Here is a 72,089-nt window from a genome sequence, read left to right as displayed (position 1 = left end):
TTGCCAAGCGTTGTTCATGTGCCCTCCACCTTCGAGTTTGGAGCTGTGTTTCATGATTGCCTAAGTGCGGACCCTCAAGCCAATCCTCCATTCTCCCCTTTTTTCGGAGCCCCACGAATGTTATTGCCTAGCGCTGTTCATGTGTCCTCCACCTTCGAGTTTGGAGCTGTGTTTCATGATTGCCTAAGTGCGGACCCTCAAGGCAATCCTCCATTCTCCCCCTTTTTTCGGAGCCCCATGAATGTTATTGCCTAGCGCTGTTCATGTGTCCTCCACTTTTGAGTTTGGAGCTGTGTTTCATGATTGCCTAAGTGCGGACCCTCAAGGCAATCCTCCATTCTCCCCCTTTTTTCGGAGCCCCATGAATGTTATTGCCTAGCGCTGTTCATGTGTCCTCCACTTTCGAGTTTGGAGCTGTCTTTCATGATTGCCTAAGTGCGGACCCTCAAGGAAATCCTCTATTCTCCCCCTTTTTCGGAGCCCCATGAATGTTATTGCCTAGCGTTGTTCATGTGTCCTCCACTTTCGAGTTTGGAGCTGTGTTTCATGATTGCCTAAGTGCGGACCCTCAAGGCAATCCTCCATTCTCCCATTTTTTTCGGAGCCCCATGAATGTTATTGCCTAGCGCTGTTCATGTGTCCTCCACTTTCGAGTTTGGAGTTGTGTTTCATGATTGCCTAAGTGCGGACCCTCAAGGCAATCCTCCATTCTCCCCCTTTTTCAAGGCCCCATGAATGTTATTGCCTAGTGCTGTTCATGTGCCCTCCACCTTCGAGTTTGGAGCTATGTTTCATGATTGTCTAAGTGCGGACCCTCAAGGCAATCCTCCATACTCCACCTTTTTTCGGAGCCCCATGAATGTCATTGGCTAGCGCTGTTCATGTGTCCTCCATTATCAAGCGCGAAGCCTCTGGTGACTGGGAAATACGTTCTTTTGTTGTTTTCCAGATTGGTTCCTTCGCCAAACATGTGCATATGTGTATATGTATATTATATTCATTGTTCTTGTTGTTGTTTGTATTTTGTTTTCTGCAGAAGAAAAAAAAAGAAGGAGTAGAGACAAGAGTCGTCATCATGGAAAGGGCAGGACGGACGAAATCAGTGTCCTATCGTTGCTTTCCTCTTATCTCCGATGAGAGCTAAGTAAAGAGGGGCAACTGTCATACCCTAATTTCGTCCGGGGATTATTATTTGATGATATACAACCTTTGATTGGCCGCTTCGAGATACTTGGCGCCCTTTGTTGCACAATATGTGAAGTCCCGAGACGTGCCAAGAATCAAAAGGAAGCAGGCTTACGCGATCGTGAAAATTCCGTAATGTGACGGAAATCGAAAAGAGGTGTTTTGCGCAATCCGTGAGTTTCCGTAACTTCTTCGAAAGCTAAAAAAGAGTAAATACATAATCCGTAAGGATTAGTAACCTTGCGGAAGGGAAATAAGTATCGTTACGAAATTCGTAAAGTTTCATAACGTTACGGAAAAAGAATTACCAAAAAAAAATAGAAGGTGGTGCATTTAGTAAAAAGGGGGGTACAAATAGCAATCTGGCCCACTTGGGCCTTCCAGATCCTTCCTCCAGAAGGCTGTTGCTTCTGGAGGAAGCAACCTTGCTCGCCTGGGCAAGCTGGGTGGCAAGTTCCTCCCCTATTTTGCTATAAATAGGGGGAGGAGTGAAGAAGAAAAGGGTTCAGCCTTCTTGGCACTTCTCTCTCTCTCGAAATTGCTGAGGAAAATTATTTCTGTGAAGAAAATCCAAGCCGAGGCGCTTCCGTAACGTTTCCATGAGTAATTACGCAAAGATTCTCGACCGTTCTTCAACATTCATCATTCGTTCTTCGTTTTCTTCAGTCTTCAACGGGTAAGTACCTCAAACCGAGCTTTTCAATTCATTCTATGTACCCGTGGTGGTCCACATTTTGTTTCATGTATTTTTATTCTCGTTTTCATTTGCTTTTTATACCCCCTTTTGACGTGCTTAAGCCATTTATTTAAGTCATTTCTCGCTTAATCTAAAAATAAAATAATTTTCCACCGATCGTTTGAATTGTATCATCCGTTAATTTCGGTTAAAATGAATTCCGACCGTTCGGTCATGCCGTAACCACGTTGGAAATCAAAAAAGAGGTAAAATAATAATATAATAATCAAAAAATACCTTTTAGTAAAGTAAAGCGAAAAAAATCAATCAGACGTTTTCTCTTTGGGATTTCTCATTCTTAATTGAATTGACTAATAACTAAAGTGAAACTAAGGCTAAAATCAAACTCGCCTAGTCAAGCTCGTCCACAAAAATAGGTTTTTTGAAAGTTTATCATTTCAGTTTCTTACTAAGTAAAATGGATCATTTTTAAGGTCCAACGCCTTAAAATGATCACCCTTCAAGTAAAAAGAATCACTTGATTCACGCATAATAAAGAACTACGTAGGTCTGATTTCCTCTTCGATGGAGGGTACGTAGGAGCAAGAGCCCCGCTTTTGTCGACCTCAAAAAATAAAAAGAAATAAAGTTAAGGTAACACAATTTCCACAATTCTAAAAAATAGGCTGTTGTCCTTTGAGACAAACGTGAGAGGTGCTAATACCTTCCTCAAGCGTAAATACAACTCCTGAACTTAGAATTTTCATTTTGACCAGTTTCCTTTGGTTTTTCCGACGTTTTCCACAAATAAACGTTGGTGGCGACTCCGCGCATCTTTCCTCCTTTGGAAAGCGCACCCGTGAGCCTCGCCTTCGCTCGCCCGCGAAGGGCACGTTGCAACAACCCCAGCCAAGGTTCATCAACCTCCATTTCTCCGAGAATACGACTCGAACACAACGTGTGCTTGTCATGGAGAAGCCCCGGGGCGTTCCATTGAGCATTGTAGGGCCCTGGAGCGTAAGGTGCAAGGTCTAATTGATGCGTGTTGACTGAAATTTGAGGAGAATCGCATGTAAATCCTGACATTGACAAGAGATGCCACACATGGGGCAATTTTGAAAGCTGCTGTTAGATGTCTCTAATGACTCATCAGAATTTTCAAGTTTATGCCATTATTGTAAAACACAATTACAATACTAAATAATATGGATAAATTTGACATCCTTGTCTCTCTCATCCTCTCACAAACACATCTTTGCTTATTCAACTTCCACCAAAATGTGAGTGTAAGCCATTGGTTTGTTTGCTCCAGCAACTTGTGCTCCTGAGTGTTGACTTCCAAGACCGTTCAATCAGAGATTACTCGTCCTGCACGTTGGTGGGGTGCCGTAAAAAACAAGTAAAGCAGAAAAGTTCAAAAAAGAAAAAGAAAAAAAGCATTTGATTAACTGTGTTTTCAAATAAAAATATAGACATTCATGTGACCTCATTTTATCATTCCAAAAATTTTCTTTTTAGAGAGAAGTGAGTTATCTAGAATAGGAGTCATTTGACTTAACCCGTCAACTGAAAAAAAATCCTTCAACTATTTCTCGTCCTTGGAAAATTCTTTTTGCAAGAATCAAACCGCCTCTTTGCTACACGGTCATGACGAAAGACAACGATTGGTACCTCAAAGCCCTACACTGGGGCAATGAAAGGCGCCATGCATAAACCTCAAGTGAACATAGGGGCAGATCAAAAGTTTTCACCCATCGATGTTTTTAAACAAAAAAAAAGGGGGGACAAACTCGAGAATTTCAATGGATTGGTTAAACATCAAACGACTCCATTGTCGTCACTCCAAAATGGTCAAGTGACTAAATCAAACAAAACAAACACTCTGAGGGAGTTCCCGGAGAGATTTGCAAAAGATAGGATAAGGTTGCATGAATTATCACCTTTTTCAAAAGGACAGTCAATCTGTGTTCTCCAAAAATTAAATCAAAATCAAAATCATAAAATAGGGAAAGAATGTCATGAACATTGTACAACTTTCCATTACATTGCATTGTTTCATATGAAGTTCGCATTTACCAAATTTCACGACAAAGGTTGCATGCATCTGCATCCCTAAAATTCATGTTAACTGCATAGATTTCCTACATCTAATGTCTAATCTTTTGAATTTGGAAATGACCGGCTCTCTCAATGAGTCAATCTTATGCTTTCTCATAAGGGTGGACCCTTGGAGGACTACATGTCCTCACCTTCAGAGGACTACACGTCCTCACCTTTAGAGGACTACACGTCCTCGCCTTCAGAGGGCTACACGCCCTCACCTTCAGAGGACTACACGTCCTCGCCATCAAAGGGCTACACGCCCTCACCTTTAAAGGGCTGCACGCTCTCGCCTTCAGAGGCCTACACGCCCTCGCCTTTAGAGGGCTATGCATCCTCACTTTCAGAGGGCTCAACTGATTTCTAATGTCATCTATTGTTTGCAGGGATCACGCCCATGAGAGACCTAGTGGACCCGGAGAAGTCCAACAAGGCCCTGGGGTTTCCAGCTCTAGTTACGGGCCTCTGTCCGTCCTACAGGGTGCCCATCCCCCAGCAAGGACATGCCATCGTGACATAGGTAAGTATGCACATGGCTCAACTGATTTCTGATGTCATCTATTTTTTGCAGGGATCACGCCCACGAGACACCTAGTGGACCCGAAGAAGTCCAACAGGGCCCCGGGGTTTCCAGCTCTGGTTATGGGCCTCTGTCCATCCTACAGGGCGCCCGTCCCCCCAGCAAGTTCATGCCATCGTGACATAGGTAAGTATGCACATCTCTCAACTGATTTCTGATGTCATCTACTGTTTACAGGGATCACACCCGCAAGACATTCAGTGGACTTGGAGAAGTCCAATAGGGTCTTGGGGTTTCTAGCTCTGATTATGGGCCTCTGTCAGTTCTACGGAGTGCCTGTCACCCGCAGCAAGGTCATCAAGCCCCCTACTAATCGAGCTTTCATCAAGAAGTACTGCGTCCCCAAGCAGGCGCAGGGCGAGACACCACAGTAGCCTGGGGATGGCCGGCAGTAGGCAACAGACGCACTGCCGCCACCTCTAAAGCCCCTCAGCTCATTTACAAAAGCTGGAGCGTTGCCTACGACCTGTGGTCGACCAACAGGCGACCATGTCCAAAGCCAAAGATAAGCAAAAGTACTAGGTCCGTGACCGACAAGTCATCACGCGTCCAGCTCAAGACGTTAAAGAAGCGCTACTAGGAGGCAACCTAGTACCTTTTAAATCTCTACTTGTTATTTGATCACTTTTATTTCTCAAGTCATAGTAGGACACACCTAGTTGCTCATGATCCTAGGAATTTAAATAAAACAAGCACAAGCTCGGAAGGTAGTCATACCTCACAAAATATATGTATGTGTGTTTAGGTAGTGAAAATACCTTAGATATGCATGTATGTAATTTAGGTAGCAAAAGATACCTCACAATATATATATATATATATATATATATATATATATATATATATATATATATATATATATATATATGTATGTATGTTTAGGTAGCAAGATACCTTGGATACGCATGTATATAGCAAAAATACCTCACAAAAATATACATATGTTTAGGTAGCAAAATACCTCATGAAAAAAAAATAGAAAACAGAAAAGTAAAATATTGTCTAGCTGAAAAGCCAACATGCTTTTGAAGAGAAATAACTTCCAGCTTTTCTTTGAAAAAAGATTCACTGATCATAACCAGTTTTTTGAAAAAAGTGTGTATACACCTGAAGGGTGAATGTTGTGAAAATTTTCCCGAACGCCCAAAATGGACTCGGATGAATGCAATTGATAAAGGAGCATATTTTGGAAACACTGGTTTGACTTAAAATAGGGAAAATGAATCTTGAGCCCTAGTGTCACATGACCATAAAACTTGATGCTTGAGTGTCCACATGGGTGCATGCATGACCGGTTTTGCATAAAAATATCTAATCATCATTGTTGCATGTGTATCATGGAAATAATGTGGGACATCCCCTTTATCCCCGAACCGCTGGCCAAACCCTGACATATATCATGTCTAGCCGTTCTACAAGCCTTGAGCCAAAATCCCAACTTACCATAAACCTTGACCCAGGGTGAGAATGTCAATCCTTGCCCTCGAAAGAAAAAAAAAGGAAAATTCCCAATCAAAGAGTGGGAGAAAGCAAAAAAGAAAGAAAATTCCAAATCAAAAGAGTGGGAAAAGCAAAAAAGAAAGAAAATTCTCAATCAAAGAGTGGGAGAAAGCAAAAAGAAGGAAAGAAAATTCCCGATCAAGGATCGGAAGAAAACAGAAGAAACATCCAGAAAGGTCTTTGGACCAAACAATATCTGAACAATACAGAATTGTCACCAAGTAAACAAAAAAAGAAAGGAAACCACAACCTAAAATGGTCCTCTCCCTTTGATTGCCAACCAAAATCCTGTGCGTCAGTGGCTTGTTCACCTCACACTAAACAAAAACAGAAAAGGAAAAGGCCAAGGACACTCAAAGCCAAAATTCCCACAAAGAAACAAAACCATTCCCAAGAAAAAGTCATATTAATCCATGATCTGTGGTTCGGAATTAGGATGAAACACTTACCTGTGTGAGGTTGATACACTTTAAGTGATTTTCTTCTATTTTTGTTAAACCCAGTGTTTCCTCTAAATGGTCATTTAGAAACGAAATGCTAACATCCAAAATCTCATTTATGGTTATGAGAAAATTTCATCAGCATACTCTCCTTCCCCAATAGACACATTGTTTTTCATAAAAAAAAAATCATATGTTGCTCTAATCAGTTGGAGGTTTTGTTTCTTTACTAAAGCATGTTCACATTTTAGTGAAAAAAAAACACCGAGACTATTTTAGTCTCACAGTTATCAAGAACTATGTAGGTCTGAGTTCCTCATCACAAATTGAGGATACGTAGGAGCAAAAGCCCTGCTTTTGTCGACCACCCCACCTTTTGTTACCGTGACCCAAGAGTCCGGTGGCATGCGGAGCCACATGACCGTGGGATCCCCAAATTCATATTCTTTCATTTTTATGTTTCATCATTTATCATTTGTATGTTATCTTGTTTCTATGACTTGAGGGACTAACGTTTGTTTTTGTTGTTTTTTTCGATTGTCATTTGTTTTGTGCATACATTTTGTTTGGATTGTTGCGTTAGTGCTTATTTCGTTATTGTCGATAATATTTGTTGAAATTCCGGAACCGTGTAGAGTTTTCATTTAGAAACGTCATCCTAAAATAAAACGAACAAATGTCGTGATAACGCCAAGAATAGAGAAAGAAAGAGACGTTGTGGACAAAATGTCATATCTGTATATAAAGAAAAGAAAAGAAATTTGTGTATATAAACAATGTGTGAAAAGAAGACAAAACAAATAGCCAATCTTTTGCCATGAATTCTTTGTCCTAACACATTGGAGGGTACATCCTTTGTGGCACAAGTAGAGGATACATCTACTTGGGTTGTTATACTGAGAACAAGAGAGGGTACATCTCTTGTGGAACACATTGGAGGGTACATCCTTTGTGGCACAAGTAGAGGATACATCTACTTGGGTTGTTATACTGAGAACAAGAGAGGGTACATCTCTTGTGGATCAGTTCAAGTGGAGGGTACATCTACTTGGTTGTTCAAAGAGAACAAGGGAGGGTACATCCCTTGTGGATCTTTGGCTTTTAAAGGATTTTACAAGGTTGAAAGAAATCTCAAGAACCGTTGGTTGCTTGGGGACTGGATGTAGGCACGGGTTGTGGCCGAACCAGTATAAATCTTGTGTTTGTCTTCTTCTTCCCTACACTATTTAATTTTCTTTGTGTACTTTTAATTACCGCTTTTACTTTTGGTTAAGTTATTATTTCCGTTCTTTACTTTCTTAACTTAGTAGTAAAAGCCTAGTTGAATCTAGTAACATGAAGAAGGATAAATTTTTAATTAGTCAAGACACATTAATAATTAATTCAACCCCCCCCCCTTCTTAATTATTTTGAGGCCACTTGATCCAACAAGTGGTATCAGAGCAGGTTTCTTAAGAAAAGTTTCACAACTTCAAGATAAATGGCCTCTTTAAATTCTATGTTTCTCAAAAGAAATTTCAGGTATAGGTCAAATCTGAAATCATTTCTAGATCATGATGAAGATCAAGCCAACTTATGTCTCATGACAAAATCTCATGAGATCAACGAGGAAGAATCTGTAAGGAAGAAGTGGTACATCGACAGTGGATGTTTCAAGCATATGACAGGAGATGTATCCAAATTTACAACCATTTCCCCCAACAAAAGTGGACATGTTACATACGGCGACAACAACAAAGGCAAAATCATTGGAGTCGGCAAAATAGGTACGAGTTCCTCTACTCCCATTGAAAATGTGTTACTTGTAGAAGGTTTAAAGCATAGTCTATTAAGTGTTAGTCAATTATGTGATAAAGGATATAAAGTATCTTTTGATTCTGAAAAATGTGTTATCAAGCATGAGCATGACAAGGATATTGAGCATATAGGTTTTAGAGAAAATAATGTTTTCATGATTGATTTGAATCAAAAATCTGAAAATGATAAATGCTTTCTAAGTAAAGATAGTGATCCTTGGTTATGGCATAAGAGAATTGCTCACATTAACATGGATCATCTGAATAGATTAATTTCAAAAGACCTAGTTGTTGGTTTACCAAAATTAAAGTTTGAAAAAGATAAGTTATGTGATGCATGCCAAAAAGGTAAACAAACAAAAGTATCTTTTAAATCTAAAAATATTGTCTCTACCACTCAACCATTACAATTATTGCATATGGATTTGTTTGGATCCTCTAGGGTCTTGAGTTTTGGTGGTAGTTACTATGCGTTAGTAATTGTTGATGACTATTCTAGGTATACTTGGACTTTATTTCTTACTCACAAAAATGATGCATTTCATGCATTTAGAAGACTTGCCAAAGTCATCCAAAACAAGAAAAATCTCAAAATTATCTCCATTAGAAGTGATCATGGAGGTGAATTTGAAAACAATGATTTTGAAATGTTTTGTGATGAACATGGCATAGAACATAACTTTTCTGCACCTAGGACACCCCAACAAAACGGTGTAGTAGAAAGGAAAAATAGATCTTTAGAAGAAATCGCTAGAACCCTTTTAAATGACACTTCACTTCCAAAATATTTTTGGGCAGAAGCTGTCAACACCACATGTTATATTATGAATAGTCTTAATAAGACCCATTCTTAAGAAAACCCCATATGAACTATTTAACAATAGAAAAACCAAACATTGCTCATTTACATGTTTTTGGATGTAAATGTTTTGTCCTAAACAATGGTAAGGAAAGCCTAGGTAAATTTGATGCTAAGGCAGATGAGGGCATCTTCCTTGGCTACTCCCTACATAGCGAAGCCTTTAGGATATACAACAAAAGAACCATGACAATTGAGGAATCAATACATGTTTCTTTTGATGAAACTAATATTACCTCTTCGAGAAAGGAGTTTCTTGATGATATTGCAGATTCTTTGGAAGATATGCACAATCAAGAAAGGAATCTAAAAAGGAATAGAAATGAAGAAAACAAGGATGTTCAAGATGACATAGCCCAAGAAAATGATGATCTTCCCAAAGAATGGAAAACTTCAAGAAATCATCCTCTTGGCATCATCATCAGAGATATCTCAAAAGGGGTAACAACTAGACACTCTCTCAAAGATTTATGCAATAACATGGCATTTGTTTCTATGATAGAACCTAAAAACTTTAAAGAAGCCATAATAGATGATCAATGGATAGTTGCTATGCAAGAAGAGTTAATTCAATTTGAGAGAAATAATGTTTGGGAACTAGTTGAGAAACCACACAACTACCCCATTATAGGAACTAAGTGGGTATTTAGAAATAAACTAGATGAAAATGGTATAGTAATTAGAAATAAAGCTAGACTAGTTGCAAAAGGGTACAACCAAGAAGAAGGTATAGACTATGAAGAAACATTTGCACCTGTAGCTAGATTAGAATCATTAGGATGCTTTTAGCTTATACATCTATTATGAACTTTAAACTATATCAAATGGATGTCAATAGTGCCTTCCTAAATGGTCTAATCCAAGAGGAAGTATATGTAGAACAACCTCCCGGGTTTGAAGACTCACAAAAATTAGATCATGTCTATAGGTTAAAGAAAGCACTTTATGGATTAAAACAAGCACCTAGGGCTTGGTATGAAAGATTAAGCAAATTCCTATTAGAAAAGAATTTCATTCGAGGAAAGGTAGATACCACCTTATTCATTAAGAAGAAGGATAATGATATCTTATTGGTAAAAATTTATGTTGATGATATAATCTTTGGATCTACTAATGAATCTTTGTGCAAGAAGTTTTCTATTGACATGCAAAGTGAGTTTGAGATGTCCATGATGGGTGAGTTAAATTACTTTCTTGGATTACAAATCAAACAAACAAATGATGGGACCTTTGTCAACCAAGAAAAATATTGTAAAGAACTCATCAAGAGATTCAGAATGGAGAACTCAAAACTGTTGGCTACTCCTATGAGCACTGGTTGCTACCTTGACAAAGATGAGTCCGGTCAACCCGTTGATAAAAAGCAATATAGAGGTATGATTGGATCTCTACTTTACTTATCTGCAAGTAGGCCAGATATTATGTTTAGTGTGTGCATGTGTGCAAGATTTCAATCAAATCCAAAGTTTTCACATTTAACAGCAGTAAAAAAGATTATAAGATATCTCTTAGGAACAGTTAACTTAGGATTATGGTACCCAAAAAATTCTTTATGCAATTTAGTATGATACTCAGATTCAGATTTTGGTAGATCCAAAATAGATAGGAAGAGTACTAGTGGCACATGTCAATTCATAGGATATGCTCTTGTCTCTTGGCACAGCAAGAAGCAAAATAGTGTAGCATTATCCACAGTCGAAGCAGAATACATCTCTGCTAGTAGTTGTTGTGCACAGATTCTATGGATGAAACAACAACTATCTGATTATGGGATTGTATTAGACCATATCTGATGAGAATCCTGAAACTGGCCAAATATAGGATAAAGGCCCAAGTGGAGAAGGACGAAGGCCCAAGTGGAGAAGGACAAAGCCCCCGAGTGGATAAGGATGAAGGCCTAGAGGCAGATACATTATCAAGACTATTAATTGTTACTGAAGACCCAGATTAATTTGAAGGCCCATAATAAATATGTTCTATTTTTATTAATAATTTTAATTTATTGTAATTTTGGCCCAAATTGTTAGAAGGCCCATTTCTATTTTTATCTTTTTGTTCAGATACGCTATAAGTATTGGTTTTTGTTTTCAATAAAAAAATCTATTGGTCTTTTCATAAAATTTGGTGAGAGCTTCTCTCTGGGTTCCTTGTTGAACCAATCTCAGACTTATCAAGGTAATCCTTGTGGCGTCTATCCTGACTTATCTTCCTTCACTGGAAGTAGCGTCATCCAAATCTCTGTAGCCTGTATCAAGCGATCCGCTCCTAGTCAGGATCACATCATCTGGTATCAGAGCTTTAGCTCTTGATACAGGTTCTATCCTATCCTATTATTTTTCTTTGTAATTTATCCAAGTTCATGTTTTGTCCTTGTTCTATTATTTGTTTTCTTGTTTGCATCTTGTTGCGTTCTTGTTTGTGTCTTTGTTTCATTCTTGTTCTTGTTCTTGTCACGTTTTTGTTCTTGTTCTTGTTTCTTATGTCTTTCAGACTTTGTGTCAAAAAAAATCTGTTTGAGTTCTGTTTCAAGTAAAAAAAAAAAGTTGCAAAAATTTTTAAAAAAAAAGAGAGAGAAGAAAAGAAGAAAAAAAAAGTGGGTGTTTGATCTTTGAACACGAAATTGAGGCAGTTAGAGGCTTTTTTTTTGGCAGAAAATCGTGTACAAAATCCCCTTATCTGGATTCTCCTCTGAATTCTGAGTGTTTTGATTTATTGTGGGCCTCAAACGGACAACCGTAGCAAAAGTTATGAGCATTTGAAGTTTACCTGTCATATCTGTTGTTTTATCTATTATCTTATTTGTTATCCTAACTGTTATCTTATTTGTTATCATATCTGTTATCCAAATTAAATCTAATTTGTTATCCAAATCCAATCTAATATGTTATCCAAATCAAATCTGATCTTTTATCCAAATCAAATCTGATCTTTTATCCAAATCAAATCCAATCTGCTATCCAAATCAAGTCTAAGTTGTTATCCCAAATCAAATCTGTTACTCAGTCTGTGATAATTATATTGTCTTTCCTTTTATTTTATATTACCTTGTGTGTCTAATTTGGTCCATCGAGGAACTTAAGAGTGAACACGAGTGGTAAAAGGCAAGAGGGAATACATTACACAAAAGCCTATGTTGAGAGCATCAAACACAAGTGAACTACCATCAAAGAGAGAAACACGTAAGTAGAGTGTGGTGAGGTCCTGAATTTTTTTTTTTAAATTACTGCAAAATTCTTTTATCCTTAATCATGGCAGGAGCTGGTGACAATGGTGGTGTATATCATCAACTGGACGGATTTCAGCGCTTATTACTGGACGTGATGACTACACAAATGCAACGTTTGTTGAAACGTAACAATGAAGAGCTCTACAGGCGAATAGAAGGACTAGAGCACCAAATGCATCCAAATGTTGGGAGACCTTATGGTGGCAACAGAAGGGTAAATGATGGATCGAACCGAATAGAGGGGCAAGACAGAATTGAGGGAGTAAAACTCAATGTATCCTCTTTTAAAAGCAGGACCCAGATGCCTACCTTACCTAGGAGATGAAGATTCAATATGCATTCTCCTACAATGATTATCCGAAAGAGCAGAAGGTGAAGTTAGCAGCAGCTACATTCTCAGACTATGCCTTTGTTTGGTGGATGAAAAATCAAAGAGAGATGAAGAGAGAAGAAGGGTGGGAGATAGATACATAGACTGAGATGAGAAGGGTTATGCGAAAGACGTATGTTCCAACTAGCTACAGTAGAACCATGCGACAGAAACTCTAGAGGTTATCCCAGGGAAGTTTGATTGTTGAGGACAAAGAGATGGAGATGGCACTAGTGAGGGCCAACATTGAAGAGGACACCAAAGCAGTGCATGATGGTTTCACCAACAAGATTTCTTTCCAGCACCATGACCAGAAAATTATTCATAAACCTCTATCCCTCAGAGAAGTGTGTGATGACCAAATCAGAAGGAGAGAAAAGAGAGAACAAGAGAGAGAAAATAGTGAGGCATCATAGAGAAATAGAAAAAGGAAGAGTGATACACTTGAGAGATGGAGTGATACACAAGAGAGAGAGTGTGATAATTCTAGTGTTCAACCCTTATTGCAGGAATTTAAAAATGTCTTTCCCAAGGAGATTCCTCATGGACTGCCACCTTCAAGAAGCATAGAACATCAAGTTGATCTCTTTCCAGAAGCTTCATTGCCTAACAGGCCAACTTACAATAGCAAGCCCCAAGAGACTCAGTATAAGGATGCACAAGCCAAAGTTGAGTATATGAAAAGATTGTATGACCAAGTGAAGGTGCAAATTGCAAAGAAGAATGAAAGCTATACCAAGCAAGCCAACAAGAAAAGGAAGGAAGTGGTACTTGAACCCAGTGATGATCCTGGACATTTGAGGGCAAATGTTTTCCAAGAAGGAGGGAATGATGAGAATCCTGAAACTGGCCAAATACAGGCTAAAGGCCCAAGTGGAGAAGGACAAAGCCCCCGAGTGGAGAAGGATGAAGGCCCAAGTGGAGAAGGATGAAGGCCCAGAGGCAGAGACATTATCAAGACTATCAATTGTTGCTGAAGGCCTAGATTAATTTGAAGGCCCATAATAAATATGTTCCATTTTTATTAATAATTTTTATTTATTGTAATTTTGGCCCAAACTATTTAGAAGGCTCATGTCTATTTTTATCTTTTTGTTCAGATACGCTATAAGTATTAATTTTTGTTTTCAATAAAAAAAACTTGGCATTTTCATAAAATTTGGTGAGAGCTTCTCTCTGGGTTCCCTATTGAACCAATCTCAGACTTATCAAGGTAATCCTTGTGGCGTCTACCCTGACTTATCTTCCTTCACTGGAAGTGGCATCATCCAAATCTCTGTAGCCTGTATCAAGCGATCCGCTCCTAGTCAGGATCACATCAATATCCCCATAAAATGTGACAACACAAGCGCCATAAATATATCTAAGAACCCAGTTCTCCACTCTAGAACCAAGAATATAGAAATTAGGCATCATTTTCTTAGAGACCATGTCCTAAACGGTGACTGTGTTCTAGAATTTGTAGATACCAAAAATCAACTCGCAGATATCTTCACTGTCATACCCTAATTTCGTCCGGGAACTATTGTTTGATGGCATGCAACCTTTGGTTGACCGCTTTGAGGTACTTGGCACCCTTTGTTGCACAATACGTGAAGTTCCGAGACATGTCGGAAATCAAAAGGAAGCATTGTTACGCAATCCGTGAAATTCTGTAACATGCCGGAAATCAAAAGGAAGTATTGTTACGCAATCCGTGAGTTTCCGTAACATTCTGAAAGCTAAAAAAGGAGTAATTACATGACCCATAAGGTTCCGTAACCTTACGGAAAGAAAACAAGTATCGTTACGAAATTCGTAAAGTTTCGTAACGTTACGGAAAAAGAATCACCAAAAAAAGCAAGGGGTGTATTTAGTAAAAAGGGGGTGCAAATAGCAATCAGACCCACTTGGGCCTTCCAGGATGTTCCTCCAGAAGGTGGTTGCTTCTGGATGAAGCAACCTGGCTCGCCTGGGCGAGCTGGGTGGCAAGCTCCTCCCCTATTTTCCTATAAATAGAGGGAGGAGTGAAGAAGAAAGGGGTTCAGCCCTTCTAGTACTTCGTAATCACTTAAAATTAGTGAAGAAAATTGTTTCCGTGAAGAAAATCCAAGCTGATGCGCTTCCGTAACGTTTCCGTCGGTGATTTTGCAAAGATTTTCAACCGTTCTTCATCGTTCGTCGTTCGTTCGTCGTTCGTTCTTCGGTCTTCAACCGGTAAGTTCCCAAAATCGAACTTTTCAATTCATTCTATGTACCCTTGGTGGTCCCCATTTGTTTCGCGTACTTTTATTTCCGTTTCATTTACTTTCTGTATCCCCTTTTGACGTGCTTTAGTAATTTACTTAAGTCATTTTCTCGCCTAATCAAAAAATAAAATAAATTTCCACCGATCATTTGAGTTGTAATATCCGTTAATTTCTGTTAAAATGAAATCCGATTGTTCGGTCATGCCGTAACCACGTTGGAAACCAAAAAGAGGTAAAATAATAATATAATAATCAAAAAATATCTTTTTGTAAAATAAACCAAAAAAAATCAATCAGACGTTTATCTTTCTTAATTGAATTGACTAATAACTAAAGTGAAACTAAGGCTAAAATCAACTCGCAAAGTCAAGCTCGTCAGCAAAAAATCACTAAAAAGGATTTTAAGGTTCGATAACTCAGTTTTTCTCACCAAGTAAAAATGGATCATTTTAAGGTCCAACGCCTTAAAAAGACCACCTTCCAAGTAAAAAGAATTGCTTGATTTTCCCTTTAGAAAGAACTACGTAGGTCTGATTTCCTCTTCGATGGAGGGTACGTAGGAGCAAGAGCCCCGCTTTTGTTGACCTCAAAAATTAAAAAGAAATAAAAGTTTAGATACACAATTTCACACAATTCTAAATTAAGGTTGTTGTCCTTTGGGACAAACGTGAGAGGTGCTAATACCTTCCTCAAACGTAAATACAACTCCCGAATCTGGAATATTCTTCATGACCGGTTTCCTTCGGTTTTTCTGACGTTTTCCACAAATAAGCGTTGGTGGCGACTCCGCGCATTTTCCTCCTTTGGAAGACGCACCCGTGAGCCTCGCCTCGCTCGCCCGCAAAAGGGTAGGTTGCGACATTCACAAAACCACTACCCAAAGATTCCTTCTACACCATTAGAAGAGAATTAAGACTTCTAGATGCCAGTGACTTAAACAAATGATTTGTTTTATGTTATGATGACTTATGACTTGTTTAATACACCTGCTTTTATTATGTTTTATGTATTATTTATGACATTATGTTATTTATTTATTCTCTGAACATTGGTTATGTTTTAAGTATTTAGTACTTAGTTAATTATGACTGAACTTGATTTTTTTTGGATGATTATGTTTTATGCTTAGACTTGGTTATTTTGATGATATATGACTGAGTGGTATATATATATATATATTTAAAATTGGTGTTATTCAAATTATGCATTATGTATGTTTTAGAATCATTTATGTTTGTTCTACAAATTATGCTTTGTGTATGTTTTAAATTATTCATGTTTTACCCACTTTGGCCTTTTTTATGTTGCCAAAAGGGGAGAGAAAAATGGGTATTTTAGAAATCAAGATATTATATTTTCAAAGCTTTAAATTAAGCATAAATTCAAAAAGAAAGGGGGAGAAAGAGATGAGTGTACGGTAGAAAAAAACTTGTATGTATCCTCTTGATTTCAGGATTGTCATCATCAAAAAGGGGGAGATTATGGAAGCAATGACTTCCAAGATTATTTTGATAATGCCAAAGAATCAAGAGTTAAGCAAGTTCCAAAGAATCAGGAGTCAAAAAGCTTCAAGAATCAAGTTTCAAAGAATCAAGATTCAAGAATAATCAACTCTCGAGATTCAATCAAGTTTCAAGAATCAAGATTCAAGAACAATCAAGATCAAGATTCAAGAACCAAGAGAAGACTTAATCAAGATAAGTACTAAAAAACTTTTTCAAAACATTGAGTAGCACAAGAATTTTGCACAAAATATTTTACCAAAGAGTTTTACTCTCTAGTAATCGATTACCAGTAGTCAGCATTGTTTTTAAAACTAATTTACAAAGCTGTAATCGATTACCATAATCATGCATTCGATTACCAAGGTTTTAGAAAGTTAGATTTCAAATTTCAAGAGTCACAACTAGTGATAAAACATTTTCAAATCATTTTAAACTTGTGTAATCGATTACCAGTGTTTCTAAACGTTTTGATTTTCAAATTTAAACATGAAGAGTCACATCTTTTGATGTGTAATCGATTACACTATAATGATAATCGATTACCAGTGACAGATTTGGAAAAATAAATTACCAAAAGTCGCAGTTCTTAAAGTGACTTATTTCTGAAGAGTTTTTAAAAAGTCACAACTTTTAAAGTGACTAGTTTTCAAAAGAGTCACAATTTTTAAAAGGTGACTAGTTTTAAAGAAATTGTCAAAAGTCACAAACTTTAATTTGAGTCATCAAATGATTATAAATATGTGACCATGGCACGAATTTCATATACAACTAAGATTGATTTCTTTCATTCAAAAAGACTGATTTCTTTCATTCATTTCTCTTCATCTTTCTAAGAGTTTTTGTTCCATACTTTCTCTTTCAAGAAAAGTTCATTGACCAAAAACTTGTGCTATTGTTTTTCTTCATTTACTTCTTTCTCTTGTCAAAAGATTCAAAAGACTAACCGCCTGAGAATTCTTTTGTTTCTTCCCTTCTCTCTCTCGACAAAAGATTCAAAGGACTAACCGCCTGAGATATCTTTTGTTTCTTACAAAAGATTTCAAAGGACTAACCGCCTGAGATATCTTTTTCCCTTTCCCTTTATACAAAAGATTTCAATGGACTAACCGCCTGAGATATCTTTTGTATCCCCCTCAAAGTGAATTCAAGGGACTAACCGCGTAAGAATTCTTTGTCCTAACACATTGGAGGGTACATCCTTTGTGGCACAAGTAGAGGGTACATCCTTTGTGGCACAAGTAGAGGGTACATCTACTTGGGTTGTTATACTAAGAACAAAAGAACGTACATCTCTTGTGGATCAGTTCAAGTGGAGGGTGCATCCACTTGGTTGTTCAAAGAGAACAAGGGAGGGTACATCCCTTGTGGATCTTTGGCTTGTAAAGAATTTTACAAGGTTGAAAGAAATCTCAAGAACCGTTGGTTGCTTGGGGACTGGATGTAGGCACAGGTTGTGGCCGAACCAGTATAAATCTTGTGTTTGTCTTCTTCTTCCCTACACTCTTTAATTTCCGCTGTGTACTTTTAATTGCCACTTTTACTTTTGGTTAAGTTATTGTTTCTGTTCTTTACTTTCTTAACTTAGTAGTAAAAGCCTAGTTGAATCTAGTAACATTAGGAAGGATAAATTTTTAATTAGTCAAGACACATTAATAATTAATTCAAACCCCCCCCCCCCCCCCCTTTTCTTAATTATTCTGAAGTCACTTGATCCAACATAACTATGAATGTAATTGATAGACAAACACACCAAACACAACAACATAGCAAAGGTTATGTAAAAATATGGACAAACACCAAAGATAAAAGGGAAGGGAGAACATAAATAAAGAAGAAGTCATGATGAGATGTTGCCAGTGGAGTTGCCAACTGTCACAACCTACCCTTTGGCGAGAGGGTGACGCAGGGCTCACGGGTGCGTCTTCCAAGGGAGGAAGGCATGCGGAGTCGCCACCAACATTTATTTGAGGAAAATGTTGGAAAAACCGAAACGTCTGGTCTATGAACTTTAATCATGAAAGGTTCGGGAGTTGTTTTTATGCACGGGGAAGGTATTAGCACCCCACGCGTCCGACACAAGGGACAACAGCCTCCAATTGAGTGTGCAAGACATGACTTCAAAATTATGTATTTTCCCTTTTTTATGTCTTTTTTTGTATTTTTATGTTTTTAATTTTGGTGTGGTCAACAAGGGTGTTTCCCTCGCTCCTACGTATCCTCAATTATGATGAGGAAATCAGACCTATGTAGTTCTTTGATAAGAACTGAACGTTGGATAAGTTGTTTTGATCTTTTTCTGCAAGATCAATTTTAACCAAACAAAAGTCGTTTAAGGCGTTGGACCATTAAACGATCTTTTGATTCTTTTGAAAGGAGAGAAATGTTAAGGCATTGGACCATTAACGATGTCTTGGTTGTGAAAGGAGAGAAACGTTAATGCGTTGGACCATTAACGATCTCTTGGTTTTTTGAAAGGAAAGAAACGTTAAGGCGTTGGACCATTAACGATCTCTTGGGGTGGTCGAAAAAAATGGGGCTTTTGCTCCTACATATCCTCAATTGCGATGAGGAACTCAGACCTACGTAGTTCTTTCGAAAAGCGGTAAAGTTATGTGTTGATTTTATGCTTTTGAACGGTCCATGTAAACCGATAAAAGCAAAGAGGACCGTTTAAGGCGTTGGACCTTTAAAACGGTTTTGAGTGACTTTTGCGGACAAAGCTTGATTTGTGAGTTGATTTTAGGCTTAGTTTCACTTTGGTCATTAGTCAATTCATTCAAGGAAACTTCCAAAGAAAAATGTCCGATTGATTTTTTTGATTATTTTATTCAAAGATATTTTGATTATTTTATTATATTTTTTCAAAGATATTTTGATTATTTTATTATATTTTTTTACAGAAATTTTGATTATTTTATTATTATTTTTCCTTTTTTTGATTTAACTGAGGTTATAGTGTGAATAATCGGTTAGATTTTGCTTTAATAGTGATTAAACGACATTACAACACAAATGATCGGTTGAAATTCATTTTATCATTTATTAGGCGAGATAACGGCTTAAACGATCGGTTAAAGCTCGTTAAAAATGGAAGAAAAAAAAAACCGAAAGTGAACGAAATGAAGATGAAAGTCAATAAAACAAGAAATGAATTGAAAGTCTCATATTCGAAAACTTACTGGTTGAAGAACGAAGAACACACGAAGAACAGACGAAAATCTTCTCGAAATTGCTCACAAAAACATCTCGAAAGCATTACGGAAGCACCTCGGCTTGGATTTTCTTCACGGAAACCCTTTTTTTCACCCAAAACAGCTGAAATGCATAGCATAGGGGTCAGGGACCCTTTGGAACAACCCCCCCTCAACCTATTTATAGAAAAAATGGGGAGGAGGTTGCCCCAGGCTAGCTCAACTCGCCCAAGCGAGCAGATGGCTTCCTCAGGAAGTTTCCTGATGCACCCTCTATTTTACTAAGTTCACCCCCCCTTTTTCGTAATTTAAAAAAATGTTATGAAATCCTTACGGAAGCATATCGGACTTGATTTTCTTCTTTTTTTTCTCTTCCTTCTCACCCATCTTAAGTGAAATGTGCTTATTTAGGGTTATGGGAATTTTACGGAAGCATTACAGAAGCCCTAGAAGCCATTTTTTAACAAAACGGGACAGGAGGTTGTAGCCCAGCTCGCCCAGGCGAGCTAGGTTGCTTCCTCATTAAGCAACCCAGCTTCCAAAATTTTCTGGAAGGGCCTAGATTCGAAAATTTCTATTTACACCCCTATCTTGATAAGTTCACCACCTGTTTTTGTGTTTTTTAGTTGTTTTCCATTCGAAACCTCACGGAACTTTACGGATTCCACGACGATGGGTGTTAATCCTTCTGAAGCGATCAACAATGGTCCCCGGATGAAATTAGGGTGTAACAATCTATTTACCCCCCCCCCCCCCCACTTTGCTAAATACACTCTCATTTTCGTGTTTTTGGTTGGTTTCTCTCTAAAACATCGCAGAACTTTACGAATTCCACGGCGATGGGTGTTAAACATTTTGAAGTGGTCAAACGAAGGTCACATGCCGACAAACAATGGTCCTCAGACGAAATTAGGATATGACAATAGCCTATGAAGCATCACCCTAGACTTGGCTTGTAAACAAGCCACACACCTAGTGCAATGCTTATGGACATCTTTCTTCATATGGGGCCAATAAAACTTTTCTTTGAGTAAGACAAGGGTCTTGTCTATCCCAAAATGGCCCATGAGCCCACCCTTATGGCTCTCTTTCACAAGTAATTTCCTAATGGATCCTTGGGGTATGCAAAGCTTTCCCTCTTTGAACAAATACCCCTCAGCCAAATAGAATCCATCTTGGTCCTTTTTCCCACAACTCTTGTAAATGGGAGAGAAATATTCATCTCAAGCATACAAGTCCCTAATGTTATCAAATCCTAAATTTGAGCTCCTAGGGAGCAAAACAATGTGTGTCTCCTAGAGAGGGCATTAGCTACCACATTTGTTTTTCCCTTTTTGTATTTGATAACATATGGAAATTGCTCTAGGTACTCTAGCCATTTTGCATGCCTTTTGTTTAACTTGCTTTACCCTCTAATGTACTTAAGTGACAAGGTAATGTTCCCAAGTTTGGAGGGCTCTTCTTAAGGCATAAAGCTTATTATCATAGGTGGGGTAGTTGAGGGAGGCACTATGAATTTTTTCACTAAAATAAGCAATAGGGTGCCCACCTTGTAACAATACAGCTCCAACTCCCACTCCAGTGGCATCACATTCTAGCTCAAAAGTTTTAGAAAAGTCAGGAAGAGCTAGAACATGTTCCTTAGTAAGCTTTTCTTTGAGAAAAGCAAAGGCTTGCTCTTGTTTTTCACCCAGGTAAATGCCACATTCTTTTTCACTAGCTCATTGAGAGGTGATGCAATTGTAGAGAAATTAGGAACGAACCTTCTATAGAAGCTTGCTAACCCATGGAAGCTCCTAATATCTCCCACACTTTTTGGGGTGGGCCATTCTTGGATGGCCTTGATATTCTCAGGGTCCACTTGGACCCCATTTCTACCAACTACAAACCCTAAGAAAACTATATTATCTACACAAAAGGTACACTTCTCTATATTTGCATAGAGGGTGTTTTTCCTAAGGACTGAAAGAACTTGCCTAAGATGTCCTAAGTGATCATCTAGGCTCTTACTGTACACTAAAATATCATCAAAATAAACAACAACAAATCTACTTATGAAATCCCTTAAGACATGATGCATAAGCCTCATAAAGGTGCTTGGTGCATTAGTGATCCCAAAAGGCATCACTAGCCATTCATACAAACCAAACTTGGTCTTGAAAGCGGTTTTCCACTCATCACCCTTTTTCATCCTGATTTGGTGATAACCACTTTTAAGATCAATTTTTGAAAAGATATTAGCACCATGCAACTCATCAAGCAAATCATCAAGTCTAGGAATGGGATGCCTATACTTTACATTGATGTTGTTGATGGCCCTGCCATTTTTACACATTCTCCACATACCATCCCTTTTGGGCACCAACAACACTGGCACAGCACATAGGCTTAGGCTCTCTTGGACCCAACCCTTCTCCAACAATTCTTTAACCTGAGACTCTATCTCCTTAGTCTCCTGAGGGTTAGTCCTATAGGATGGCCTATTAGGAAGGCTTGCTCCTGGGACTAAATCTATTTGGTGTTCTATTCCCCTTAAAGGAGGTTGCCTAGGGGGTATCTCTTTGGGAAATATATCAATAAATTCATGTAAGAGTTCTTGGACCTTTGGGGGTAAGGTCTCAAATGTAGGAATTGTGGCAGTGCTAAGGGATGTTTCCCATGATCGGAGAAGGTAGAAAGATTGTTTAAGAAGGAGTGATCTTTTAATATCACCTTTTGTTGCAAAATGATTTTCCTTCTTAAAAATCTTCTTGGAGAAATCATTTTCCTCTTTTTCCTTTCCCTTGGCCTTTGAAGACAAGGCCTTACTATCCTTCTTTTTCTTTTGTTTTTCTAGTTTTTCTTCCTCATCCCTCTTATCTTTCATAGTTAGTTGATCTTTGGCCACCTGTGAAGGTGTTTGAGGATGCAACACAAATTTAGTGCCAAGATGGGTGAGGGTAATCTCATTAGTTAGGCCATTGTAAATGATCTTCCTATCAAATTGCCATGGCCTTCCTAAAAGAATATGTCCTGCCTCCATGGGAACTATATCACAATTAACTTCATCCTTATATGTCCCAATGGAGAAAAATACCTTCACTTGTTGGTTAACTATCATTTCCCCTTTCTCATTGAGCCATTGAAGTTTATAAGGTTTTGGGTGGGGAATGATAGTGAGGTTCAACTTGGAAACTAATCTTGTGCTACAACAATTGCAACAAGATCCACTATCCACAATCAGAGAACAAGTTTTATCTAAAATTTTGCATCTTGTATGAAAGATGTTCTCTCTTTGGGATTGAGATAGATCACAAGATTGACCTCCATTAAGAGGTCACCTTCTTCATGGGGGTAGACTTCCTCACTAGACTCTTCACCCCTTACTTCATCTTCACTTCCACTAGAGGAAGGGCAAGTAGTCTCCTCTTGACTACTATAAATGTCTTGACCCCTCATGATCATGGTTTTCTTTGTGGGGCATTGAGAGGCAATGTGACCTCTCCCAAGACATTTGAAGCATTTAATGTTGCTAGTCCTTTCTTGGAAACTAGCCTCAGGGGTGTATTTCTCTATGGTCTTACCCTTATCTTCCTTGGGTTTTGAAGGTGCAGCCCCCAAAATTCCATGGGCTTGGTCCTTCCTTGGATAAGAGTGAGAGCCATAAGATTTTGAAGAAGGCTTTCTTTTAAGTTTTTGCTCAACTCTTATACAAAGTTGGACTAGCTCATCTAGGTCCCTATATGGAAGGAGTTCAACCTTGTCCCTCACTTCCATATTAAGCCCACTAAGGAACCTAGCTATGCTTGTTCTTTCCTCCTCCCTAAGTCCGGCTCTTAAAAAGAGTAGTTCCATTTGTTGTCTATATTCTTCAACACTCATACTCCCTTGTCTAAGCCTTTGGAGATTGTCCATAAGCTCCCTTTCATAGTAGGATGGAATGTGCCTCTTCCTAAGGGCACTCTTAAGATCATTCCAATACTCTACTGTAGGATCCCCATGAATTCTTTGTTCCCTAACAAGGGAAGTCCACCAATAGAGGGCATACCCTTGAAAGCTAAGGGTAGCCAATGGAACTTTTCTCTCTTCGCTAATATGATGGCAAGCAAAGAGTTTTTCAACCTTTATTTCCCAATCTACATAGGCTTTAACATTATCTTTTCCATGTAAATATGGGAGGCTAATGTTAACCTCTTAAGGCCTTCTATCCTTTTCTCTTGTTTGGGAGTGATGTTTAGTATGTGAACTATGGGGCCCTCTATAATAGTCACTAAGTTTTCACTTAAACTCTTGCAAGAGTCATGACTACTATAGGAGGCATGTTTTTCTCTTTTCATTTCTTTCATTATTTTTCTTCTTTCTTCCTCTCTTATTTTCTCTCTTTCATCTTGTCTTATTTCTTCCACTCTTTTTTTACCTTTTTCTTTTCTCTCTTGTTTTTCTTTTCACAACTTAAGGGATCTCAACTCATCTAATATCTTATACAAGGGGTCCTTAGGAGTAGAACCCTCACCATTAACACTAGATGAAGAATGAAGACTCATGTTGGTTCCTAAGTTATGGTTCTTTCTTGTTGGGGGTTTGAAAACAAAAGGTAAAAGAAACTATGGTTGAAACTAGCCAAAATAAACACTAAAAGAGGTGTGAAAGATAAGGTAAAAACTAATTGGTAAAAGGAAAACTATCTAGGTGGCTTGACAATGGACAGTAAAGGAAATAAGCTATGAAAGTAAGCAAGAAATATAAACTAGGTGAATCCTAAGAGTGTTTGGATGACCACATTTAAGGTTCCCAACAAAACACTCACAATCCTAAGGGAAAATTGCCTTAAATTATTACACACAAATGGAAGTAGGGTGACCTATTGGAGGCTCCCAACTTACTTCCAATGAAAGGCCTTTTTGTTACAAAATTTGAAAGCAATGAAAGTAAGTAAATTGTCAATTACAAAATTACAACAAGGTTCTCAATTTTGGTGGTTGTTTTCTCTTTGGTGATTCACTCATTTTGGAGTGCTTCTTAGTCCAATAGCTCTTAAGGTAGTTTTCCCCTTGCTTCTTAACTCAAATTCTTCAAGGGATGGCACCAATCCTCCTTTCTAATTCCCTATATGGCAACTCACAAACAAGGAAACAAAGAGACAAGCAATAACCAAAGACCAAAAAAATGAAATGAAAGCTAAACCAATAGAGTTTTAACAAGACAAATTTTCAAGGATTATTCAACAATTAAAGCAATGAAAAGCACATAAAAGCAAGCTAGGACTCAAAGAGAAACTTAGAATGGCTCTAGAGTAGAGTAAAAAAAACAAAAAAAATACTCAAGAAACCTCTAGTTTTGGAACTTGTTTTCACAGTAATTTTCAATTGAAATTTTAGAACTAAGATAGGTATAAAATAGGCACCAATTATAGAACAAATTTCGAGCAAAAACAACAAGCACACTTCCCTTTCACTTTTTTTTCCTGGACACTGATTTTTCTGCCAACTTGTGTGATTTTTCTTATTTTTTTCCTTTTATCCAAATAGCTTGGTTCTTTTTTTATTATTTTGGTCCAGATGTCTAGAAAATTCAGTAAAACTTTTAGCTCAAAACTCTTAGTGACCAATTCCCATAAATTTATACAAGTTTGTATGTTCAAGTTGCCAGCACCAGCGATTTCAACCTAGAAATCAAGAGTAATGTTTATGTTGCTTAAGGCTTGGATAGTTACAATTTGTGTTTGCTTATGCTCAATTATCTTGAATAACACAATTCAAGAGAGCTTTAGACTTATTTTGATTCACAAATCCAGCCACAACTCAGCACCACAACTCAACTTCATCATAGGCGTCATGTAGGAAACTTAGAAAACAAAAAAAAAAGTTCAACAACAAGACTACTTCTAGAAATTGATTTAGAACATGTTATGAACTAAATAACATGCATGAATTAGACTTAAAATTAAAAAGATAGGCTAGGAATGACAAGAATACATGAACAAATGTATCTAGAATTCAATCAACAAAATAAAAATTCAACACAAACTTAAAACATAATGTGATAATTATTATGACTAAACATGACTCTAAGACAACATGGATTAAGTGATTTATACTTAGATTTTTGTTTTTTTTTTCTAATCAATATTTTTGAAGAAAATTTAGATCTAAAGGTTCAGCACAAGAAGATTATGACTGAAAAATGATAGAACCTAAAATCAACACAAAAACATGATTCAAGAGTAGATCTATAGAATTTGAACCATAGAAATGCAAGAACAAGTGTAAATCTAAGATTTAATCGGTTTATGTTTTTTAATCTACTCTAAACAGCACCAAACCACAAGACAATGAAGGATATACATGGAGAATAAGATGAATAACAAGGAATTAAAGTGAATTGACCGAACAAAAAGATAGAGGAAGCAAAAGAACATCACCTAGATGAAGAGACTCTTGATACCACTTGATGTAGCTTCATGTGGAGCTTTTAGACCTTGGATCTTCTTCATCAATGGATTCCTTTGCTTCTTGAGGTCTGATTGCAGCGAAATGGAGAAGGAGAAAGATGAATGGAGACGCCACTTCAAGTAGAAGATGAGTCTAAAAAAAGCTCACCACCATAGGAAGCCATGGATAAGAGCTTAAAGGTAGAAGAAGATGAATGATGGGAGAGGAAGAGAAGAGCACGAAATTTAGTGCCTCTAAAGAAGTCTGAAATTTGAAGTTTAATTCTCAAATGATCAAAGTTGAAAAATGCACACACATGACCTCTATTTATAGCCTAAGTGTCACACAAAATTGGAGGGAAATTTGAATTTCAATTCAAATTTCACTTGAATTTGAAATTGAATTTGTGGAGCCAAAATTTCACTAATTATGATTAGTGAATTTCAGTTATGGTTCAGCCCACTAATCCAAGATCAATTCCAAGATTCTCCACTAAGTGTGCTTAGGTGTCATGAGGCATGTAAAGCATGAAGGACATGCACAAAGTGTGACTATATGATGTGGCAATGGGATGTAGTAAGCAAATGCTCACCTCCCCCTCTAAAATTTAATTGGATTGGGCTTCTACCAATTCAATTAAATTTATTTCCCAACACACACATCAAATATTCACTTAGTGCATGTGAAATTACAAAACTACCCCTAATACAAAAACTAGTCTAGGTGCCCTAAAATACAAGGGTTGAAAAATCCTATATTTGTAGGGTACCCTACCTACATTATGGAGCCCTAAATACAAAGATAAAAAAATAATGAAATCCTAATCTAATATGTACAAAGATAAATGGACCCAACCTTGGTCCATGGGCTAAAAAATCTACCCTGAGGTTCATGAGAACCCTCGAGCCTTCTTCAATAGCTCTATAGCCTAATCCTCTTGGAGCCTCTTGCTCATGGCTCTTGTAACTGATCCCTTCCTAGGGAGGATTGCATCATTGAGCCTGGCCAAAACCAACAATTGAATGCTTTACGTGAGAGAGCGAGGGTGGCTGAAGTAGAAGCATATGGAATAGTGGTGAATAGTTTTGAATAGTTGGAAGCAGAATGTGTTAAGGAGTACCAAAGGGTCACAGGGCGTAAGGTATGGTGTGTTGGCCCTGTATCACTGTCAAACAAGGATGACTTGGACAAAGATCAAAGGGGTAATAAAAGAAACACAAATGATGATGAAGTTGATTATGTGAAGTGGCTTGATTCATGGCCTCAAAGGTCAGTGATTTATGTTTGCCTTGGGAGCCTCAACCGTGTGGCACCTAAGCAATTGATAGAACTTGGTTAGGGATTGGAAGCAATAAAGAGACCGTTCATTTGGGTGCTGAGAGGAGAATATAGGAGTGAATGGAAAGGTGGCTGTTGGAAGAGAGGTTTGAAGAAAGGGTCAAAGAGAGGGATTTTGATTAGGGGTTGGGTGTCACACATGTTGATATAGTCACATGGTGCAATAGGAGTTTTTTTCCACACATTGTGGATGGAATTCCACAATGGAAGCCATTTGTGCTGGTGTGCCTTTGGTCACATTTCCTATTTTTCATTATTAGTTTTACAATGAGAAGTTTGCTGTGCAAGTGGCTGAGATTGGTGTGAGTGTGGGAGCTGAAATTGCTGTTCATCTTGGACAGGAAGATAAGGTTGGTGAATGTGTAAGAGTTAATAGGGAGAAGGTGATATGGGAAGACCAAGAGAAAGAAAAGAGAAGAGAGAGCTAGAAAGTATGCCAACATGGCAAAGAAAGCAATAAAGAAAGGTGGATCTTCTTATCGCAACATGTCTATGCTAATTGATGACATAACACAAGTCCAATTGCTAAATCAAAGCTAGATCACAGTGGTGATCAAATGCTGTGAGAATCTCTTGCTTTAATGAATTTGCTATTGGACGCATGCATTGCTTCTTTGTTTGGTGGAAATTGTTGGTGATTCCTTGTTTTTTTGGTTTTATTTGTAATATTGTAATTTTTTTGGAGGATATGACAAATGGCATGGCATCTCAGGGGAGGTTTGAGGTAAAAATCTGAGTGCACGTAAACTTCTGAATATTAAGATTGCAAGAAATTAAAAATTCAAATCATATGTTGGAAAATGCCTTAGTTACTCAACTATGGATGTAACTAAATAATTAATTGTTAGTGGACAGTGTCTATAGGTCATATTGTGATGTTTTTCTGTTGTGTTTTATTTTAAGAGCACTAATTCACTGTTATGGTGCTGAATTATTTCAGTTATGCTTTAATTGTATAAAGAGCAAAAAATTAATTTGCTTAATTTCCATTCCTTTCCATATTTATCAACCCCTTTTCTTTTTTATTTGTATTTATTTCGTATATTATTGCGCTAAAGGGAAAAGTGCCAAATCATCAAGGTAATATTCCCTTGGTGTATTAAATGCACATTCAGTCCATTCCGATACATCACTTTACTTCTTCCTTGAGTCACTCCAGCCGAGCTTTAAAGGTCAAATCAACTTTAGCACAAAGCCACCTTCCACCGCCTCCCCCACCCTGTTCCTGGAGCACCCCGACCCCTCGCACCCTCCTCCTATACTTCCCCATTTTCGCCATCAATGAAAGCGGATTTGTTACAGTGGTGAGGTCATGGCAGCTCCGTTTTTGATTGTTTTGTTGCTCCCTTGTTTGTTTTGTCGAGTAAGGCTTTGGGTTTTAGAGTTTGGGTTAGTGCGTAATCCTTGTCTGACTATGAGTGTTGTTCGTGCTGCAACTACTTCTGTTGTTGAGAGTTGGTTGCTTTAGTTTTGTTGAGTGTGATAGGTTAGATCTTGACGTGTAATTTGGTGAGTAGCATTGAAGATTGTCTGTTGTGATCTTGTCTACGAATGGAGAAAGAAGATGGATCTCATTCTTGCAATTTATTTTATGATGTCACGATTTTCAACCCCAAAAAAATTGTGTTCTAAAATTTAAATTAAAAAACAAATTTTGACAATTGAATGAAGCCACAATTGTGAATTCTATGTCGTGTTTGGCACGCATTGATGAATACATGGATAAGTACTAAAAAAAGCATTTAAAAAATTTGGACTGAAGATAACTTTTAATTTGCAGGGCTAATACATGAATACCCCCATGCAGGGTTAAAAAAACATATTTAAACCTAAATTTAATTAGAGACAGTAAATACAAGCAACACAGATAATTGGCGGAGCAAAAGGAACAGTAATAGTGATACAACGAACAGCAACCATAAGTACCCTTTAATCCACATTTAAAACACTAGAAATATTATAGCAAGTTGAATTGTATTTTAGTGCACTTAAGGTAAGAATACATCAGAAAAAGATTGCATTTGTCAAAAAACCACTGAAAAAATATAAAATGGCCAAATAATAATTATAAATCCCATGCATTGCAGTACAAGATTGCTGACGCTCAAAACTGCACCCTTGTGAAACTAAACGAGGACATGTCTCTAAACATTTTCTCCCTCCCAAGTGAATAGCGATGAAAAATCCTGCAAAAGAAAACTAGCACGTCAAGAATTCAACAGATATGCAATACCACAAGTTGCAAAACAAAAATGATAGAACATCAAAGTCAAAACACAGCAAATATTGAATCATAAAAAGAGACGACCATCTATTTCAATATATCAAATTCAAAAATGATAAGTGACAATTATTCTGCTTCCAAGGTAGGTACAATAGGATGCGAAAGACAAAACAGATGACTCCATTTAACTTATCAGCATCCTTTCTCCATTGCTGATGGATTAGCAGTTCATAATACACAGTTGATTGGGAAAACATCACACTGACCAACCATCATATATTGTGTAATAACAAAAACAATTATACCCAACATTTATGAACCAAAGATAGAGGTTTCTAAGGTACATTTTGGTAATATTACCGACTATAGTTATCAATCTCAGACAGCAGAGAGCGACCAATCCCATAACCGATATAGTGAGATAGCAGATTATGCTCATAAATAAAAACTGCCCAAATTTAAAGACATTATTAATAATTGAAGGTTAAGACAAACAAAAGTGCAAAACAAGAGTCAGAGTAATATAAAAGATCTCTCTTTGACGTGAACTAATACAGACCATACAACACTACAACAGTGTGCCAGAGTGCCATAGGTTGTGGCCTGAGGGTTGGCTAGTAGAAGAAATACACCCAAGAACTGTGTCAGATGGTTTGCAACAGAAAGCCCCAAGAGAACAGGGCATTTAGCATGTCCAAAAGGGTTTCATACATATCAAACAAAAAAGGCAGACAATATGAAACTATCCCTTGAAAATTGGATGGACAACTTTCATTCAGGGACTAAAAAGGCATGTATCTATTGCCTCAAACAAACACTCCACAATGTGAAACCTGCAGTGGCCCAAGGCCACTCCACATTGCTACAGAAATATTGCGTGCTATTTACCAATGCTACCAACCATAGAATTAGGCATTCAGATTCATTCAAGAACTACCCACCAGTCAATCACGGTCAACTTTACAGGAGTTGACAGGAAATACTCCATAAAAAAGTAATTTGTAACAGTAAATGCATATAGAAAAGGACTTCTATTAAAAAAATCAAAATCTAAAGACAAGATCAGAGCCATACCACAATAAATTAATCCTCCTCCATTGGTACATCTGGAATGTCAAATCTATCTTCTTCAATAGTCTTGTTTATCACATATACTGGACTGGGTATTGGGTTGTCAAGAAAAGAGTATGGAACAGAAATATTTATCACAATCATAATTCAGCTGGTTCAAGTTAGAATTAGACAGGATGCATGCCACGTGCAGTAACAAATTAACAATTTCTTACTATTACATTAGTGTTTTATAGAAATTTAAATTTAAATGGAAAAAATAAAAGGGGATGATTATTTGTCATTTAGGTATTTTGGGCCATGTCAATTATTATCACTATATTTCTTCCAGAACTTCTGCTGAATGAAATGTTGTCCAGAATGTGTTACCAGGGCTGAATTGTTGACACACAAAAAATGACTTAAAAATCAGCATAGGATCCTGAGCTTCTTACTAAAAAATTGCATGCTCAGCTTGCTCTCTGAGAACCATTCAAAAGAATGTTCATATTATTAATTAGTCATATTATCTGAATTTTTAATTTCTTGCAATCTCAATACATGAGGATAAGTAGGGTAAAGGTAGGTGAGGATGGAAAGGATATAAATTGACATAAGATCTTCCTCCTTTTCACCTCGGTTGCGGCTGTGGTCTAGCTCTCTACTAATTTCAGGTGTAACCTGCAGTATGGAAGAAGAAAAAATCAAACACAGCTAGAATTTGAAACAGAAGAAAATTAACTCATATTTAGTGTTCTCACCAATTTATGTTTTTGCTTTTCCAGTAGATTCCTTAATCTATCCTTATCTTCCTTCTGCAGCTCATTTTTGTACCTGAAATGAGTACAAGAACAGCTTAAAATTAAAAAGCCGACAGGAAAATTAATCATTGCTATATATCATGCTACACTCATTAATACTTTGTTAGATAAATCCATTGATGATCATAGGAAATATACTAGGATTCACTTTCTCAAAATGTGAGGTGTTTGATAAGAACCTTGGGAGAACCCCACCACAAAAGCTAGCTGTTGTAGATGGAGAGCCCAAAGCCTTATAAACCCCACACCAGAATCCCACATTTCCAATGTGGGACTCAAGTCCCCATATCTTGCAACTGGATCCAACTATCGTAACATCCCACCACACTCTGCAGCCCCAGTGCCAACACGGCTGGCTGTGCACTAGCACTTCCCAGGTGAACACTGCAACCACCCGCACCAGTCGTTTGCAACTGAGACATGGTGGAAGGCTCTAATACCAGTTATAGGTGCCAGTATATTAAGTAAAAACAGAGACAATATTTATATTAAAATATTGGAAGGTACAGGCCTGAATCAATCTGGAATCCAAATTACAGCAATAAATTGCAGAAGGAAAGATAAGTTCTATACAATTTAAGAGTGCTAAGTCTCTCTCACTAGTCACAACTAATTTCCAGATACCCTTACTGCCTCCTCCAATCATCTACATATTCTCTCTCTTTTCCACACAATTAGCACATTTACTCCTGCTCCTGCTCACCACCCTATAACACTACAGCCAGGGTATATCCTTCTTCCATTATGATCAGGCATGATGCTGCCCTATTAATATTATCATCTTTTATACCAGCATCCCAAATATCTAGACATGCATGCCTTTGATTATGTTTGTTTGTCCACTTACCATCCAACAAATGCAACAAAGTATCTGCTCGACAAAGGATGAAAAGGGAGACAAGTTTACATAAGAGGGAGTGAGCCTATGAATTGTGAGAATGGGTTTTCCTAAAATGGGTCACACTGACAACAATCTGTGGACAAAAGAATTAATTCAAAGTTGGAAAAGCTACCATGGCCCAATTATGGTGTAACAAAGGATTAAGGATGTTGCATATAAATCAAACTTAACAGCTTAAGCACACCATTGGCAGCCAAAGACCTTGAGCTGATTTGACTGCAGGGTTTGAAGTGGATTTCAGTGACCTTAGTAAACCCAAAGCAGTATTGGCAGTGAAATAAATTCAGAAAAGATGTCTGTTTAGCAGAGGTTAATTCATTGGGGGAACAAGCTTCTGGAAGAAGTTATAAAGGGATATATGAAGGTAATCAATGGAAAGTTTCCCAATATCCACTTTGACAACAAGGCATTTTTTGATGGGGATGGCAGTGTTAGAGACCCTGAACCAATGGTCCATATAGGGGAGAAAGTCAGCTTTACCTAAGGATAAAGAGCCAACAAGTTGAGTATATGCAAGGGGTCTGAAAGGTATCCGGTACAGGAATGTCAGTAATGCATAAATGGGCTATGTTGGAAACTTAAATATTTAGTTATGACAAAAGGCTTATGACCTTAGGCAAGGGGAGAAGGGGATCCAAATTGTTTCTTCCTAGTCTGTTACTTGGACAGAACTTTTGTGCATCTGTTGGGAGAGTATTGACTGTAAAGAGGACCCTTCTATGAAATCCTTATTCTCCATATCCATTTATTTCTTTTTTATTTTTTAATTCAATAATACGCTCTTTTTTAATTCAATAACACATACAACTTCATCATTCGAGTTTCCTTTTCCCGGTTACTGTTCTGTCAAGATTGTATTAGACACGTTAAAAAATCAAGACAAATGGTGAATCACTGACCTCTGCACAAAAGCAAGAAGTGACTGGTGCCATATAACAGGCATTATCCTGGTTTCATTGAGAAATCTTGTAAAATGAGCAACAACTGCATCAACCACACGATATGGCAAAGCATATTTTTTCTCCAGAAGAAGCTTTATGAAATAGCTGCAATTATTATATAACAGTAAGCATCTATCAAATATTGAAGGGGGAAAATAAAGGAAGTTTCATCAAAACAATTTATTACTCTCTTGCTGTGATCAACTGAACTCATTAGTCGTTTTCATAAACTGTATTTTCACAACATTATCCTTTATTAAATAAATGCTACAATGTTAATACCTTGTGGTGCCACAATATTCCATTCCAGAAAGCTTCAATAGCGCAACACTGTATAGACATGTTTGAGTGCATCAGACATTGAATATGACTCAAATAATTCAAAATTTCTTTTTCAATCATGACATGAACAACTGTGTCATAAGTATCCACCTCTAACATTAACTTTTGAACTTTGAGCAACAGAAAGGCAAACTAAAAGACTTGGGATTATATTAGCAAATATCAAGAGAGATTTGGAAAAACAAATGAACTTTCCTTTCTTAATTCTTATAACTTATTCAAAATAATTCAAGGAAATTCTTTTTCTCTACATTAGTAGTGCTACGGGGGATAAGCCTGGAAATCCAAGAAAGCACCAAAGAAATTTTATCGGGTAATGGTAACAAGGAGATATGTTCAAATAGATTATTAAGGGAAACCCAACCCTATATCTTTTCTCCTAAATACTACAGGCTATGTGCCTTAAACTAAGGTACGAGAAATCAACTCTCAACCACTATGGCACACATCTCAGTGAATTTTGGATAGGAAGACCAAACACTTGCCATGTATCCAATTTTCAATTGTTCAATTATGATTGGCCAAGTTAACATACCTTGAATGAAGTGGAGGAATAGAAACCTTTTCTATAATGCTTCCTATGATGACTGCTTCCCTAAGAGTGCAAGTGCGTGACTGTACATGAAGAATATTGTCAAACATTGCAACAAAACTGAACGAGCAATTGAATTAGTAGGTTTTATTGAAACTAGTTAGTGTAAACCGGAAAAAAAAAAATAGATTCCATTTTCATTCATGGGATAAATTCAATATGAAAATCATCAAAGAGGAAGTCCTCTTCTAGTTTCTTAAATAAATAAAAGGAACTTGTTTTTCAGTCTACGTAACATGAGGGGAGGTGAGTGTCATTTACTCAAATAATACCAAAGCTAATAATTTCACTAATTTGTAAGTAATTTTGAGGTAATTTGTAAAAGCAACTAAACAAAAATGGAAATTGGAAAATGAGAAAATAGCCTACAAATGTGCAAACTAAAATTTAAAGATTCTGTATTCCTCAGAATCAAAGAAGCATTTTCCCATGACGACAAACAAATCATTCACAATGTGTCATAAACATAACTGGTCACTTTCTCATGTTCATTTACCATTCCATATACATGTTATTCCATATTTTCCATTTTGCAAAACACGGTTCATAGTTAATTTCCCCCCTCTATATTCCAGCAATTATAATAAAAAAACATCAGATGCAGCTCACCCTAAAGGATGGGTGAAATATTATTATATGAAAAAGCAAAATATACCATAATTGAAGAATTAATATAATGCCACAAATAGAACCTAAGAAAATATCCACCAATTATTAATTTGGAATGTCAAAAACTAACATAGAAACAAGCAAAATACCTCGCATAGTGAAAACAGTATGCCCTTAAAGAATGCAGCAGGTTTGTACAAAGCCTTTTTCAGAGTTTGATATAAAGCAAAATGCAGCCGTTTGTTCTTCCTTATATCTTCTCTCACTCTTGGAAGCAACACAAGCTTGTAGAAGCGCTCTGCCTTTTTTGCACCAAAATTAGAAGCAAAAATCCTAGTGGCTTGATAAAGAGCATTTGGAGACCAATTCTCAGGTTCGGTTATATACAAGACCTCCTCCCAAAGTTGCATAGAGGGAATGTGTTTGAATGCCTTGGGTATTTTGCCTATTGTATATCTGCTGAGATGAGTCCCAACCCTGCCAATATGAAAGATGGCAAAAGCAGTAAGGTTGAGGCAAGAGATGAAAACTACATTTAACAGGGGAAATAACTAAACAGAAAGGAATTTAATAATATAATTCACATATTTATCATAGAATTGAATTGGAGGTTATACATACCCCTTGTATATGTCAATTATGGAGTTATCCAATTTTGGAACGGGTCGATTTTCTGGACACAAAAATATCACAAATACAAGTGTGAGAATAAAACCTCCAAGCAGGCTGAACAACATGCTAAAAACACTCAAAACCCCAAAATTAAAAATAAAGAAACCAACACAGTCAAGTATTGCCTGAAGCAACAGACGCATCCTTTTCTTTTATTCTTTGGACAATGAGGTCAGCAAGTGTTTTCTGCTGACCAGGCTCCTTCAATGCAAATGCTTCCATTAGTCTCTCATCCTCCTCATTAATTTCCTCCTGAATTCAAAGAATGAACGCAGAATAACAAAGATCACTACACAATAATAATAGACAAAAATGATTCAAGGAGAAAAATAAAACTCACCCAATCCAAAATTGTTCACTAATATAAACAAGCATTGCTGATAATTTTCAATTCCTCAACCAAGTTCATCTGTTTAGTCCAACCAAACATTTCTTGCTCCCATTTTCAGTTTCACACTTGCAAATTGTAATCTTACTTTTCTTTTTTGTCTATAAATCTTTTAAATCAAGAAGCAAAGTAAAAATAAATTTGACAGTTTCTCATAATTATTCTTCCAAAATATTTGGAACAAAGTTTTCCCAAACAGGATCTAAAAGCACCAAATTCACATCTGCGAAGAACCAAACTAAAAGATCAGACCTGAATTAACATCAAAGGCCTGCTGGATAAATTTTCCATAATTATAAGTACTTACAGGAAAACAAAATAACAAGATAAAATAAATTAATTTTGTTTCACAAGCTAAAATGAATTATGTACTACTAAACTTTTTCTTTCAACTAACTTCTCCAAAAGCTTACAGCCTTACAAACATAAGTTGATTTTAGCTTACAAGAGAAGTTCAATTCACTAAGCCTTTTTATTTTCTTTTCCTATCAGTGCTTATAATGAAGATTATCCAATCTTTTTACAAATTCTAATTCAGTACCTAACTTTGCTCCTTAGAAGAAAGATAATGTGAAATCAATTTCGCAAAACCAGTGATTAAACAAGGCCTCAGAAGAGCTCCAGACCAAAACGACGACGTTTACAGTATTTCACCAGTTCAATCAAACAAAGCATCATCCAACAAAGGAGACAACGAAGGTGAGAGAGTTGTTAACTAACATCATATTCGGCGAACTGACTCTGCGTTTCGGAGAACCCGGCAAAGTCGTCGATGTCGTCGCCGCCGTCTTCCTCGACATCCGGAACCTCTTCGAATAAATTTGCGGCGTTGTTCTCGGGCGCCTCCTCCTTCTCCTCCTCCTTCTGCTGGATTAGCGCCTGCTTCATGATCTTGGAGCTGAGTTTGGGAGCGATGAACTGCTCCTCCTGCTGGTGCCGCTTCGGCGCCTTCGAGCGCTTCTTCGTTTTCGCGGGGTCGGCGCCGTACGGATCGAAGGGTTCCGGGTTCTGAATCCGCTCCTTACGCTTCCCCATTCTTCGCTGCAATTACGAAAACAAGGACGAAAATTGATAGGGTAAGGTTGCGGAGCAGCGGCGAACTCTGCTGCTTCTTGTTGCAGTGGCTCTGCCGTTTAACGTGAGAGAGGGACAAGGGGTTTTGTGGTATGCTGCAGTGCCTTCAAGGAGAATAACGATAAACCCTACGTTGTGATTTTAGAGTATATTTTTATTTTATAAATATATATTTTATTGGACAATCACATATGCAGCGGAATATTTTTCTTTAATGTATTTTATTTTTATTCTTAAAAAATTTAAACATTTTACTTTATTTTTTTTTTCCTTTCTCACTCTTTTACTAAAAACAATTTGCATTTTTTTCGTTTTCGATGCATTCTATTTATATTCTTTAAAAATTTAAACATATTACTTTATTGTTTTTTTCTTTCTCACTTTTTTTACAAAAAACAATTTGCATTTTTTAATACATTTAATTTTATTTTTAAAAATTTAAACATTATACTTTTTTCTCACTCTTTTTTTACTACAAAAACATACATTACACGGGTTCTAATGCTATTTTTAATAAAACTAAAGTTGTTGTTTTTTACATTTTTTAACAATTAATTTTTGGCTTTAAAAAAACTTTTTATTTAAAAGGAGCTTAGTTAAAAAAATGAAAATTAATAAAAAAATTCTATTTCTTTTTTTAAGCTCTTATTTCTAGCTTCAATTTTAAAGTAGCTTTAAAGTAAACAAAAAATTGTTTTGAAAATTTTTAATGTAAACCTTCTTTAATGATGTAAAATTTGAAAATACTAAAATTATTAATGGTAGGTACAAACATTTTTAAAAAAAAATTGTAATTCCCACATATCACATTTAATAAATATGTTTATCTATTTTATATATTTATAGTATACTTGTAAAATTGATTTCTAAAAGGAAAATTTACATGATTCTAAACAATTGATTGTTTGTTAATTCATAATTATACTTTTAATGTACCCTTTATGTACTTAAGAATCATCTTCCCAACAACTAAATGAGATTCCTTAGAATTAGCTTGAAATCTAATACATACACAAACAAATGTATAATGTCGAGACAACTGTTAGATATAAAAGAAAGTTAACCATACTACTATATCTTGATTTGTCTAGTTTACCTTTCTCATCCGAATCAATGTAGCTTGAAGTATCTATAAGTGTTGATGACTCTTTGAATTTCTCTACCAAATCTTTTGAGTAAGTCATTGCAATACTTGGATTGGTTGATAAAGATACGACTATCCAACTGTTTTATTTGAAGTCCTAGGAAGTAAGATCCAAAAATAATGCCATCAATATAAATTTGAACTAGTAAGATGTCCTTTTTTGTTTTCTTAATGAATAAAGTAGTATCGACCTTACCTCTTTTAAATTGTTGTTCAAGTAAGAAATTACTCAATCTTTCATGCCAAGACCTACGAGCTTGCTTAAGTCCATAAAGTGCTTTCTTTAGTTTGTATGCATGATTAGGGGAGTCATAATCAACAAATCCAGGGAGCTGAGAAACATAAACTTCCTCTTTTATGTAACCATTTTAAAAGACACTTTTGACATCCATTTGAAAAAGCTTAAAATCCATTAAGGAAGCAAAAGCTAGAAGAAGTCTTATGGCCTCAACTCTTGCAACAAGGGAAAAAGTTTCATCATAATCAATACCTTCTTCTTGGCTATAACCTTTGGCTACTAAATGGGCTTTATTTTTGGTTATAAAACTAGTTTCATCAATTTTGTTTCTAAACACCCATTTAGTTCCAATTACTTGTTGAGCATTAGTTCTTAGCACAAGATCCCAAACTTCATTTCTTTTAAATTGATTCAATTCTTCTTGCATTTTTACCTTAATTCTGGATGTCCTCACGGAACAAATCCAAGAGATAGCGTCGAGATGCATGCTTTTTGCAGATGACATAGTCCTCCTTGGAGAGTCGAGGGAGGAGTTGAATGAGAGGTTGGAAACTTGGAGACGAGCTCTAGAAACACATGGCTTTCGCCTAAGCAGAAGCAAATCGGAGTATATGGAATGTAAGTTCAACAAAAGAAGGAGGGTTTCTAACTCAGAGGTGAAAATAGGAGACCATATTATCCCTCAAGTCACACGGTTTAAATATCTTGGGTCTGTAATACAGGATGATGGAGAAATTGAAGGGGATGTGAATCATCGCATTCAAGCAGGATGGATGAAATGGAGAAAAGCATCGGGGGTGTTATGTGATGCAAAGGTACCGATCAAGCTAAAGGGAAAGTTTTATCGGACTACGGTAAGACCGGCGATTTTGTACGGAACAGAATGTTGGGCAGTCAAGAGCCAACATGAGAATAAAGTAGGTGTAGCGGAGATGAGGATGTTGCGGTGGATGTGTGGTAAGACTCGACAGGATAAAATTAGAAACGAAGCTATTAGAGAGAGGGTTGGAGTAGCGCCTATTGTAGAGAAGATGGTGGAAAATAGACTTAGGTGGTTTGGGCATGTAGAGAGAAGACCGGTAGACTCTGTAGTGAGGAGAGTAGACCAGATGGAGAGAAGGCAAACAATTCGAGGCAGAGGAAGACCCAAAAAGACTATAAGAGAGGTTATCAAAAAGAATCTCGAACTTAATGATTTGGATAGAAGTATGGTACTTGATAGAACATTATGGCGGAAGTTGATCCATGTAGCCGACCCCACCTAGTGGGATAAGGCGTTGTTGTTGTTGATTCAATTCTTCTTGCATGCCCAACAACCAATGTTTATCAAGTAAAGCTTCTTCAATAGATTTTGGCTCTACATGGAATACAAAGGCCACATATCTACAAAAATTATTAAGCGAGCTACGAGTGGTTAGCCCTTTGTTTATATCACCTATTATGTTGCCAAGTGATAAGTCCCTAGAGGTTCTCCATCCTTTGGGCAACTCCTTTGTAGATTGTTGACTTGTATTGTAACACCTCGAATTATTTTTTTTTTTGAAATATTGCTTTAAAATCGTTTAAATAATATATTTTGTGGAATACACGTCATTAAATTTAGTTTTTATTTCTAAGTTTATAAAATATCTCAATATTTTTTTCTTTTTGGAAAAGAAAGAGCATGTGCATATGTGTGTGTGTGTGTTGCGCTTGATTAAAGCATGTACATAAAATTAAAATACTCATGAATAAAGGGTATTGTCAAAATGTGTTCTCTATTTAAAAGTCATTTCAAAAGTTATCATTTTTCTTTCACCCTTACACAATGCTATAATAAAATACAACTTATAAAGAATTAACTTGCACAAAATTAAATGATGATAAACTGAAAGAAATACCTAATCATACATACTAAGCCTCAGTGACCCATAAGATATATACATAGATGTATTGAAATAATTACAATTTTTTGCAATAAAGATAAAATATTCACCACCTCTCAAAATACCACACAGTATGATGCAATCCTCCCAAGAAGGGCACCCATCACTAAAGTCACGGCTAGGAGACTCCATGAAGATTGAGTCAGGGATGCAGGAGAAGATCCTAGGGTTCTCATGAGTCTTATGGTAGATTTTGGACTCATGGGCTAAGTATGAGTCCACTTATCTTTGTACATATTAGTTTAGGGTTTCATTATTTTTAGGGCCTTGTATTTAGGGCTCCATAGTGTAGGGAGGTACCCCATAAGTTTGGGGTACTCTAGTAATGTAGGATTTTCGAGTTTAGGGTACCTAGACTAGTTTTTGTATTAGGGGTAGTTTTGTAATTTCACATACATTAAGTGCACTATTTGATGTGTGTTGGAAGATAAATTTAATTGAATTGGGAGAAACTCAATCCAATTAAATTTTGGACTAGCCTAAGGGGGAGGTGAACATTTGCTTGCTACACCTCATTACCACATCATATAGTCACATTTTGTGCATGTCCTTCATGCTTTACATGCTTCGTGACAACTAAGCACACTTAGTGGAGAATCTTGGATTTGATCTTGGATTAGTGGGTTGAACCATAGTTGAAATTCACTAATCATAATTAGTGAAATTTTGATTCAAAATTTGGATCCACAAATTCAAGTAAAATTTGAATAGAAATTAAAACTTCCCTCCAATTTTGTATGACACTTAGGCTATAAATAGAGGCATTGTGTGTGTATTTTGGCAACTTTGATGATTTGAGAAATTAGAATTCAAAGTTCAAACCTCATGGCTTCCTATGGTGGTGAGCTTGTTCTTGACTCATCTTCTCCTTGAAGTGACGTCTCCAATCACCTTTCCTCCTTCTCCATTCCAATGCCATTGATCTTCAAGAAGCAAAAGACTCCATTGTTGAAAAAGATCCAAGGCCTACAAGCTCTACATGGAGCCATATTATGTGTTTAAGAGCATCTTCATCTAGGTGATGTTCTTTTGCTTCCTCTATCTTTTGTTCAGTCAATTCACTTTAATTCTTTGTTATTCATTGTCTTCTCCATGTAACTCCTCCATTGTCTTGTGGTTTGGTGTTGTTTAGAGTAGATTAAAAAATAAACCAATTAAATCTTAGATCTACACTTGTTCTTGCATTTCTATGGTTCAAATTTTATAGATCTACTCTTGAATCATGTTTTTGTGTTGATTTTAGGTTCTATAATTTTTTAGTCATAATCTTCTTGTGTTGATCCTTAGATCTCAATTTTCTTGCAAAATATTGATTAAAAAAGAAAACACAAAAATCTAAGTGTAAATCACTTCGTTCATGTTGTCTTAGAGTCATGTTTAGTCATAACAATTACTACATTAGGTTCTAAGTTTGTGTTGAACTTTAATTTTGTTGATTGAATTCTAGATACATTTGTCCATGTATTCTTGCAATTTTTATCCTATCATTTGAATTTTGGGTCTAATTCATGCATGTTATTTAGTTCTTAACATGTTGTAAATCAATTCCTAGAAGCAGTCTTGTTGTTGAACTTTTCTTATTTTCTAAGTTTCCTATATGATGCCTACGAAGAAATTGAGTTGTGGCTGGATTTATGAATCAAAATAAGTCTTAATCTCTCTTGAATTGTTTTATCCAAGACAATTGAGCATAAGCAAACACATATTGTAACTATCCAAGCCTTAAGCAACATAAACACTACTCTTCATTTCTAGGTTAAAATTCTTATTGTTATCAGCTCTAGCACACTGTCTTCTTAACTCCTCTATGGCTTGAATACTTGGAGTTTTGAGATGAACTTTTAACTTGATAAAATAGATATCTTGACAAAAAAAATGGAAAAAGAATGAACAAAAATGAAAAAAGAAATGAGTGAGAAAAGGTGATAAAGATTAACGTCAAAATACACATCCAAAACAACAACAAAAATAAAAAAATGTGTATGCTTGATTTTCTTGAAAATTGTTCATTGTTTTGGGTTCTATTACAAGCCTATTTGACTTCTTGGAGTTTTTTCATCTTTTAGATGTGTTGCCAAATTGACATAACTAGAATTTTGCTTTGAATTTTGTTTTTAATTTGTCAATCTAATCTAGTGTCATTCTAGGACATCCTTTGTGTTCCACCTTGGCTTGTGGTGTTGTCCTTTTGCTTTATTTTTCCCTGAATCTCATTGAATTAATGTGATGTTAAATTTCCTTTTGTTTTAGCTTTCATTTCATCTTTTGGTTTCTTGCCTGTCTTTTTTTTTTTTTGTGTTTAAGTGTTGCTGCCTACAATGAGGATAGGAAGAGAAAATTGGTGCATTGCTTGAATGAAGATTTTTGAGTCTTGGAGGTTAGCCATCCTAGGAGCACCATTGGATTTGAAGCACCAAAGCCTTACCAAATTTTGAGTGAAAAACTTGAGAAAACAAACAAGCATTGAAGACAAATTTGAAAACCTTAATTGCTTTGTTAAATTTGTTATAATAAAACAATTGAGTAACGAATTTTTTCTATTGCAATTCCTTGTATTTGGACATTCTTCAGGGGTCTATGGGAAGACTAAGTGAAGAGCAAGTTGGAACCTCCAAAGGGTCATCCAAGCCTTCATATAGGAAACCATCTAGCTTGCTTTAAATTTCCTTTACCTTATCTTTCACACCTCTTTTAGTGTTTATTTTGGCTAGTTTCAACCATAGTTTCTTATACTTTTTGTTTTCAAACCCCCAACAAGAAAGAACCACCACTTAAGAACCAACATGAGTCTTCATTCTTCATTCTTCATCTAGTGTTAATGGTGAGTGTTCTACTCCTAAGGACCCCTTGTATAGGATGTTAGATGAGTTGAGGTCCTTTAAATTGTGGAAAGAAAAACAAGAGAGAAAAGAAAAAGGAAAAAAAGAGTGGAAGAAATAGGTCAAGATGAAAGAGAGAAAATAAGAGAGGATGAAAGAAGAAAATTAATGAAAGAATTAAGAAGAGGAAGAAATGCTTCCTATGGTAGTCATGAGTCTTGTAAAATTTTCAGTGAAGAGCTAAGTGACTGCTATGGAAGGAGGCATAGGTCCCATACTAGACCTCACTCCCAAAGAAGAGAAAAGGATAGAAGGTCTTAATAGGTTAGCACTAGCCTCCCATATTTTCATGGAAAAGATAATGTTGAGGCCTACCTAGATTGGGAAATGAAGGTTGAACAACTCTTTGCTTGCCATCATATTAGTGAAGAAAGAAAAGTTCCATTAGCTACCCTTAGCTTCCAAGGGTATGCCCTCTATTGGTGGACTTCCCTTGTTAGGGAAAGAAGGATTCATAGGAATCCTCTTGTAGACTATTGGAATGATCTTAAGAGTGCCCTTAGGAAGAAGCACATTCCCTCCTACTATGAAAGGGAGCTTATGGATAAGCTCCAAAGGCTTAGACAAGGGAGTATGAGTGTCAAAGAATATAGACAAGAAATGGAACTACTCCTTTTAAGAGCTAGACTTAGGGAGGAAGAAAGAACAAGCATAGCTAGGTTCCTTAGTGGGTTTAATATGGAAGTGAGGGATAAGGTTGAACTCCTTCCATATAGGAACCTAGATGAGCTAGTCCAACTTTGTGTAACAGTGGAGCAACAACTTAAAAGAAAGCCTTCTTCAAAATCTTATGGCTTTCACTCTTATCTGAGGAAGGACCAAGCCCAAGGAATTTTATGGGCTGCACCTTCAAAACCCAAGGAAGATAAAGGTAAGACCATAAAGAAATCCACCACTAAGACTAGTTCCAAAGCAAGGACTAGCCACATTAAATGCTTCAAATATCTTGGGAGAGGTCACATTACCTCTAAATGCCCCACAAAGAAACCATGATTATGAGAGGTCAAGACATTTATAGTAGTCAAAAGGAGACTACTTCTCCCCCGTGCTTTAGTAATAAAAAGAACACGTCTATTCGCAGACAACATAATGGCTAAAATACAATCATCCAGAAATTATAACAAATAATTTGTCGAGGGTCGAATACCCCCAAACCCAACCCAAAGCGAGTACAGAAAAGATAATCCATATATTACACACACACACCAAAATATAGATCTCACACACCACATATATAATTTGTCGGAGTTCACACTCTCACGGTTTTACTCATATTCAGTGGCTATCCTAAGGTTCAAAACCATAATAAAATTCACACGTCACAAAAAAAAAAATTGCCCGAGTTCATACTCTCATGGTCTTATTCATTCCAAACAATAGTAATTTAGAAATAAAAGTTCAACATGCTCAATCATGTTTTTCAGAAATACAAAACACAAAGCGCCCAATTCTAACGATTTTATTAGTCTAAGTCTATTGTCCTATAATTTTGCTAGAATCAATTCTTAACACTCCTTACTACTCAATGTTTTTCCATGTTCTAAATTCATTTTTAAGCTTAAAATTACTACTTTAAGTTATCTAATACTTGAAATTCCCTTGTTGTCTAGGTTTACCAAATTTCATTCCTAAACTTTAATCAAATTTTCTAGGTGCTCTAAAAATCATTTTTTTTCTAAACCTTATGTCTTACCCTACATTTTCATACTTAAAAATTCATTTTTGAGGTTAAAAATTCAAGAAAAACAGCCCATATATCAGCACTAACTAGTTCAATTTCTTGCTAAAATTATGGCTTCCTAAAAAATTGGGAGAAGTCCAATCATATTAAATTTTGGACCATCTTAAGGTGGAGGTGAGAATTTGCTTGCTACACCCCATTATCATATCATATAGTCACACTTTGTGCATGTCCTTCATGCTTTGCATGCCTTATGACACCTAAGCACACTTAGTGGAGAATCTTGGACTTGATCTTGGATTAGTGGGCTGAACCATAGCTAAAATTCACTAATCATAATTAGTGAAATTTTGGCTCCAAATTTGGATCCACCAATTCAAATTCAAATTCAAGTGAAATTTGAATAGAAATTCAAATTTTCCTCCAATTTTGTGTGACACTTAGGATATAAATAGAGGCCTTGTGTGTGCATTTTTTTTTAACTTTGATCACTTGAGAAATTACACTTCAAAGTTCAAACCTCATTTGAGGCATAAATTTCGTGCCCCTTCTCTCCCTCTCCCTCCACTCATCTTCTCCTACCTTCAAGCTCTTATCCATGGCTTCCTATGGTGGTGAGCTTGTTCTTGACTCATCTTCTCCTTAAAGTGGCGTCTCCAATAACCTTTTCTCATTCTCCATTCCACTGAAATTGATCTTCAAGAAGCAAAGGGCTCCATTGATGAAGAAGATTCAAGGCCTACAAGCTCTACTTGGAGCTACATCATGTGGTATCAAGAGCATCTTCATTTAGGTGATGTTTTTTTGGTTCTTCTATCTTTTTGTTCAGTCAATTCACTTTAATTCCTTGTTATTCATTGTCTTCTCCATGTATCTCCTCCATTGTCTTGTGGTTTGGTTCTGCTTAGACTAGATTCAAAAAAATAAACTGATTAAATCTTAGATCTACACTTGTTCTTGCATTTTTATGCTTCAAATTTTATAGATCTACTATTGTATCATGTTTTTTTTTTGTTGATTTTAGGTTTTATCATTATTCAGTCATAACCTTCTTGCACTGAACCTGTAGATCTTAATTTTATTGCAAAATATTGATTAGAAAAAAAAAACATAAAAAACTAAGTGTAAATCACTTAATCCATGTTGTTTTAGAGTCATGTTTAGTCATAATAATTGTTGTTCTAAGTTTGTGTTCAATTTTGATTTTGTTGATTGAATTTTAGATACATTTGTTCATGTATTCTTGCAATTCTTAGCCTATTGATCGAGGCCGTACCCGAATCAAATAAACATTAAAAATGCAATATCTAGGAAGTGATCCTAGGTCGTCTCCCAACGAGCAATGGTCAACCAAACGTTCATAACAGAAAATAATAAATCATTAATGAATTGGGGGGGGGGGGGGTTGTTTGTTTTTGTAAATTAAACAACGAGCAATTTTTAATTAAAAAATAATAGAATTAAAACATGTTGTTTCCCCTTGATTCACAAGCAAGTCTCTTATCATAGGTTACGAGAATTTATCCCTAATCAGTTCAACCACTTAATCCAATCCTAAATTAAATTACTAAGCGAAAATTAACATAAGGTTGTCATTATGTGATTAAGCAACACATACACCAATTAATCATGAACGAAACTGATCATTAAGCATGAACGTAAATTAAGCGTAGATACAATTAATCAAGCACTAAGCATGCATGGATTAATAGCAACAAATACAGAGTAATTGGTGAAGAGGAAAAACTGATCAGAATTCAACAGTAATAACAAAACCTCAAAGAGAGCTGTGCTTGATCCTCAAGAGAAAACAACACTGGAGACTTAGCCTTCCATTAATCAGCAGAAAACGAAATTGTAGATTGAAGCAGAAACGAAATTGCAGAAAACAAATTTTATTCTACGTGAACAGTGTGCATGAAAAGTAAAAACTGGAATTCTAAAACCCTAGAATTATTCTCCTCTCCAAAAACTCTCTAAACTAAAACCCTGGTGCTGTTATATAGGTCCTCAGCCCCAAAGCTTACAAATTTGTTTTAAGTCCAAACCCATAAATAAAATAAAATCTGGACAAGATAAGATAAGATAGGATGAAATAAAATCTAGATAAGATAAGATAATTAATTTGACAATTAAGGCTAATCAGTAATTAAAATGGTAACAAAAAGGGTTAAGAAATAGGAGAAAATAATGAGACATCAAATCCCCCCACACTTAGCCTTTTGCACTCCAGGGCAAAATCAAAAAGCAAAGCAAGGAACAAATACAGAGACATTAAAGAGAAATAAACAAACACAAAAACAATTACATATTTCTCAATGAATCTCAAGGAATGAAAGGAATGGGCAACATCCAACACGTAAAGAGTTAAAGAATCAAGACAGTCATGAAAATCATCCAAGCATCTCAAACATGGCAAGATAATTAATCAGCTCAAGAATGAAAAGTGATAAAGCCTCATAAGATATGAACTCTATCTCTCAAGTGTCTAGGCTACTGTTTACTCTCAGAGCACCCATGAAAACAAACACCACCTAGACTTGGCAAGACTCTAAAATTGACAACAACACCACAAACACATGCATATGAGGATCAAAAGGTCTTTTAAGGTTGTAATGAGGCCAAGGACAAGGTAGAGGAAAGTATGAGATAAGTAACTAAAACCCAAAGGAATAGAGGAGCAATGGGGAATAAGTGAGAACTAAGAAAAAGTAGTAAACCCCAAAACCAAAATTAAAAATTAAGCATAAAAAGTAAACCCAAAACAAAGTCAACCAAGTCCTCAAACCAATCCAAGTCTTCAAACCAAGACCTCATGTATTCAACTTCATTCTTTTTCTGTTTTTTTTTTCATTTTTTTTCATTTTTTTTTAATTTTTGAACATGAACAATAACATATTTGAAAGCATTTGAAAAATAGAGCAACAATTAGGCAATATGTATATACATCAAGCATGGCCAAAATACATCATCAAGCATGGCCAACAAAAACATATCATCCAATGAAACGTACTCCCCCAAACTTATTCCCAAAACAATTCCAAAGCTCCAAAATTCCTTAAGGGTAGGGTGAGATCATGGTTTTTCACTTAAGGCTTGTAATGAGCTTCAAAACAAAGAAAGGGGAACATAGGTTCAAAGGGGCTATCAAAGGAATTAATTCAAGGTAGGCTCATTTGGCTAGAGGCTTATAAGAACAAAATGCCTAAATCATCTCCCAACATGCATGTGAAGCAAGAAGTATCAACAAGAGTCAAGCCAAGACTATTGTGCAAGCAATCAATGGGGCAAAACACACCGAATAAAATAGATGATGATGGCTCAAATTCTCACCAAGGGTAAATCTATCACTTCCAATTCTAACTTTCAAAACTAACTTGACATGCGGAGAAAAACAAGGATTTCAATTCACAAAATGCCAAGAAACTCCTATTTCAAAAACAATTACCCATTACTTGTACATAACCCAAAATTCAAAGAGAAACATGAAATATTGTACACAAAACATAAAACCAAATAACAAAATTAACCTAGAAAACCTAACAAAATTAAACTAGAAAACCCCAAATAAAGAACAATCTCCCCCCCCCCCCCCCCCACACTTAAACAACACATTGTCCTCAATGTAGCACAATCATAAGATCAAGAGCAATCAAAACAATCAATGAATTTGGACAAGTGCTATAAAAGTAAAGAAGGAGATAGAAAAAGAAAACTCCCTAAGTCATGGCGGAAGAAAAAGTAAGGAGGTCTCCTCCACCACTACATCCACTAAGGAGGGATTTGTGAGGAATGGTTTTAGCCGGTGTCCATTGACCTTGAAGCTCTTATCTGTGGATTCACTTTTGATCTCAACTGTACTATAAGGAAAAACATTAGTCACCACAAAAGGACCAATCCACTTTGACCTCAACTTACCACTCATGAGTCCGAGCCTAGAGTTATACAATAAAACTTTCTCTCCAACCACAAAGTCTTTCTTAGCTATCAAGCTGTCATGGAACTTCTTGGTCTTCTCCTTGTAGAATTTGGAATTCTCATAGGCTTCTAAACGGATCTCATCTAGCTCACTTAGTTGCAACTTCCTTTCCTCTCCAGCCTGATCAATAGAAAAGTTACAGGTTTTTACAGCCCAGTAGGCTTTGTGCTCTATCTCTACAGAAAGATGGCATGCCTTGCCAAAGATAACCCGATAAGGCAACATTCCTATGGGTGCTTTGTAGGCAGTCCTATGCGCCCAAAGAGCATAATCCAGCCTAGTGCTCCAATCCTTTCTGTTCGGCTGCATAATCTTCTCCAAGATCCTTTTTATCTCCCTGTTTGAAATCTCAGCCTGCCCATTAGTTTGGGGATGATAAGGTGTGGAAATTCTGCGCACGACCCCATACTTTTTGAGCAAGGCATACATGGATCTGTTACAAAAATGGGTGCCTTGATCACTAACGATGGCTCTAGGGACTCCAAACCTGCAAAACATATTAGATCTAACAAAATCTAAAACAACCTTAGCATCGTTAGTTTTGGTGGGTTTGGCTTCCACCCATTTTGAAACATAATCAACAACAAGGAGAATATAAACAAAACCAAAAGAGACAGGGAAAGGCCCCCATAAAATCTATACCCCAGACATCAAGCACCTCACAGAATAACATAAGTTGTTGTGGCATTTGTTGTCTCCATGAAAGTGAGCCGCTTACTCTCTGACAAAGCTCACAAGTGCTACATATTCTCCGCGCATCCTTGAAGAGGGTGGGCCAATAAAAACCGTAGTCAAGCACCTTGCGAGCTGTCCTCTGTATGCCAAGATGGCCACCTGGTGCGGAAGAATGACAGAATTGCAGGACTGAGTCAATCTCATGGTCTAGAATGCATCTCCTAATAACCTGGTCACTGCACAACTTCCACAAATAGGGGTCATCCCAAATATAATGCTTAGCATCGCTCTTAATTTTATCATTTTGAGCTTTAGATGGAGGAAAAACAGAAGCAACCAAATAATTCACAATATTAGCAAACCAGGGAGTGGGAAAGGAATCAGAAATACTATACAGAATGTACAAATGGTCATCTGGAAAATCATCCTGAATGGGTGAGTCCTCAGACACGCGCTCAATCCTACTCAGATGGTCAGCCACGAGGTTCTGTGCACCGCTCCGATCACGGATCTCCAAATCAAACTCTTGGAGCCAAAGCATCCACCTGATCAATCTAGGCTTTGATTTAGCCTTCTTCAATAGGTACTTCAGAGTTGCATGGTCAGTATAAACAATAACACGAGTACCAAGTAAATATGAACAAAATTTCTCAAGAGCAAAAACTATCGCTAATAGCTCCTTCTCTGTGGTAGTGTAATTTTCTTGAGCAGCATCCAACGTTCTGGAAGCGTAGTAGATCACCCGAGACAACTTATCAATCTTTTGAGCAAGGACAATACCCAATGCGTAATTGGATGCATCGCACATTAGCTCAAATGGGGCTGTCCAATCAGGTGCCTGAATGATAGGGGTGGTAGTCACCGCACGCTTGAGGCAATCAAAAGCCTCTTTGCATCGGTCATCAAAATCAAACTCCACCTCCTTCTACAACAGATTGGATAGTGGAAGGTCTACTTTGCTAAAATCCTTGATAATGCGCCTATAAAACCCTGCATGACCAAGAAAAGAACGAACCTCTCGCACGCAAGAAGGGTAAGGCGATTGTGAAATAAAATCTATTTTTGCAGGGTCTACCTCTATGCCCCTGCTGGAAATGATATGCCCTAAAACTATACCTTGTTCTACCATGAAGTGACATTTTTCAAAATTCAGCACAAGGTTAGTTTCAATGCATCTACTAAGAACTCTATCCAGACTATCCAAACATGTATTAAAAGAGGATCCATAAACAGTAAAATCATCCATAAACACCTCTATGCAACTCTCCAAAAAGTCACTGAAAATGCTAAGCATACACCGCTGGAAGGTGCCAAGGGCATTGCATAGGCCAAAGGGCATCCTCTTATAGGCAAAAGTGCCAAAGGGACAGGTGAATGTGGTCTTTTCTTGATCCTCAGGAGCAATATGAATTTGTAAATAACCAGAAAAACCATCAAGAAAACAGTAATGGGACTTACCTGCCAAGTGCTCTAGCATTTGATCAATGAAAGGCAAGGGAAAATGATCTTTTCTGGTTACCTGGTTCAGCCTCCTATAATCAATGCAGACTCGCCAACTGTTCTACACTCTTGTGGGGATAAGCTCATCCCTTTCATTCTTAATTACTGTGAGGCCTGTCTTCTTAGGAACCACTTGGACTGGACTCACCCACTGGCTGTCAGAAATGGGGTAGATGATTCCAGCTTTTAAGAGCTTGGTCACCTCCTTTTTCACCACATCTAGAATGATGGGGTTGAGTCGCCGCTGTGGGTGCCTCACTGGCTTTGCTCCATCCTCTAAAAGTATCCTATGCATGCAGGTAGATGGGCTAATACCAGGAATGTCTGCTAAAGTCCATCCAATGGCCTTCTTGTGCTTCTTGAGAACTAGCAACAATTTCTCCTCTTGCTCAGCAGCAAGGGAGGCAGAGATGATCACTGGAAATTTTTCCTTGTCCTCCAAGTAAGCATATTTGAGGGTTGCTGGTAAGGGCTTCAACTTCGGTGTGGGTGGTGGCCGAACAGTGGGAGGAACCAGGGTAGGAGAAGAAGAAGGTTCCTCAGTCTGTACCTCATAAAGCAAGTCAGAAGTATATGTACTTCCTGCAACATGGTTAGTGCATTCTGACTCTAAAAAATCAACATCAAGAGGTACAACACCCAGAAAATCAGACCCAGACTCAAATTCAGATTCATTCTCAGCATAAAAATCAGATACAGGATCAAATTCAAACACAGATTTAGATTCAATGCATAAGGAATGACAAGTATGCAGATTAGATAAAAATGGATGTTTCCTACCATGAAGAACAAAATCAAAATCAAACATATAATCATCAACAATCTGATCAATTATCTCAGCACGAAAAACAGAATGATCCTCAGATGGATGTTTCATGGCATCAAGAATGTTAAAATGAACAACAATATCACCAAATTCCATAGACAATGTGCCAGCATAAACATCTATCTTGGTTCTGGCTGTTTTCATAAATGGCCAGCCTAAAATAATTGGAACTGAACCATAGGAAAATCCCTCTTCCATATTAAGAACATAAAAATCAATAGGAAAAATAAGTTCACCAACCCGAACCAGTATATCCTCTATGAAACCTGTGGAGTAAGCAACACTTCTATTTGCCAAATGAATCACCACATCTGTAGATTGCAAGGGTCCAAGAGATAAAGAATTGAAAATTGACAGAGGCATGACACTAACTAATGCTCCTAGATCTAGCATGGCATTCTCAAATTTACTGTTCCCAATAATGCAAGGTATACAAAAAAGTACCTGGGTCCTTACATTTCTCAGGAATGTAAGGAACAAATTTACCTATCAATGCTGACACATTTCTGCCCATGCTAATCCTTTCATTGCCTTTGAGCTTCCTTTTGTGGGTGCACAACTCCTTTAGAAACTTGGCATATCTTGGAATATGCTTGATGGCATCTAGCAGAGGTATGTTCACCTCTACTTTCCTGAAGGTCTCCAAGATCTCCTTTTCCGCTTCTTCCATTTTTTTTGTTTGGAATTGCTCTAAGTGGGAATGGAAAAGGGATAGGAGGCTGCGATAAGTCAGAATTTCTAGAGGAAGGTCCACCTGCATGAATTTTTTTGTTAGGAAGCTTTCTCTTTTGTACAACTATCGCATCCTCTTTTTCAGGTGTAGAATGAAGCTTGACAAGTTCAGGTGCAGGTGATGCTATTGGTGGAGGCACTTGAATTTGGTCGCCAGACCGCAAGGTGATGGCACTCACATTTTTTGGATTCTGCACAGTCTGTGAAGGCAATTTGTCATAATTTTGAGACTGAGATTGGTTCAACTGAGTAGCCATCTGCCCCATCTAATTTGTCAGACTCTGAATGGAGGCTCTTGTCTCTTGCTGAAATTGCATATTCTGGATGGTTATTTGCCTGACTAACTCCTCTAAGGAAGGTTGAAAAGGGGCCTCAACTGCTTGTTGTCTTTGTTGTTGCTGCATTGGAGGAGGAACATAAGGCTTGCTTGGACCAGCAACATTCTGGAAAGAAAGGACAGACTGATGTTGTTGTGGAGGACTTGTCCATCTCAGATTTGGATGATTCCTCCAACCTGGATTGTATCTGTTGCTTGGAAGGTCATAATTATTCTACTGTTGTTGGTTTTGCTACTGAGGAGGTCTATTATAAATGTTTGCAGCATAAGCTTCAGGTTTCTCATTGACTCTAGATTGCTGCAAAGAAGGACAGAGATCTGTATGGTGATCTGCAGAAGAACATAGACCACAGACTCTTGCAACAGGTGTAGATTTCTGATTCATGGCAAGTTGAGTTACTAGGTTGACTAAGGGATCAAGTTTACCCTCAAGCTTTTTATTTTCAGCAGATGAAGATGAATCCGTGACCACCTCATGGACTCCTCTAAGGACAATAGCATCATTTCTTGCACTGAATTGTTGGGAGTTGGAAGCCATCTTCTCAATCAAATTCCTAGCCTCAGTAGGGGTCATATCACCAAGAGCTCCACCACTGGCAGCATCAATCATACTCCTTTCCATGTTGCTAAGTCCTTCATAGAAATATTGAAGAAGGAGTTGCTCAGAAATCTAATGGTGAGGGCAGCTTACACACAATTTCTTGAATCTTTTCCAGTACTCATACAAGCTCTCTCCACTAAGTTGCCTGATGCCTGAAATGTCTTTTCTGATGGCAGTGGTCCTAGATGCAGGGAAGAATTTCTCCAAGAACACCCTCTTAAGGTCATCCCAGCTGAAAATGGACCTGAGAGCAAGGTAATATAGCTAATCTTTTGCCACTCCCTCTAGAGAATGAGGAAAAGCCTTTAGAAAGATATGATCTTCTTGGACATCAGGGGGTTTCATGGTGGAACAAACAATATGGAACTCCTTAAGGTGCTTGTGAGGATCTTCATTTACAAGACCATGAAACTTGGGCAGCAAATGTATTAGTCCAGTCTTGAGAACATATAGAACACCCTCATTAGGATATTGAATGCACAAGCTTTCATAAGTGAAATCAGGTGCAACCATCTCCCTAAGAGTCCTCTCATGAGGTGGAGGTTGAGCCATGTTCTCAGTATGAAAATTAGTAGTTGAATGCTCAAAATCAGAATATTCAGAATCACCAGCAACAGAATACCCAGAATGCTCACAATGCTCAAAATGCATAGAATGATCAGGATGCACACTATGCCTAACTAATCTATGAAAGGTTCTATCTATTTCAAGATCAAAGGGTTGTAAATCACCTGGATTGCCCCTAGTCATGCACTATATGCAGCAAATAGTGTGTTCTCAATCAAGCACCAAGGGAGGGTTAAAACTACAACTATAGTCAAACGATATCAGAATGAGCTGAAATTTTGTGAGCAATACCCTAAAATCATGAAAATATAGCACAAAAATTTTCAGACAAAAATTCAAAGTCTAACTATGAAAAATACCTAAGGAAAGTTTTGAAAAATAAGACAAAAATACTAAAAAAATAAAAAAGCTTAGTAAACGGCTGATTTTTCAAGTTTAAAACAGAAATAGACCAAAGGTTCTTTCCATTGCCATGGCATGGGAAATTTTCTTCTACCCCAAATGCATATATAATAATAGTCATTCTGATAACCATAGCAAAAGTTATGGTCGTTTTAAGTTTTGCTAAAAACAAGTCCCCAAAATTTTTGTCTCTCTCAAATTCAGCCACACCAAGTGCTTCTGGTATTTTTCACACAAAATATGGACCAAAAGAAACTACCACACAAACAATCAGCCAAAAATAACAACTCTAACTATCAAAAACAAAAATCGCTAATTAAATTGCAAAATCAGTCGCTAATTCCCAGTTGCTAATCACTGTTCATAGCAAAACACAAAACTGAAACAGTCGCTAAAACAGTCATTAAAACAGGGAATGCGACTAAAATACAAAACAGAATGCTACTTAAAACAAAACAACACACACTCACAACCTAAACGACAGAGCTACACACAAAAAACTAAACACTATTATGAACCTTTGGCTCGCTGCTCCCCAGCAACGACGCCAAATTTGATCGAGGCCGTACCCGAATCAAATAAACATTAAAAATGCAGTATCTAGGAAGTGATCCTAGGTCGTCTCTCAACGAGTAATGGTTAACCAAATGTTCATAATAGACAATAATAAATCATTAATGAATTGGGGGGGGGGGGTTATTTGTTTTTGTAAATTAAACAACGAACAATTTTTAATTAGAAAATAACAGAATTAAAACATGTTGTTTCCCCTTGATTCACAAGCATGTCTCTTATCCTAGGTTACGAGAATTTATCCCTAATCAGTTCAACCACTTAATCCAACCCTAAATTAAATTACTAAGCAAAAATTAACATAAGGTTGTCATTATGTGATTAAGCAACACATACACCAACTAATCATGAATGAAACTGATCATTAAGCATGAACGTAAATTAAGCGTAGATACAATTAATCAAGCACTAAGCATGCATGGATTAATAGCAACAAATACAGAGTAATTGGTGAAGAGGAAAAGCTGATCAGAATTCAACAGTAATAACAAAACCTCAAAGAGAGCTGTGCCTGATCCTCAAGAGAAAACAACGCTGGAGACTTAGCCTTCCATTAATCAGCAGAAAATGAAATTGTAGATTGAAGCAGAAACGAAATTGAAGAAAACAAATTTTATTCTACGTGAACAGTGTGCATGAAAAGTAAAAACTGGAATTCTAAAACCCTAGAATTATTCTCCTCTCCAAAAACTCTCTAAACTAAAACCCTGGTGCTGTTATATAGGTCCTCAGCCCCAAAGCTTACAAATTTGTTTTAAGTCCAAACCCATAAATAAAATAAAATCTGGACAAGATAAGATAAGATTGGATGAAATAAAATCTAGATGAAATAAAATCTAGATAAGATAAGATAAGATTGGATGAAATAAAATTTGGATAAGATAAGATTTGATAAAATAAAATTTTCTGCTCTCTTCAAGTCCAAGTCCAATTCTGGATTCAAGTCCAATTGCTTATAATTCTCCTAAAATTAAATTAAAAACAAAAAATTAGTCAAGTAGGCCCAAATGATAAAACTGCATAATTAATTTGACAATTAAGGCTAATCAGTAATTAAAATGGTGACAAAAAGGGTTAATAAATAGGAGAAAATAATGACACATCACCTATCATTTGAATTTTGAGTCTAATTCATGCATGTTATTTAAGTCATAACATGTTATAAATCAATTCCTAGAAGTAGTCTTGTTGTTCAACTTTGTTTTGTTTTCTAGGTTTCCTATGTGATGCCTATTAAGAAATTGATTTGTGGTGCTGAGTTGTGGCTAGATTTGTGAATCAAAATAAGTCTTAAGTTCTCTTGAATTGTGTTATTCAAGACAATCGAGCATAAGAAAACACAAATTGTAACTATCCAAGCCTTAAGCAACATAAAAACTACTCTTGATTTCTAGGTTGAAATTCTGGTTGTTGTCAATTTTGGCACACTGTGTTCTTAGCTCCACCATGGCTTGAATACTTTGGTTTTTGGGCTGAAATTTTAACTGGATAAAATAGAAATATGATTCAAAACAATGGAAAAAGAATGAACAAAAACTAAAAAGAAATGAGGAAGAAAAGGTGATAAAGATTAACATCAAAATACACGTCCAAAACAACAACAAAAAATGTGTATGCTTGATTTGCTTGTAAATTGTTCATTATTTTGAGTTGTATTACAAGACTATTTGACTCCTTGGAGTTGTTCATCTTTTAGATGTGTTGCTAAATTTACATAATTAGAATTTTGCTTTGAGTCTTGTTTTTAATTTGTCAATCTAATCTAGTGTCATTCTAGGACTTCCTTTGTGTTCCACCTTGGCTTGTGGTACTATCCTTTTGCTTTATTTTTTCTTGAATTTTATTCAATTAATGTCACATTAAATTTCCTTTTGGTTTATATTTCATTTCATCTTTTGTTTTCTTGCATGTCTTTTTTTTGTGTGTTTAAGTGTTGCCTACAATATGGATTGGAAGAGGAAATTAGTGTGTTGCTTGAAGGAATATTTTTTAGTCTTAGAGGTTAACCATCCTAGGAGCACCATTGGATTTGAAGCAACCAAAGCCTCACCAAATTTTGAGTGAAACACTTGAGAAAACAAACAAGCATTGAAGAAAAATTTGAAGATCTTAATTGCTATGTTAAATTTGTCGTAATAGAACAATTGAGTGCTGATTTTTTTTCTATTGCAATTCCTTGTATTTGGACATTCTTCAGAAGTGTATTGGGAGTCTCCAGTAGACCACTCAAACCTCTATTTGTGTGTAATATCTTAGTGTAAACCATGTAGACTAAGTGAAGAGCTAGTTGGGACCTCCAAAGGGTTATCCTAGCCTTCACATAGTGATGCAATCCTATCCCCCAAGGGCATTGGATAGAAGACTCCAAGAAGATTGGGCCAGAGACGCAAGAGAAGACCCTAGGGTTCTCATGAGCCTTTGGGTAGATTTCGGGTCCATGGGCTAAGTATGAGCCCACTTATCTTTGTACATATTAGATTAAGGTTTTATTATTTTTGGGCCTTGTATTTAGGGCTCCATAATGTAGGTAGGGTATGCTAGAAATGTAGGATTTTTCAGCCCTTATATTTTAGGGACTCTAGACTAGTTTTTGTATTATGGGTAGTTTTGTAATTTCACATGCATTAAGTGAATATTTGATGTGTGTGTTGAGAAATAAATTTAATTGAATTGGTAAAAGCCCAATCCAATTAAATTTTAGAGGGGGAGGTGAGCTTTTGGTTGCTAAACCCCATTGCCACATCGTATAGTCACACTTTGTGCATGTCCTTCATTTTTTACATGCCTCATGACACCTAAGCACACTTAGTGGAGAATCTTGGACTTGATCTTGGATTAGTGGGCTGAACCATAGCTAAAATTCACTAATCATAATTAATGAAATTTGGCTCCATAAATTCAATTTCAAATTCAAGTGAAATTCAAATTTCCCTCCAATTCTGTGTGACACTTAGGCTATAAATAGAGGGCCATGTGTGTGCATTTTATCAACTTTGATCATTTGAGAATTACACTTCAAAGTTCAGACCTCTTTTGAGGCACAAAATTTCATGCTCCTTCTCTCCCTCTCTCTCCACTCATCTTCTCATTGAAGTGGCGTCTCCAATCATCTTTCTTCCTTCTTCATTCCACTGCCATTAAACTTCAAGAAGCAAAGGACTTCATTGATGAAGAAGATCCAAGGCCTACAAGCTCCACATGGAGCTACATCATGTGGTGTCAAGAGCATCTTCGTCTAGGTGATGTTCTTTTGCTTCCTCTATCTTTTTGTTCAGTCAACTCACTTTAATTCCTTGTTCTGTAGAAGCAAGCTTCATGATGATGAATCAAGTATGAATCAAGTAGTTTTGATAATGACAAAAAGCCCAAAAGAATGATTTCAAGATTGAGTCAACAAGTTCAAGATCAAGATTAATTACAAGATTCATTAGAAGAAATCAAGAAGATTCAAGATTCAAGAGAAGTTGATTTCAAGATTCAAGAAAAGACATCAAGAAGAATCAAGATTCAAGAGAAGATGAATTCAAGATTCAAGAGAAGAAATCAAGAAGCAACAAGTCAAGACTTCACAAGGGAAGTATTGAAAAGGATTAACACAGTTTTGTTTTACAAAAGAGTTTTCACAAAGTTTTCTAAGTTACCAGAGTATTTACTCTTTGGTAATCGATTACCAGTGATAAAATTTGATTTCAAAATTTTTTTAACTAAATTCACAATGTTCCAAATGATTTTTAAATGGTGTAATCGATTACAATATATTGGTAATCGATTACCAGTGTATCTGAACTTTGAAATTCAAATTCAATTATGAAGAGTCACATCTTTTCATAAAATGCATTGTGTAATCGATTACCAGTTACAAGTTTTGAATAAAAGGTCAAGAGATGTAACTCTTGGCATGATTTTCTCAAGGTTATAACTCTTCCAATGGTTTTTCTTGACCATACATGAAGAGTCTATAAAAGCAAGACCTTGACTTGCATTCATAACAACTTCTTGAACAACTTTTGAGAAACCTTTAAACCTTTACAACCTTTACAATTCTTTAAGAATTCTTTCCTACTCATCTTTCTTCTTCTTCCTTTGCCAAAAAGCTTTTTAAGTTTTCTGTTTTTCAAACCTTGTTCTTCTGCAAGTGAAAATTCTGTAGAAAACAAAAGTGTGCTATATCTTTTCATTCTCTTCTCCCTTTGCCAAAAATAATTCAACAAGGACTAATCGCTTGAATTCTTTTTGTGCCTCTCTTCTCCCTTTTCCAAAAGAATAGAGGGACTAACCGCCTGAATTCTTTGGTGTCTCCCTTCTCCCTTTCCAAGAGAATTCAAAGGACTAACCACCTGAGAATTCTTTTGATTCTTCCCTTTCCCTTAAACAAAAGATTTCAAAGCACTAACTGCCTGAGATATCTTTTGTTTCCCCTTACAAAGATTCAAAGGACTAATCGCCTGAGAATTCTTTGTCTTAACACATTGGAGGGTACATCCTTTGTGGTACAAGTAGAGGGTATATCTACTTGGGTTGTTGTAACTGAGAACAAGAGAGGGTACATCTCTTGTGGATCAGTTCAAGTGGAGGATACATCCACTTGGTTGTTCAAAGAGAACAAGGGAGGGTACATCCCTTGTGGATCTTTGCTTGTAAAGGATTTTACAAGGTTGAAAGAAATCTCAAGAACTGGTGGTTGCTTGGGGACTGGATGTAGGCACCGGTTGTTGCCGAACCAGTATAAAATTCTTGTGTTTGTCTTCTTCTTCCCTACACTTTTTAATTTCCGCTGTGTGCTTCACTTTTACGCTTTACTTTTGTTTAAGTTACATAACTTAGTAGTAAAGCCTAATTGAATCTAGTAACATTAAGAAGGATAAGTTTTAATTAGTCAAGGTACATTAATAATTAATTCAATCCCCCTTCTTAATTATTTCTAGGCCACTTGATCCAACATGTTCTTCATCTTATTCTCCATGTATATCCTCTATTGTCTTGTGGTTTGGTGTTTTTTAGAGTAGATTCAAAAAATAAACCGATTAAAATTTAGATCTGCACTTGTTCTTGCATTCCTATGGTTCAAATTTTATAGATCTACTCTTGAATCATGTTTTTGTGTTGATTTTAGGTTCTATCACTTTGCAGTTATAATCTTATTGTGCTGAACCTTTAGATCTAAATTTTCTTCCAAAATATTGATTAGAAAAAAAACACAAAAATCTAAGTGTAAATCACTTAATCCATGTTGTCTTAGAGTCATGTTTAGTCATAATAATTGTCACATTATGTTCTAAGTTTGGGGTTATTTTTTATTTTGTTGATTGAATTCTAGATACATTTGTTCATGTATTCTTGTCATTCTTAGCCTATCTTTTGAATTTTGAGTCTAATTCATGCATGTTATTTAGTTCATAATATGTTCTAAATCAATTCCTAGAAGTAGTCTTGTTGTTGAACTTTGTTTTGTTTTATAAGTTTCCTATATGATGACTATGAAAAAATTGAGTTGTGATGCTGAGTTCTGACTGGATTTGTGAATCAAAATAAGTCTTAAGCTCTCTTGAATTGTGTTATTCAAGACATTTGAGCATAAGCAAACGCAAATTGTAATCATCCAAGCCTTAAGCAACATAAACACTACTATTGATTTCTAGGTTGAAATCGTTGGTGCTGGCAGCTTTAAACATACATACCTATAAAATTATTGGGATTTGGTCACTACAAATTTTGAGCTGCAATGTTTACTGAATTTTCTAGACATCTGTAAAACAATTATAAAAAAAAGAACCAAGTTATTTGGATAAAAGGAAAAAATACTAAAAATGACACAAGTTGGTAGGAAAATCAATATCTAGAAAAAAAAGTGAAAGGGAAGTGTGCTTGTTGTTTTGGCTCGAAATTTGTGCTATAATTTGTGCCTATTTTATACCAATCATAGTTCTAAAATTTCAATTGAAAATTAGTGTGAAAACAAGTGCCAAAACTAGAGGTTTCTTGAGTCTTATTTGTTTAGTTGTTTTTACTCTACTCTAGAGCCATTCTAGGTTTCTCTTTGAGTCATAGCTTGCTTTTGTGTGCTTGTCATTGCTTTAATTGTTGCATAATCCTTGAAAATTTTTCTTGCTAAAACTCTATTGGTTTAACTTTCATTTCATTTTTTTTGGTCTTTGGTTATTGCTTGTCTTTTTGTTTCCTTGTTTGTGAGTTGCCATATAGGTAATTGCAAAGGAGGATCGATGTCATCCCTTTAAGAATTTGAGTCAAGAATCAAGGGGCCAACGACCTTAAGAGCTATTGGACTAAGAAGCACTCCAAATTGAGTGAATCACCAAAGAGAGAACAACGACCAAAATTGAGGACCTTTTTGTAATTTTGAATTGACAATTTACTTACCTTCATTGCTTTCAAATTTTGTAACAAAAAAGGCCTTTCATTGGAAGTAAGTTGGGGGCCTCCAATAGGTCACCCTACTTCCATTTGTGTGTAATAATTTTAGACAATTTTTCCTGAGGATAGTGAGTGTTTTGTTGGGAACCTTAAATAAGGTCATCCAAACATTCTTAGGAATTGCCTAGTTTACGTTTTTTTCACTTTAATTTGTTTCTTACTTTCATAGGTTATTTTCTTTACTAGTCACAACTAGCTTATCTTGTTATTGCATAATACTTTCTTCTTACTTATCACGCTTATCTTGAGTTCTTTTGGAACCCTAGCTTTTACCTTTTATTCAAACCCCCAACAAGAAAGAACCACAACTTAGGAACCAACTTGAGTCATCATTCATCTAATGTTAATGGCAGGGGAACTAGTCATAAGGACACTCTATCTAGAATTTTATATGAGTTGAGTTCCCTCAAGTTATGGAAAGAAAAAATAGAAAGAAAAGAAAAAGGAAAAGAGAGGGTAGAAAGAAATCAAGATGAGAGGGAACAAATAAGGGAAGAAGAAAGAAGGAAAATACTAAAAGAGTAAAGAAAATAAAAACATGCCTCCTATAGTAGTCGTAACTCTTGCAAGAGCCTAAGTGAAGAACTTCGTGACTATTATGAATGAAGGCATAAGTCACATCTTAGACCCCACTCCCATAGGAGAGAAAATGAAAGAAAACCTCAAGAGGCTAACATTAACCTCCCATACTTCCGTGGGAAGGACAATGTTGAGGCTTACTTAGATTGGAAAATAAGGGTAGAGCAAAAACTTAAAAGAAAGTCTACTTAAAAATCTTATCGCTCTCACTCTTATCCAAAGAAAGACCAAGGTCTAGGAATCTTAGGGGCAGCACCTTCTAAGCCCAAAGATGATAAGGGGAAGACAATAGAAAAGCAAAACCCCTAAGGCTAGTATGCAAGAGAAGACTAGCTCTATAAAGTGCTCTAAATGTCTTGGAAGAGAAGACATTACTTCTCAATGCTCCACCAAGAAAACCATGATTATGAGGGGCCAAGACATTTATAGTAGCCAAGATGAGGCTACTACTTCACCTTCCTTTAGTGAAAGTGAAGAAGCAAAAGGGGAAGAATCTAGTGAAGAAATCTACCCCCAAGAAGAAGGACAACCACTAATGGTTAAGGAGGAGTGTAAGGAGGTAAGTGTCTCCTCCAAGAGGTTAGCTAAGAAGGAAAGTCATTTTAGAATAAAGACAAACATTAAAGAAACTTCCCCTCTTAGACAACCTCCACATTTTCTCCTTTGTAAAAAGACACTTGTTAGCATTGCCACACCTCTTGGGCTTGAGGTTATTCCTCAAGTAAAGGAGTTGTTGGATGGTTTGGTTCATAAGAGCTTAAATCCTTGTGCTTTGTTGGTGCCCAAAATAGGTATTATTTGGCACCAAGTCCCTAAAAAAAGTGATATGATAAATGTGTTGAGTGTTGCAACCCTCTTTTGTAAGATCACTCATGCATCCAACATCTTCATGATTTGTGTACATAGGGACTCATTAGGTAGGTTTGTTCTTATTTTTGGTTTTAATACAAACCTCGGTGCTCATATGGGACACCTTAGGTTTGTTGTAATTTTTTTTAGGGATAATCAACATGAAATTACAGAAAAAGGTACATTTTATTGCATTACTTTCCTTAATTTTTTAAATAGTGATCAAGGGGTTTCCATGGACCATAAGAGAATAAAGGTCATTCTTGATTGTCCCATTCCACCAAGTATAAGGGAAATCTGGGACTCCCATGACTTAACAAACTTTTACAAAAGGTTTGTCCCATATTTTTCTATACTTGTAGCACCACTTATTGAATTGGTGAGGAACCATGTTCCCTCATTGAAAGATGCCCAGGAAAGAGGTTTTCAGACCTTACCATACTCTAACATACCCAACACCACTAATATATATGTTTTTATTCTTTTTACAGGTGTCGAGGGAAGGAGCCCAAAGTATCAAGAACCTCGAGAATTGAGGTCAAATCCTTTCCAAGGGGGAGGGGATGATGCAGTCCTACCCCCAAGGGTATTGGATAGAAGAATTCAAGAGGATTAAGCTAGAGCTACTAAAGAAGGCCCTAGGGTTCTCATGAATCTCAGGGTAGATTTCTAAGCCCATGGGCCAAGATTGGGTCCACTCTTCTTTGTAAATATTAGAATAGTTTTTGCCTTCTTTTGGGCCTTGTATTTTGGCTATTCTAGTAGTATAGGGTTTTAGCCTTGTATTTCAAGGCATTTTGAGTAGTCTTTGTAGTAGGTACTTTTTTGTATTTTCATGTATTTTGGCATGGGGGTGAGCTTAACTATTATAGGGGGTGTGTGTAGCTGAGTTCTAGTTTCTCATCTCAAGGAGTTGAGCTTAGCTATTAGAGGGGTGTGTGTAGCTAAGCTCTTGCTTCTCTAGGAATCTTCTCAAGGAAGCTTCTGAAGGAGGTTAGCTTAGTTCTTAGAGGGGTGTGTGTAGCTAAGCTCTAGCTTCTCAAGGAAACTTCTCAAAGAAGCTTCTCAAGGAAGTTTCTTAAGGAAGCTACCTAGGCTATAAATAGAAGCATGTGTAACACTTTTTGTAACTTTGATGAATGAGAGTTTTGTGAGACACACTTCAAAGTTCAACTTCTCTCCCTCTTTTCTTCCTTCAATTTCGTGCTCCCCCCTTTCTCTTTCTCTCTCTCTTTCTTTTCCTCCATTGAAGCTTCCTCTCTAAGCTTCTTATCCAAGGCACTTTCTTGGTGGTGAAGCTCCTTCTTCCATGGCTTATTCCCTAGTGGATGGCACCTCCTTTCATCTCTTTTCCTTTATCTTCCACTGCATTTTCATGGTGGAAAATGACCATTGAAGGACCTCATTGAAGCTCAAAGATCCAGCCTCCATAGAAGCTTCAAAAGCAAGCTTACATTAAGGCCTTAGGGTTCTCATGAACCTTAGGATAGATTTCTGAGCCCATGGGCCAAGGTTGGGTCCAATTATCTTTGAACATATTATATTAGGATGTCATTATATTTGGGCCTTGTATTTAGGGCTCCATAATGTAGGTAGGGTACCTTAGAAATGTAGGATTTTTCAGCCCTTGTATTTTAGGGCACCTAGACTGGTTTTTGTATTAGGGGTAGTTTTGTAATTTCACATGCATTTAGTGAATATTTGATGTGTGTGTTGGGAAATAAATTTAATTGAATTGGGATAAGCCCAATCCAATTAAATTTTAGAGGGGGGGTGAGCATTTGCTTGCTACACCTCATTGCCACATCATATAGTCACACTTTGTGCATGTCCTTCATGCTTTATATGCCTTATGACACCTAAGCACACTTAGTGGAGAATCTTGGACTTGATCTTGGATTAGTTGCTTGAAGCATAGCTAAAATTCACTAATCATAATTATTGAAAATTTGGCTCCACAAATTCAATTTCAAATTCAAGTGAAATTTGAATTTCCCTCCATTTTTGTGTGACACTTAGGCTATAAATAGAGGCCATGTGTGTGCATTATTTCAACTTTGATCATTTGAGAATTAACTTCAAAGTTCAGACCTCTTTTAAGGCACAAAATTTCATGCTCCTTCTCTCCCTCTCTCTCCACTCATCTTGTCCTACCTTCAAGCTCTTATCCATGGCTTCCTATGGTGGTGAGCTTCTTCTTGACTCATCTTCTTGGAAATCATGCATGTTTTGATGATATGAAAAAGAATTTGCTTGATAATGATTGTCATAATCAAAAAGGGGGAGAATGTGAATGTATGAATACATGAATTTTGATGATGTCAAAGAAGAATCAAACAAGGCTGCTACAAAGGATAAGCATTGCTTCAAGATTAATACAAGATTGTTTCAACAAACAAAGCCTTTGCTTCAAGATTACTTTAAGATCAAGCCTTGCCTCAAAACAAAGTGTTTCCAAGACATGCAAGGCTCTGGTAATCGATTACCAGGCAGTGTAATCGATTACTAGTAGACAAGTTTGAAAAAAAAGCTGTTAAAAAGGGTTTTGAATTTGAATTTTGAACCTGTAATTGATTACCAAATGTTTGTAATCGATTACCAGCAATGGAACTCTTGAAATTCAAATTCAAAAGTCATGACCCTTCAAAATATAACTGTGTAATTGATTACCAGAAACCTATAATCGATTACTAGTGAAAAAATTCAGAAAAAACTTTTTGAAAAGACACATCTCTTCAAACCATTTTGAAAAGGCACGAAGGGCCTATATATATGTGTTTCTGATTTCAAAAAGGAAGAGAGAGATATTCCAAGAGAACTTCATTGCCAAATGCTCTCTCAACAACTCTTGGGCAAACACTTGCAAATCTATTAAGAGTTCATCCAGGAACTTCAATTGTAATATCCTTCTCTTAAAGAGAGAATTCTTCTTCTTCTTCTTATTCAAAGAGATTGATTAAGGAACCGAGGGTCTCTTAAGTTGTAAGGATTCCTGAACACAAGAGAAGGGTTTTCCTTGTGTGGTTTAGACTTTGTAAAAGGATTTTTACAAAGAGAGTGGAAAATCTCAAGTGGGTTGCTTGAGGACTAGACGTAGGCACGAGAAGTGGCCGAACCAGTATAAATTGAGTTTGCATTTCTATCTTCCCTTATCTCTTTTATTTTATTGCAATCAATTTTGTCTTGCATGTTTAAAGAACATTATTAAATTGATTGCTGCTTCTTCTTCTGCATTCTAAGCCTATCAATTAGAAGGAGGGTTAAAAGTTTGTTAGTGGGAAATTAATTCACCCCCTCTTATGTTATTGAGGCCGCTGGTCTAACACTTCTCCTTGAAGTGGTGTCTCCAATCATCTTTCTTCCTTCTTCATTCAGTTGCCATTAAACTTCAAGAAGCAAAGGACTCCAATGATGAAGATCCAAGGCCTACAAGCTCCACATGGAGCTACATCACCTGGGAAGCTGTTTCTATAATAGGACCTTGGCATCCTTGCTCCAGAAATATGGGGCTTCAATTGCAAGAACTTGGGGACATCTGCTTAGAGGCCTATGAGAATTCCAATATTTACAAGGAGAAAGTGAAGAGGTTTCATGATTCTAGGTTTCTTAGGAAGGAGTTCCATATTGGTGAAAAAATGCTCTTGTTTAACTCTTGCCTCAAGCTTATTTTGTAACACCTTGAAATATTGCAAATTATAAATCGATGTTTAATTGTATTTGTCACAAGATGCCCTCTGCGGGGGCGCGAAAAGGCCTCTCAGACAGGCCAAGGGTGTGTCTTCCATTAAAGGAAAATGCGTGGAGTCGCCACCAACGTTTATTTGAGAAAAACGTCAGAAAAACCAAAAGACGATGGTCTGCGTATTTTGAAAATGAGGGTTCGGGAATTGTTTATGCATAGGGAAGGTATTAGCACCCCACGCGCCTGTCACAAGGGACGGCAGCCTCTAATCGAGTGTGCAAGGCATGAATTCAAATTTACGTTTTTCCCTTTTTATGTTTTTTTCATGTATTTTCCCTTTTTATGTTTTTTTTTATCTTTTTGGCCTTTTCTATGTTTTTTTATCCTTTTGGCCTTTTTTATGTTTTTTATCCTTTTGAGTCGACAAGGGTATTACCCTCACTCCTACGTATTGATGCAATCCTCCCTAGGAAGGGACTAGTCACTAGAGCCATGAGTAAGAGGCTCCAAAAAGATTGGGCTAGAGCTGCTGAAGAAGGCCCTAGGGTTCTCATGAACCTTAGGGTAGATTTTTGAGCCCATGGACCAAGATTGGGTCCAATTATCTTTGTACATATTAGATTAGGATGTCATTATATTTGGTCCTTGTATTTAGGGCTCCATAGTGTAGGTAGGGTACCCTAGAAATATAGGATTTTTCAGCCCTTGTATTTTAGGGCACCAAGACTAGTTTTTGTATTAGGGGTAATTTTGTAATTTCACATGCACTAAGTGTATATTTGATGTGTGTGCTGGAAAATAAATTTAATTGAATTGGTAGAAGCCTAATCCAATTAAATTTAAGAATGGGAGGTGAGCACTTGCTTACTACACCTTATTGCCACAACATATAGTCACACTTTGTGTATGTCCTTCATGCTTTAAGAGGTAATGTGTGTGCATTTTTTCAACTTTGATCATTTGAAAATTAAACTTTAGATTTCAAAGCTCTTTTAGAGCACAAAATTTTGTGCTCTTCTCTTCCTCTCCCTTCATTCATCTCCTTCTTCCTCCAAGCTCTTATCCATGGCCTCCTATGATGGTGAGCTTCTTCTAGACTCATCTTCTCCTTAAAGTGGCGTCTCCTCTCTCTCTTACTTCTCCATTCCGCTGCCATTCATTTTACAAGAAGCAAAGGAATCCATTGATGAAGAAGATCCTAGGCCTATAAGCTCCAATGGAGCTTACATCATGTGGTATCAAGAGCATCTTCATCTAGGTGATGTTCTTTTGCTTCCTCTATCTTTTTGTTCGGTCAATTCACTTTAATTCCTTGTTATTCATATTATTCTTCATGTATATCCTCCATTGTCTTGTGGTTTGGTGCTGTTTAGAGTAGATTAAAAAAAAAAACCGATTAAATCGTAGATCTACACTTGTTCTTGCATTTCTATGGTTCAAATTTTATATATCTACTTTTGAATCATGTTTTTGTGTTGATTTTAGGTTCTATCATTTTTCAGTCATAATCTTATTGTGTTGAACCTTTAGATCGTAATTTTCTTCCAAAATATTGATTAGAAAAAAACACAAAAATCTAAGTGTAAATCACTTAATCCATGTTGTCTTAGAGTCATGTTTAGTCATTGTCACATTATGTTCTAAGTTTGTGTTGAATTTTTATTTTTTTTTATTGAATTCTAGATACATTTGTTCATGTATTCTTGTCATTCTTAGTCTATCTTTTGAATTTTGAGTCTAATTCATGCATTTAGTTCATAACATGTTCTATATCAATTCCTAGAAGTAGTCTTGTTGTTGAACTCTTTTTTTTTTTTTTTTTTCTAAGTTTCGTACATGATGCCTATGATGAAGCTGAGTTGTGGTGCTGAGTTGTGGCTGGATTTGTGAATCAAAATAAGTCTTAAGCTCTCTTGAATTGTGTTATTCAAGATAATTGAGCATAAGCAAACACAAATTGTAACTATCTAAGCCTTAAGCAACATAAACACTACTCTTGATTTCTAGGTTGAAATCGTTGGTGCTGACAACTTGAACATACGAACTTGTATAAATTACTGGGAATTGGTCACTACGTGTTTTGAGATGAAATTTTTACTGAATTTTCTAAACATCTGGAACAAAATTATGAAAAAAGAACCAAGCGATTTGGATTAAAGGAAAAAATAAGAAAAATCACAGAATTTGGCTGAAAAATTAGTGTCCAGGAAAAAAAAAGTGAAAGGGAAGTGTGCTTGTTGTTTTGGCTCAAAATTTGTTCTATAATTGGTGCCTATTTTATACAAATACTAGATCTGAAATTTCAATTGAAAATTATTGTGAAAACAAGTGCCAAAACTAGAGGTTTCTTGAGTCTTTTTTTTTTAGTTTTTATACTCTACTCTAGAGCCATTCTAGGTTTCTCTTTGAGTCCTAGCTTGCTTTTGTGTGCTTTTCATTGCTTTAACTGTTGAATAATCCTTGAAAATTTGTCTTGTTAAAACTCTATTGGTTTAGCTTTCATTTCATGTTTTTTGGGTCTTTGGTTATTGCTTGTCTCTTTGTTTCCTTGCTTGGGAGTTGCCATATAGGGAATTGGAAAGGAGGATTGGTGTCATACCTTGAAGAATTTGAGTCAAGAAGATGGGGCCAACCACCTTAAGAGCTATTGGACTAAGAAGCATTCCAAATTGAGTGAAACACCAAAGAGAGAATAGCCACCACAATTGAGGACATTTTTTTTTGTAATTTTGTAATTGGCAATTTGCTTTGTTTTCAAATTTTGTAACAAAAGGCCTTTCATTGGAAGTAAGTTGGGAGCCTCCAATAGGTCACCCTACTTCTATTTGTGTGTAATAATTTTAGGCAATTTTCCCTTAGGATAGTGAGTATTTTTTTGGGAACCTTAAATGAGGTCATCCAAACACTCTTAGGATCCGCCTAGTTTGCATTTCTTGCACTTTAATTTCTTGCTTACTTTCATAACTTATTTCCTTTACCCTGCATTATCAAACCGCCTAGATAGCTTGCCTTTTACCAATTAGTTTTTACCTTATCTTTCACACCTCTTTTAGTGTTTATTTTGGCTGGTTTCAATCATAGTTTCTTTTACCTTTTGTTTTCAAACCCCTAACAAGAAAGAACCATAACTTAGGAACCAACATGAGTCTTCATTCTTCATCTAGTGTTAATGGTGAGGGTTCTACTCCTAAGGACCCCTTGTATAAGATATTAGATGAGTTGAGATCCCTTAAGTTGTGGAAAAAAAACAAGAGAGAAAATAAAAAGGTAAAAAAAGAGTGGAAGAAATAAGTCAAGATGAAAGAGAAGAAGAAAGAAGAAAAATAATGAAAGAAATGAAAAGAGAAAAACATGCCTCCTATAGTAGTCATGACTCTTGCAAGAGTTTAAGTGAAGAACTTAGCGACTATTATAGAGGGCGCCATAGTTCACATACTAAACATCACTCTCAAAGAAGAGAAAATGATAGAAGGCCTCAAGATGTTAACATTAGCCTCCCATATTTCCATGGAAAAGATAATGTTGAGGCCTACTTAGTTTGGGAAATGAAGGTTAAACAACTCTTTGCTTGCCATCATATTAGCAAAGAGAGAAAAGTTCCATTGGCTACCCTTAGCTTTCAAGGGTATGTCCTTTATTGGTGGACTTCCCTTGTTAGGGAACAAAGAATTCATGGGGATCCTACAGTAGAGTATTGGAATGATCTTAAGAGTGCCCTTAGGAAGAGGCACATTCCATCCTACTATGAAAGGGAGCTTATGGACAAGCTCCAAAGGCTTAGACAAGGGAGTATGAGTGTTGAAGAATATAGACAACAAATGGAACTACTCTTTTTAAGAGCTGGACATAGGGAGGAGGAAAGAACAAGCATAGCTAGGTTCCTTAGTGGGCTTAATATAAAAGTGAGGGACAAGGTTGAACTCCTTTCATATAGGGACCAAGATGAGCTAGTCCAACATTGTATAAGAGTGGAGCAACAACTTAAAAGAAAGCCTTCTTCAAAATCTTATGGCTCTCACTCTTATCCAAGGAAGGACCAAGCCCATGGAATTTTGGGGGTTGCACCTTCAAAACCCAAGGAAGATAAGGGTAAGACCATAGAGAAATACACCCCTAAGACTAGTTCCCAATAATGGACTAGCAACATTAAATGCTTCAAATGTCTTGGGAGAGGTCATATTGCCTCTCAATGCCCCACAAAGAAAACAATGATCATGAGGGGTCAAGACATTTATAGTAGTCAAGAGGAGACTACTTCTTGCCCTTCCTCTAGTGGAAGTGAAGATGATGTAAGGGGTGAAGAGTCTAGTGAAGAAGTCTACCCCCATGAAGAAGGTGACCTCTTAATGGTTAGAAGGCTCCTTGGAGGTCAATCTTGTGATCTATCTCAATCCCAAAGAGAGAACATCTTTCATACAAGATGCAAAATTTTAGATAAAACATGTCCTCTCATTGTGGATAGTGGATCTTGTTGCAATTGTTGTAGCACAAGACTAGTTTCCAAGTTGAACCTCACTATCATTTCCCAACCAAAACCTTATAAACTTCAATGGCTCAATGAGCAATGATAGTTAACCAACAAGTGAAGGTACCTTTCTCCATTGGGACATATAAGGATGAAGTTAATTGTGATATAGTTCCCATGGAGGCAGGACATATTCTTTTAGGAAGGCCATGTCAATTTGATAGGAAGATCATTTACAATGGCCTAACTAATGAGATTACCCTCACCTATCTTGGAACTAAATTTGTGTTGCATCCTCAAACACCTTCACAGGTGGCCAAAAATCAACTAACTATGAAAGATAAGTGGGATGAGGAAGAAAAACTAGAAAAACAAAAGAAAAAGAAGCATAGTAAGGCCTTGTCTTCAAAGGCCAAGGGGAAGGAAAAAGAGGGAAAGGATTCCTCCAAGAAGATTGTTAAGAAGGAAAATCATTTTGCAACAAAAGGTGATATTAAAAGAGCACTCATTCTTATACAATCTTTCTACCTTCTCCTATCAAGGGAAACATCCCTTAGCACTGCCACAATTCCTACATTTGAGAACTTAACCCCAAAGGTCCAAGAACTCTTACATGAATTTGGTGATATATTTCCCAAAGAGATACCCCCTAGGCTACCTCCTTTAAGGGGAATAGAACACCAAATAGATTTAGTCCCAGGAGCAAGCCTTCCTAATAGGACAGCCTATAGGACTAACCCTTAGGAGACTAAGGAGATAGAGTCTCAGGTTAAAGAATTGTTGGAGAAGGGCTGGGTCCAAGAGAGCCTAAGCCCATGTGTTGTGCTAGTGTTGTTGGTGCCCAAAAAGGATGGTACGTGGAGAATGTGTACAGATTGCAGGGCCATCAACAACATCACTGTAAAGTATAGGCACCCTATACCTAGACTTGATGATTTGCTTGATGAGTTGCATGGTGCCAATATCTTTTCAAAAATTGATCTTAAAAGTGTTGGATCAAGTGGC

At 36.7% G+C, this 72,089-nt stretch overlaps 1 protein-coding gene and 1 non-coding gene across 4 annotated transcripts; one reads left to right on the top strand and one right to left on the bottom strand.

The window, feature by feature from the left end:
* Positions 1-29,275: 29,275 nt before the first annotated feature.
* LOC114412334 (bystin-like) lies at positions 29,276-37,146 on the bottom strand. Of its 3 annotated transcripts, XR_003666686.1 has the most exons (12): positions 36,665-37,146; positions 35,682-35,808; positions 35,506-35,557; positions 35,034-35,361; positions 34,219-34,298; positions 33,624-33,671; positions 33,300-33,446; positions 31,440-31,512; positions 31,284-31,359; positions 30,703-30,791; positions 29,989-30,076; positions 29,276-29,590 (listed from the first exon to the last, which is right to left on the bottom strand). XR_003666686.1 is itself a non-coding variant. In XM_028376168.1 (11 exons), exons 1-10 carry the CDS (start codon positions 36,977-36,979, stop codon positions 30,712-30,714), a joined length of 1,326 nt encoding a protein of 441 aa, XP_028231969.1. In that variant the 5' UTR covers positions 36,980-37,146; the 3' UTR covers positions 29,276-29,603; positions 30,703-30,711. The 3 variants fall into 3 exon arrangements, 2 of the variants coding, with proteins under 2 accessions (XP_028231969.1, XP_028231968.1); XM_028376168.1 differs by lacking the exon at positions 29,989-30,076 and having other exon boundaries at positions 29,276-29,603; XM_028376167.1 differs by lacking the exon at positions 29,989-30,076.
* A 16,456-nt stretch (positions 37,147-53,602) lies between these two features.
* LOC114413845 lies at positions 53,603-53,709 on the top strand. Its single transcript, XR_003666991.1, has one exon. It is a non-coding gene; the product is annotated as a small nucleolar RNA R71 (small nucleolar RNA).
* Positions 53,710-72,089: the final 18,380 nt, after the last annotated feature.

The sequence above is a fragment of the Glycine soja genome, chromosome 5 (genome assembly GCF_004193775.1).
Source record: "Glycine soja cultivar W05 chromosome 5, ASM419377v2, whole genome shotgun sequence".
In the NCBI taxonomy this organism is placed as follows: Eukaryota; Viridiplantae; Streptophyta; class Magnoliopsida; order Fabales; family Fabaceae; genus Glycine; species Glycine soja.
This window is presented reverse-complemented; position numbering and strand designations above follow the sequence as displayed.

What these genes read in the sequence shown, in the direction of transcription:
- LOC114412334 (XM_028376168.1), bottom strand. Translation starts at nt 36,979, where the DNA reads ATGGGGAAGCGTAAGGAGCGGATTCAGAACCCGGAACCCTTCGATCCG. An exon ending in GTCAGTTCGCCGAATATGAT is followed by an intron (nt 35,809 to 36,664) that starts GTTAGTTAACAA and finishes CTTTGAATTCAG; the next exon opens with GAGGAAATTAATGAGGAGGA. An exon ending in GAATATTGTGGCACCACAAG is followed by an intron (nt 33,447 to 33,623) that starts GTATTAACATTG and finishes TAATAATTGCAG; the next exon opens with CTATTTCATAAAGCTTCTTC.